The 72,089-nt window shown below is 41.9% G+C and overlaps 1 protein-coding gene across 1 annotated transcript; it reads right to left on the reverse strand.

Moving 5' to 3' along the window:
- Positions 1-13,699: 13,699 nt before the first annotated feature.
- LOC147445972 (DNA polymerase II subunit B4-like) lies at positions 13,700-36,358 on the reverse strand. The gene is made up of 3 exons (XM_086526141.1): positions 36,034-36,358; positions 35,450-35,568; positions 13,700-14,323 (listed from the first exon to the last, which is right to left on the reverse strand). Exons 1-3 carry the CDS (start codon positions 36,201-36,203, stop codon positions 14,109-14,111), a joined length of 504 nt encoding a protein of 167 aa, XP_086382267.1. The 5' UTR covers positions 36,204-36,358; the 3' UTR covers positions 13,700-14,108.
- Between the last annotated feature and the right edge of the window lie 35,731 nt (positions 36,359-72,089).

Below are 72,089 nucleotides of genomic sequence, written 5' to 3' on the forward strand. Positions count from 1 at the left end.
TTCATCTTGTTTGACCCTAGCTCTACTCACAAATTCATATCAACGGAGTTGGCCACCGAATTCAGCATTCAATCTTTCAAGATGGGAGATATTGTAACGATTGACACCGCTTTCAAGGGACAGCAAGCCTCCGTTACTCCCTTAATTGGAAATTTGAGGCTTCATGTCCAAAGCTATGTCGACAAAGAAGACTTTTTCATCTCTCCTCTCCAACATGAGAATGCTATCCTACGGGCACCATGGTTCAACCGCATGGCTACCAACATGAAGTTCCCTGAAAGGAGAATCTACTTCACCTACAGCGGAAAGAGCATGTATATAGATGCTAGTTAGTACTATACCACTTGTAAATCCTCCTGCTTTTGATAAATCATAGAAAAACTCAATTTTTGCTTACAGGATTTTTGTCAAAGAGTCCCTAAAAGGTCCTAAAGTTTCATCAAATATAGATGGTAAGAATCAAGAAGAGTTAGACTTGTCTAATGTTCTAAAAGGATTCCAAGGTGTGTTCATCGATGATATCCCTATGGACTTACCTCCAAAACGAGGGGATGATGAACATCACATTGAGCTCCTACCAGGAAACTTGTCCTCTAACAAGCCTCCTTATCGAGTTTCTCAAGCTCAACAAGAGGAGATCATGAGGCAAGTACAAGAATTGGTTGAAAAAGGGATGGTGAGGCCTAGCTCCTCTCCCTTTTGTTCTCCAGCCCTTTTAGTGCAAAAGAAAGATGGTACATACCATATGTGTGTGGACTATCGAGCACTAAACCGTATCACTATCAAAAATAGATTTCCCGTGCCTCGGGTAGAACATCTATTTGATAAGCTACAAGGCTCTACATACTTCAGTAGGATTGACCTTAAAAGTTGCTATCAACAAATAAGGACAGTTAATGAAGATATCCTAAAGACCGCATTTTGTACAACGTTTGGCCTTTATGAATATCCAGTCATGCCTTTTGGCTTGACCAATGCACCAGCCACGTTCAATTGTTTAATGGAAAAAATCTTTAGATCCTACTATGCAAAGTCACTGGAGTGTTAATGATATCTCCATCTACTCCAAGTCCTTGGAGGAACACAAGAAACATGTATAAGTGATTTTTCAAGCATTGAGGGAGAACAAGCTTTTTCTCAATTAAAAGAAAAGCGAATTTTTCCTTCAAGAGATTCAATAATTAGGTCATATTATCTCTCAAGATTGTATCTGTATGGATCCATCAAAGTTAGAGGTATTAAAAGCATGGTCTAATCCAAGGAATCTACATGAGCTAAGAAGATTTATTGGTATGTGTGCATACTCTAGACCCTTCACAGCAAAATTCTCTCAAACAGCATTGAACCATTACATGACTTAACAAAGAAGAATGTTAAGTACTCATCATGGACTGCTAAGGAGCAAAATGCTTTTGACAAGCTCAAAGAGAAGCTTACCTCCCAACCAGTTCTTATGCTTCCAAATCTCTCAAAGCCACATAGCGGCATTCAACCTACTCTTCAAGGAGTAGAGACGTACTTCTATCGGCCTATCATGAAAGTGGACATACAAGAGGGAAGCAACCTGGATTACTCCAGTCATTGCCAATCTCCAATTCACCATGGGAGAGTATATCCATGGATTTTATCTTTGGATTACCCAAGTCTATCCATGGGAATACGGGAATATGGACAATAGTAGACAGATTTAGCAAGCAAGCACACTTTATTCCTATCACAAAGACTAAAAGACTATTAAGGCACACAAAATGGCAACTCTCTTCATATCTCATATTTTCAAACACCATGGATTTCCAACATCCATCGTGTCAAATAGAGATCCTAGAATGACCAGTAGTTTTTGGAAACATCTCTTTGAAAAACTAGTACAAGATTGAATTTCTCTTCGGCCTATCACCCACAAACGGATGGCCAAAGTGAGATAGCCGATCTTACTATTCTTGATCTACTAAAGACTTATGTTCTAGAAGTAGATCAATGCTCAATGGGAAAAGTACTTACCTCTTGTAGAGTATGCGTACAATAATATTTTCCATACTTCTACGAGAAAAGCACCTCTTGAAATCATAGAGGGAAGACCTAAAAGTCCCTTGCTACTTAAAGTACATGGGAAGATCTTTGCATGCCGATGAGTATAGCCGTGACCTACAAGACTCTATCCAAAAGATTAAGGAGGCTTTATCCATCTCTCAACAAAGCAAAAAGCTACTACTGACAAGAACAGAAGGGCCTTAACGTTTAAAGAAAATGATTGGGTCTTACTTAAGTTTCCCAAGGCTCGATTGAGGCAAACGACGGGCAAAATTTCTATGGGCCATCAAAGGTATTATGCTAAATTAGCAAAAAGATACTATGGTCCTTTTCAAATCTTGAAGACAATCAATGAGATGGCTTATCAACTCAAGTTGCCCAACTTTAAGCCCTACAGAGGAGATCCACCAAGTGAACCAATTATTGAAGACCCTCCCAAAATCAAAGACCACAAAGAGGTGTTGCAACCCAAAGCTATCCTTTGGCATGAATACAAATTACTACGACATGGTAATATTATTCGATGGTATCTTAAGTTCAAAAATTATCCTTTTGAAGATGCTAGATGGATGCAAGGAATACACCTTAAGGATAGTATGAACCTTGTCAATGCTTACAATGCTAGATAATAGTAAGCAAATGTACATGTTTCTTTTAAATGACCAATTTTTTTGTCTTATAAGACTAATTCACTTTTTATTGTGCACAAGTTTAAATAGTATGCATGCTTAAAATCATGTTTGTGATGACGACGTCTCTCAAACACCACGTAAAATTTTTCATTCTACTTGGGAGAATGAAATGGACTAAAGAGCAGACATGCTTGTGGTAACGACGTCTCCCAAGCACAAAATGGATTAGTCATCCATTCTGGAATGATATTGTAGGGTAAAAAGGGATCCTCTACCCGCTAAGAAACATTGACTAATGACTAAGGCTTTATCTATTCTACCTTATAGTCGAGGATGACTATGATTTCAAGAGAGAGGTAATGTCACAAAAACTAATATCTAACCAACCCAAATGATTTTCTCATATTAATCTGATCATTTAATGTGGGAGAATAGACGGGAGCAAGGGTTAAGAATATAGACGTGCTTACGGGTCTATCTCAACACGGGGCCAATGGTAAAGGGGTCCTTATGAGAGATGATCTCTTAAAGAGCGAGGCTAATGGAGCTTAAAGACCTTAGGGTTAGCTTCATTAAAGACCTCCAAAGGTTAGTGTTAAAAGTCCTTTGACCTTAGGTAAGCTAGGGTTGTGCTTGAGGTGGGAACCTGGCCCAAAGTTGAGGGGCTTGAGGTGTCACAAAAGTCAGCAATATCCCTACAAGGAGGGGGGCGAGCCATGCAAGTAGGGGGGATGGTTGGATGACCTCTCTCTCTCCCCCAAAGGGCACCTTTGCTCAAGAGGCAAGAAGGACACATGTCAAGCCCCTAGCTAGGTTGCCCTCAAGGAGTGTCCAAAGCCTATTGGTTGGTCCCTAGAGAGGTCCAATGAGCAATTAGCTAATTAAATTCTTTTATCAAGCCCTCTCTCTCTAAGAGGAAAGGAGGACACTTGTCCAAGGACTACCTCTATTGCTAAGTAATGAACAAGCTTGTGATTGGCTAGGCTTGGAAAGGCCAATGAGCTTTCACCTTGAGCTAGAAGAGGGTGTCGACCCAAGCAAGGAGGGGGATTTTTTTTAGGATATACTCTCTCTCTTTCTCTCTCTCTCTCTCTCTCTCTCTCTCATTGTGTGAAGTGCAAAGTGGAAGAGATCCATTTCCTTCTCCAAGCTAGTAGGGAAGTTGAGAGCCTACACCAACACTCTTGGCTATGGAATGCAAATCCAAGTGATCTGAAAGTCTTGCTAGGAGAATTTGAAGATGTTTTTCCTATTGATTTGCCAAAGGGTTTACCTCCTGAAAGAGGTGAAGTAGATCATGCTATTGATTTAATTCAAGATGCAAAGTCTATCTGTAAACCACCTTAATGATTAGGAAAATCACAACACTTAGAAATAGAAAAACAATTGCATGACTATCAAGCCTTATTGAACCCAACAATTCTCCATGGGCTTTGCCAATCTTAGTGGTGAGCAAAGAAGATGGTTATATGCAACTTTGTTTCAATTAAAGAGCACCAAACAATCTCACAATAAAAAATAGGTTACCTATGCCTAGAATGAAAGGTTGCCAAGTATTTTACAAAGGTCAACTTACAATCTAGTTATCATCATATTAAAATACAAGTTGAAGATGTTGAACAAACAGCCTTTAGAACTAGATATGGGCATTATGAGTTTTTGATAACGCCTTTTGAGCTTACCAATGCACCAACTACTTTTATGAAGCTGATGAATAGTGTTATATGACCCTATCTAGGCAAATTTGTAGTAGTCTTTCTTGATGACATCATCATCTATAGTCATGCTCGAGAGGAGCATTTAGAACATTTTAGAAAAGTGTTCCAATTGCTCAAAGAACATTCTCTTTATACAAAGGAATCCAAATGTGAAATATCTTGGTCAATTCATTTGTAAAGATGGAATCAATATAGATCCAAAAGAGGTCCAAGCCATTTTTCAACGGCTTGAAGCTAAGAATCTAGCACAGTTGCAAATTTTCTCAATAATGTGAGGATTTTATCATAGATTCATTGAATATTATGCCAAGATAGCAATTCCCATGACTAGCCACCTCAAAGGAAAGGGAAAAACCTTTGAGCGGAGGGAAAACCAAATGAAAAGTATGAAGTAATTGAAGGTGGCAATAGCTACGACTCCATTTTTATACACTTAGTGGATCCCAATAAACCTTCTGTGGTTGAGATAAATGCTCGTAAGTTTGTGGTCGGTGCATTTCTAACTCAAGAGGTTCACCAATAGCATTTGAAAGTAAAACGTTAGACCATGCACAACAAAATCACTCAGTATATGAGAGGGAGTTGTATGTTATTGTCCATGCATTGAAGAAATGGAAACACTATTTATATGGTGCTAAGGTTATGATAGCGTTTGATCAGGAAAGCATTAAGTGGCTTTCCAATCAAAAAGTAATGTAAAGGTCGTAAGGCTAGATGGGTTGAAGTCTTGAAAGAGTGTGATTATGAGCTTAGGTATTGTAAAGGGAAATTTAATGTGGTGGAAAATTCCCCTAGCAAGATGCCTATGATCAATGAATTGAGTTTTACTCGATTTAATAGTGATTTGATTGAATCATTAAGAGGGAAATGTCAAGTTGATCCTGCATATTCCAAAATATGGGAAACCATCCACAAAGGGGATCCAGATTAAGAGGTTTCCAATGAGAATGAAGCATTGATGGGTGCTTTACAAGGATTCAAGTGGAAGAATTTTTCCATAGATAATGGTTATCTACTCTAAAATGGTAGGGTATGTGTCCCAAAAGATGAAAAGATTAGGCACTAGATACTCTATGGGTGTCATGGCAGTCCCAAGTGCCGGATACCCAGGTGTAAACAAGACTTACAGTATTGTTAAAAGGCAATTTTATTGGTTTGGAATACATAAGTACGTCCTAGGATATGATGTGGTTAATGCTATATCAATAAGGTTGAAAGGCCTAAGATGGGAGTCTTACTCCATCCATTAGACATTCCTTCATAGAAATGGGAGAGTATCGCCATGGATCTTCTAGTTGGATTACCTAGAACACAAAGGGGGCCACGAATCTGTCTGGGTAATAGTGGATAGATTAACCAAAATAGCTAGGTTTATTCCAACTAAATCTAATGTTAAAACTCTTTAATTGGCTAAATTATTTGTAGAAAATCTCTATCAACTATATGGTTTACCAACAGACATTGTGTCAAATAGAGCTAGGAAATTTAATAGCCATTTTTGAAACTAAGCATGAGTACATATGAGCATCTTCAAATTGATGGTCAAACTCAAAGGGTTAATCAAATTCTAGAAGATATGCTATGAGCATATGTAAGTAAACGGAAAACTAATTGGAAGAGTATTTGCCTATAGTACAGTTTGCATATAATAATGGCAAGCACCCTTCTAGTGGATATAGTCCATTTATTTTAATGTATGGGTTTCAGCCTAGATCTCCTTTTGCAATAGGATTGCAAAAGGAAAAACTTCGAGCAACTAATTAGAAGATATGAATGAAATTCTTGACACTAGTTTGGTACCAAAAAGAACACTTCAGTGTATTTTTTTCTCGAGTTTAAGTAAAATGGTACATTAACTCTAGAAAAGTTCTCAATAAATGCTTTTATAAAGTTATAAAATAATAATCCCCTACTTTTGTACACAAACTCAATAGTAACTACAATTATGAAAAGAACCTACACAAAACAACAGTTGATTTTCACTAAAACACGTATCCTACTCTTTCAAAAAAATGAGCAGGGTGCATGCAATAATCCATGGTAACTAATTATATATGTGCTTAACATTTTTGCAACTCGCATGTGAAAGAAAACTCTTTGTGACGAGAATCAAATATACAAGTTTTGCAAGTCAAATATGAAACATTTGTGAATTCAATTCGAGACCACATAAAAAAATTTATATCTAAATTTTCATTGTCTTATGCGGCATATGTACTAGATCTACCACTCCCTTACTTAATGTGATACTATTCGATAGTTATATAGGCATTTTGGTGATTCATGTCATATTCCAAAAACTACACATGTTGATATTCTTACTTTTTATTTATCAAAGATTAGCCTTAAAATAAATGCCACTTCTAGATTTTTTCATTCATCGCACTTATTTGTATACAAATCCCTCATAGGGACACAATTGGGGAATCTGTATGTACATGTTCATTGGGATTTCATAACAATGGTTGTTTTTTCTTGAATGAGCTTAAATTACAAGATTCTTGTGAGTTTGAAACCTTGAAAAATGCTTAGTTGATAGGTGTTGGCCTATAGATACATTATAGACATTTAGTTTTGCCCCATACCCTCATCATTTTAATGACAGATGCTTTGAAAGCCCAAAATTTTCCTCTTTGTCAGTGTTTTCAGGATTTGGGTTTTTTTAATTATAATAAAAATTTGGTGAAAGAACTAAGTTATGAAGCTTGATTGCTTGTTATAATAAGTTTTTCCTTGTACACAAACCTTGAAATCTATTAAAAAATCTCTTGACAAGTATATTCAATTTATGAAAATTTTGTTAAAATTGCATCAAATTTTTATGATTTTTCCATCTTAAAACTTACCGTCGTAATCTAATATGGTATTTAGTTTGACAAATAAAAAATGTGTCTATGTTCTTCACCTCAAATTGACCTAAGATATGAACATGACCTATAAATCCTATTTGTAGCTTCACTAACTAATTATAACAAGGTGCTTGAAAAGCAAGACACTTTAGTGTCTCAGGACCAATTATAGAACTAGTGTTAAACTTGCCAAAGATGGGATTTAAAAGGCTCAAAATATTCAGACAGCTAAAGACTTTTTAGAATATATGAATGAAATGCTCTAACTTGTTAAAGGCAATATTAAAAAGGCTCAAGATAAAGCAAGGACATACACTGATTTACATAAAAGGATTGTTACCTTTGAGGAAGGGAAGCAAGTCCATTTCAAAGTGCCTGAAAAGTCTAAAACCATGAAAACCGGACCATGTCCAAAATTATCACCAAGGTATTATGGAACTTGCACAACACTAAAGAGAGTTGAAGATATGCCTTACAAACTCCAGTTACCACAGACAAGTGGCATACTTCCAGTATTCCACTTTAGTATACTCAAAAAGAAGTTGGATCAATTTGATAATCTTATTTAAGATGATCACGTAGTATAACTCATCCATAATCTCGTCCATATGAGCCAGAGATAATATTAGACACTAAAGAAAAAAGAATCAAAAATATAACTTATAAAGAGTGTTCAATTAAGTGGAAAGATTGTGCTAAAGAGAGTTTAACATCAGAGCAAGCATGCATTATTCAAAAAAGATTTCCCAATTTTAGGATTACTCATTCCAATGAAATTTTCGCAGACAAGTGTGACTCATACTATATTGGGGCATGCGCATACTACATGGAGCTAGGGGGATGGCTTATCATGGGAACCACCTCTTAACATAAATAAGGGCCAAGAGGACCAAGTGTCACGATAGCCCGGTCGGGGGGGGGGGGGGGGGGGGGGGGGGGGGGGGGGGGGGGGGGGTCGGTAGGTTCCTTTATGCACGAGATGGGTGGCAGTCCATGAAGGGGGTGGTGGTTGCTCTGTGTGTGTGTGTGTGTGTGTGTGTGTGCGTGCGTGTGCGTGCGTGTGCACGCGCGTGCATGGCTCCCTGATCTTGAAGTTGGTTACCATTGTGATATTCTCCTATAATCAAAGTTTATGACATTCACAATGAATTACACTTACCACTCAACGAGGTTCATGATGAGAAAAGTCTTTTGGAATATGAAATAGAGTCTTTTCTTTCTAAAGCAAGGTGCTTCAATCTTAAAAAATCAAGAAGAAAAACAACCTAGGGAATGAAAAAAGTGATAAACCACAAACAGTGCAAGGCCTCCTTAGCAACAAATCCAACGAAGAACATGAATCCCTAGATAAGAGTGGTTATAGACATGTCATTTTACAAGTTTCTTTCATTTAGTTTGTAGTGGGAACATCATATGTGACAAATATCAACCTAGTTGATATTTGTCAAATATCAACCTAGTTGGCACTGGATAAACACTAACACAAGATGTGTGAATATTGGCACGAGTACTAGTGTCCAAAGACACAAGTACTAGTGTCCAAAGACAAGATTAAAAATCCCGACTCCTTGGTGGGGACACTTGTATAACATTGACACCAACACTTTTAGCGTTTGTATCAGGGTATTATATCCAACTATTGATATTCATGCTCATATCAATGTTGATACCGACTTTTTTCTTGCTAAGGGCATCGGAAGGATGGCTCCTTTGAGGAAAAGGGTTCGAGCAAGGACCTAGCAAGGGGCTATGAGTTGGTGGCTTGGGAAAGGGGCCTTATATGGCCAAAGGATGAATAAGGGCATGGTTGGGTGGTGAATCACAATCCTTTTCCCTTGTCCTCTCATTGGTGAGTGGATCTGAGAGAGAAGGGGGATTTGCATGCATGTAGGAGTCTTGAGAGGCCAAGGAGTTTCAAGGGGGAGAAGGAACCATGGGCATGAGCCCTTGCACACACAACAAGAGGGTTGAGTGGCCAAAGAGTTTCAAGGGGGAGAAGGATTTGTGGGCATGATCCCTTGCACACACAATAAGGTCGACCTCGACTTGCATGAATTCAGCAAAATGAGCATCTTGTGGAGATTGCAAGGTAGAGAGGGGACTTTCACATCTCTGTAGTGCAACCAAGGTAAGCCTGAAGAGGATGCAAGAACTTCTTCTCTCTCTCATTCATTGTTATATTGTAGCCACCACTGAAGTGAGATCGATTTCATAAATTGATAAGTGGGCATCCAAGGTGACCAAAGGTCCACCAATGGGGTCGCTCCCATGAGAAGCAAGCCGTCAAAACCTTGGACCTTGAAGGTTTTGAAGCCTGGGTTTCATAGTGCTCCTTATTTTATTACCTTCATATATGATGTAACTTGTAATAGCAAGATATATCCATTATAGCACAAGCATTTTGTACCACTCAAAAATGAAATTTATATGCATAGAATCAATTAGACAAGAAATTTAAGTGCTTAAGGACTGATAATGATGGAGAATATGCCTTACATGAACTTTAGTATTTTTGTGATCTAAATGGCATTAAGAGAGAGCTTAATGCTCCTCATATGCTTGCCCAAAGTGGAGTTGCTAAGATGATAAATATCACGATTCTAGAGAAAGTCTGCAATATGTTATCTCATGTTAACCATATACCAATGATGGCACTAGATGGTGGTATTCTAGAGAAAGCCTACAGTAGATGTAAATGAATATTTGATTGTGAATCCTTTAAGCATTTGCTAAAAGATATATTGAACCAAAGCCACAAAAATGCATTTTCCTTGTTTACGGAGAAGTGTTCGAAATATGGCTGTAGTGCCACACCCTACATGCAATATACAAAGGGGAGCAAGTCCAAAGCTTTGCAAAAATTGTGAAATTCTCACAAGGTAGACCCTTTGTGAAAAGTCAATAGGGTTGTCCTACAGAGGCACATAGGCCAAGATTAACCCTATCCTACATAAATTTTTAAATTTCTTGTGTTTTTTGCAGGTTACAGAATCTTGTGCCCTTGTGTGCTTGTTGATGCTTCGATGCCTTACCACTTAGTGACTTGGGAGGAATAGGGCCACATATATGCAATTGCACTACGTCTAACTTCCCAAGCTTCTTGTCTAACAAACTAGTGTGAGCTGATCTAGCATACATCAAATAAATATAGTTTTTCACACATGAAAAACTAAAGTTTTGAAAAGACATGCACATAACCCAAAGAAGATAGAGCTTTTATTCCAATTAAGTTCAAATGACCTAACCGTGATGCCACAAAGACCTAGGTAGTTAGTTGTCAATTGTGTTTTTATGTACTTGAACTTTAGGAACATGCAATGAATAAAGTGTATCACACTTATCTCCTCTAATTAAGATCAAATATCGCTTTTGAATCTTCCATGAACCATTTCCAAGACATATGGGTAACCACAAGACATATGCCTAACAACAAAAAATATGGTGAGATTAGGTGCATGAGTTAGAATGCTAAGAACAAACGGATAACCATTGGCAAGCTTGAGATGTACTTCTCATACACCAATAATGTCACAAGCAAAAGGAGACTAGGTAAGGACAATCTTTTAGTGGCTTCGAAGTGAAAATCCCAACAAGCATGATTATTTCTTGAAGAAAGAAACATAAGACATTACATATAGTAACATTGCATAGGAGTATTTAGTTGCATTGCAAATATTTTCATCTTAACTATCTATTACAATTAGGGCAACAATGAGACTTGAATTTTTAATGAGATCATCTCCAACATTGACCTTTTTAGGAACATTAGTAAACATTAATTAGTTTTGTGTGATGCTAGTTGTTGGATATAGGCTATTATGTAGACTTTCAAGATCTCTAAACAAGTAATGAGGCTATCATGCATAGGAGCGGGGACAAATAGGTGTTATCATTATGTAACAACCTTCAATATGGAGAGCTTCAATGCCAATCTTGAATAACCCATATAATATCAATAACGAACTTCAATGTGGTCATTGTAGGAAAATTCCAACAAAACACGAGGTGAGGACCTCCTTATCTTTACATATTGACAGAGGTCTCGAAACATATTAATAAAGTAGGGATTGTTAGAGAATATCGAATGGTAAAAAAATTTGCACTATATGTAAGGTATTTAACATAATGTTAGTTAAAAAGGTTTTAAGTAAGGCAATGTGATCAACATCGGTGCCTCATTCCATCCATGTGTGGATGCTACATTGTACATACAAACCTTTCACTTTATTTTAGTAAAAGGGGGATGGTTTAAATTGACTACAAGATTTAGAAGAAAGTGTAGATTGGATTTCAAATAAGGTGAGATTTCAGGATGCCCTTTTCAAAAGGAAAGTTGAAATATGGAAGACAAAATACATATATATTATCACATCAAAAATATATTGCATTTAAGAAAGAGTGAAAGCAAGTAGGAGCAAAAAGAGAGAGAGAAACTTTAAAGGTCAAAGGTGGGCACATAGTAAAGCCTTCTTAGAAGGCTAGAAAGGAATCAAATGATGAAAAAATGGTCCAAGGTTAAAGGGAAAAGATGAGGATGCCCCGCATCAAGATATTCCCCACAGTAGTAAAGGACGCTTCCAAAAATCAAAAGAGGATTTGACAATACAACAAAAGGAGAGGCTAGATAAATGAGTGAGTCCATTTTATAATAAGGATGGCTATTTCTTGGATGAGAGCTTCATCACTCGCCCCATGTCATCAGAGGCTGAGTACTAGTGGCTATGTGTGTCTGCGTGCAAGAGGCATAAAGGCAGCTTGGCCAAATATCTTCTGGTTTAGCTACACCACCCTGAGTTTCCATCATCTTTCATACAAGACATGGAGGCACCCCGGAAGCTTGTTGTGGAGATATGCTCAGCTCACAACCTCATGCCCAAGGATGGCGAAGGATCAGCAAGCGCCTACGTTCAAGTCGATTTTGGTGTTGAAAGGAGGCGGACCAAAACCAAGCCAAAGGACCTTAATCCCGTATGGGAGGAAGCTTTTGAGTTCCTATGGCTTCCTCATTCTGATGCTTCTTGTCATGATGTGTGTGTTGAAGTGACTATCTTCCATGAAATGCGAGGCCGTGCACCCAAATTCATGGGTACAGTGTGTGTTCCAGGTTCTTTGTTTGCTAAGAAAGGGGAAGAGACACTCATTGTCCACAACTTGGAGAGATGGGGTCTTTGTTCCCAAATCAAGGGAGCGATCAGCATGAAGGTGTACTACTATACTGAAGAAGTGCCAAATGCATAAAGCATGTCAGATTTAGGGTTTAGGCAGACCTAAGGCACAAAAACCAAGTTTGAATTGAGATTTGCACAAAGCCATGACTGCCAGAATAGAAGCCATTTTCTAACCAAGAGTTTGCAGGACACTACTGTATCAATTTATATTCGAAAGATGTTTCCATATAACTTGGATGAATTTCCATATTGTACACTAGTACGGGCAGCCTCCTTCGGCAGCCTCTCTCTCTTTCTCTCTCCCTCTTTATAGCGTGTCCAAGAGCTACTCTTATTTTTGGAATTTAGCCTCTTCCATCTCGCAGCTTGTGCCACGTGTAAAGGACAATCCCTTCCGCCATATTATGTTAGTTTAGATTTCAAAATGTTAAGAAAATAAACTTACTCCAATTTGCCGGTCCCATGTGACATGTCCCATGTTAAATTCGTCAAATTTCTTCATAACCTTGATTTTGGCTTCCATTTTAATTTGTTGGCTTCATTCCGCTGCAAACTTTTTTCCAGGTTCAATCCCTTCCTCCCCCTTCCCCTCCCCCTCCCCCTCCAAAACACACACCCCTTACAACAGCATGTAATTCCACCGGCACTTCAACTTCCGAGCACACAACAATCAAGGCAAACCATATATAATGCACCTCTGTCCTCAAAAGCAGCTAATGAAAAATCTTCATACCACAGATGGAAAAAAATCAACTTGAGGCCAAAAATGAGAGGAGAACAACCAACAACTCTAGAAATAAGCTCATGCCATGACTATAAAAGAAAGGAACGCAAAATAGACCGATCTCACTGGAGGTAACTTTCTTGTACCACTACAAAATCATGCCATTAAAAATTATATACCGAGGAGATTATGACTCATATTTATCTGTACGTCATAATATGTTCTGGGAAAGATTCCTTTATTGCAGAAACCGGACAAATGCAATAGTTCACTCCAAAAGTCACAACAATTAAAACCCTTCCAGCTCAATCTCCTTCTGATTAACTCTTTAGCACTATGGCCCACACCCTTCAGCAGAGAGATGATTTTGTCATTGCAACACTATGGTATCAATAGAGCAATCCCCAATTCATGCCTTTAAAGTCGGACCTACAAGATTCTCATACTAAACTACTTACACAGACGAGCGTTGCAACAAATGGCTAAACTTGGTAGATGAAGCAAATGGCTAAACTGGGTACATGTAGCTTCACGACAGTCACAATGATAAATAAAATTTGAACATCACTTCAAAAAGGACTCCAAGAGAAACTTCAACAACACTCTGTTCCTTACAAAGCAACACATGCATAATCTCTGCATTCGAAAGTTTACAAAACACCTCCAATAAGGTTAAGATTTCAGAAGAATAACAGTTATGATATCCTGGCACCTTAATCAGGGGTAAGGAGTTCAATGATTTTACAAAAAAAAATGCCTCTACAGTTTCTATCGGGAATGTTAACCACAGCAAAATTGACACTGGGTAGCAGCATCTTGTCCATGTAGGTACTTGGCATACATTTTTGTTCTATATGCTTAGCCTTATAAGTCCTTCGATGTCGAGCCTCTTCCCAATACGCATTATGCCTGCTCTCACTAGCTGCTTGTAAGTTGACATCTACTTTGCCTGCCACGCTTTGAAAAGCATGAAAAACAAAAAGAACTTAAGAGTCTTTCATCACATGATCGTCTCTGTCTCCATTATCTTTCAAAGGTGAAACATCATCCTCCTTGGATAAGGGCGCGTTTTCTGAGTCCAAAGATTTATCTGCCACTTCCACATTCTCTTGACAAGCATTCACAACCTCTGACTTCCGTTTCTTTTCTTGGCCTTTCTCCTTGGCTTCTGACTTTTTGATAGCATTGTCTTTGCGAAACTCTGTGAATATAGAATATAAGCATGGGTAATCTCTCTCTCTCTCTCTCTCTCTCTCTCTCTCTCTCTCTCTCTCTCTCTCTCTCTCTCTCTCTGTGCGCGCCACTGCTGCTGCCCCCTGTGCGCGCCACTGCTTCACCCCCTGCGCGCGCCACTGCTGCTGCCCCCTGCGCGCACCACTGCTGCTGCTGTTTCACCCCCTGCGTGCTCCACTGCTGCTGCTGCTGAATCCGTTGTGGCTGACCTGTTGCGACTGCACGCTGCCAAGGCTGTAGCACTTGCCGCTGCCTCACTGTTGCAGCATTACCAAGTGCACCAGGCCCGCTGCCCCCAATCTCTCACACACGGATACATACCCACACACACACTACACACATACACGCATACACACAAGTACTCCCTCTCTTCCCCTTCCCCTCTTCTTCACAATATGAAGAGAGGGTAGTTACGAAGACAACCATGTCTTCCCCCATCATCAAGACGCCGGCATCGACAATGAAGACAACCTTCATGCTCACGAACAAGAGGCTTGCACAATTGGAGAAGGACATGAAAGAATGGCGGATGGAGAGAGAGATATGGGAGGAGGAGAAAGCCACCTTCATCAAGCTATGGAACGAAGAGAAGGAGGACATGAGAGCGGAAATCCAAAATCTCAAAGAGGAGAAGGAGAGAAGGGAACGGGAGAACGAGAAGGAGAGGGAGAGATGGAGGAAAGAGCAAGAAGAGATGAAGGAAATCGATCTCCTTCATGCTTCCATCACATCCCTCACCCCCGAGGAAGGAGAGATTAAAGAGGAGGCTAAGGAAGCCCTCAAGGAAGAGATCACCAAAGCCCTCACCGCAAGCATTGAGGACAAATTAGAGGCCACCAAAGAAGGATGGGTCGAAGTGGTCAACAAGAACATCAAGAAGGTAGCAAGAGAGGAAGCCCAAAAAGATGAGGTACTCATCGTACACACAACCATCGAGGAGGAGAAGATGCGACAAGCTCGCCGTCTCAATGTGCGAGTGACCGGCATCAAAGAAGAAGAAGGGTCTACACCCGAGAGCGATGGGAAAGCTTTATGCAAGAAAGTGGGATACAAGGAAGAAGAGATCCCTTTCTCCAAAGTTTGGAGAGCCGGCAAAGATCCAAAGAAGAGAGCTCTCATCCTCCAATTCGCCTCCGAGGAGTCTCGAACTTCTTTCCTCCGAAAGAGGGTCATCTTGAGAGGGCTAGAAGGCCCCCCGATTTATCTTGATGATGACCTCACAAAGATGCAACAAGATCACCGTCGCGCGTGCATGCCTAGAGTCCACCAAGCCCGCAAAGAAGGGAAGAAGGCAGTATATCGAGATGGTAGGGTTATCATTGATGGCAAGACCATCGCATAGGGACTCGCGGCCTGTGGGACACACGAGGAGATTCATGTCACGGTTTGGAATTGCAATGGAGACCTATGGACACACCCAGAGAGACTTGAGGAAGTGATGAGAGGTCGAGACATCATTCTACTTACAGAGACACACGAGAGCCCAGAGAGAGGGTTACCACGGATACATGGATTCCAGTGGGAGTCTATACATCGGGGATGTATGCGCCAGCACACCACTCGCGGCTCAGGAGGAGTGGCCATACTCTTTAGACAGGGGCTTCACAGCAGACTACAAATTGTTGCCCGGGACCCACAGGCCCGCTACATGTGGATTCGCCTCGAGCTCTCACGAGACAGGATCATCTACATTGCCCTTTGCTACTTTGCTCCCACAGGCTCCAGATTCGCCCCTATTGAGTAGGAGTCACCGTACGCATGCCTCACGGAGGAGATTATGGAGTACTCCACACTGGGTGAAGTCTTCCTTATGGGAGACTTCAATGCTCGTACGCGCAGTGAGCAGTGTGAGGCATATGACCACGAGGACCCAGAGGCACTACACACTCTAGATGAGGAGGCTACTATGAGAGATACAGCAGACAGAGCTCCAGTCACAGCCTACGGACGACATCTACTTAGACTTGGCTCCCAGCACCGTCTCGTTATTTATAACGGGATGGTCCAGTGGCCCACCTCAGGGGGCCTGACTTGTATGCCACATGGAGTTGCAGAGGGAGGGGGGAGTACAATCGACTATATTCTGGGACCCAGGGAGGCTACACACCTTATCACATCCTTCACCATTCCACCCATACCCATCGGAGCCGACCACACATACCTCTCTTTCTCCATCACCGGAGATACCATCCCACACAGCTCTACAGCACACACTCCACACACCACCATCCATTTCACACACGAGCTAGCCTCTCTTTACTCGGCCGAGGTCGAGCATGGCCTATGCCTCCTCCACCCATCCACACCACTCTCAGTTCTCACATCACATATCTCTTCCGTTCTCCACACTTCAGCTATTAGCTCTTTTCCACACACCACTCACACAGGACGCACTCCCCCCCCGGGGACTATGCCTCAGAACCGCTGGTATGATGATGAGTGCAGAGAGCTATACCCACGCCTCCGTGCACGGCGAGCCTTAGGAGAGATCACAGAGAGAGAGGCCAGACGGCATATGAAGACGCTGACACGCCAAAAGCGGCGAGCATTCGAAGAGGCACAAGAGCTTGAGCTATACCGCCTATTCATGAGCATGGATAGCGCGACGGCATGGCGCACCCTGCGCGAGCCACGTCCGACTACAGCTATTGAGGATCCACAGATATGGCATGATTATGCAGAGCGACTTTACGAGGTGCCAAGGCAGCCTCCTATCCCACAGCCACACGAGCCACGCCCCACGTGCTCCTCCTTCTTTACAGCAGAGATGGTAGAGAGGGCCATACGCCGCATGCAGCACAGACGATCAGCTGACCATACTGGATTACAGAGTGAGCACATCATCTATGCGGCCTCCACTATAGCCCCGTTGATTGCACATGTCTTCAATCGGGCTATAGGGGAGGGCTTCCCAGAGGAGTGGACACAGCACACCATAGTGCCTATCCACAAATCTGGCGACACCCTGGACCCAGGGAACTACAGGACTATCATGATTGGCCACACGATGGCCAAGCTATATGGAGCAGTACTTGAGGCACAGCTCAGCTACTACGCAGAGATCGAGGGTTTACGAGCTCCAGGCCAGGCAGGTTTCAGACGAGCTTTCTCCACCACTGATCACATCTTCGTTCTGCGCTGCCTCATTGATGGGGCAAAGGCGCGGAAGAAGAGGCTTTACTGCTGCTTTGTGGATTTCCGCAAGGCCTTTGACACAGTCCCACGCGAGAGACTCTTCCAGCGCCTTCACAGCATTGGGGTACCAACAGAGATGATTTGGGTCATATATGCTCTCTACGAGAAGGTGACGGGTCGAGTTCGTTGCCCAGGCGGTTTTTCAGAGACCATTGCTAGCACCATTGGTGTTAAGCAAGGATGCCCACTCTCCCCGACACTCTTTGGGCTCTACATCGACGAGATCTCCGACTACATACTGCGAGCAAGGGGAGAGGGGAGCGACTTGGCAGGTACTCCGGTCCACATCATGTTATATGCTGATGATATTGTGTTGATTTCAGAGTCACCCGAGGGCTTGCAACGCCATCTTGAGGCCTTGGACGAATTCAGCACACACAGGGGGGTTGACTGTGAACCTTGGCAAAACCAAGGTTATGATCTTTCACACATCCAGTGCAGTGAGGAGCGCTGCCACCTTCACAGCAGCAAGAGGACAGGTTGATGTAGTCACCTCCTATGTCTACCTTGGCATCACATTCACCAACCTACCAGGACCCTTCACTATGAGGCAGGCTGCTGCTGACAGGCTCACCCGAGGATATGCAGCTCTGGCCATGCTAGAGCGGAGATGCCACCAGGCACACTTTCAGGAACCCCGCACGAAGGGGTGGCTTTTCGACACCTTAGTCACCCCGGCCTTGATGTACTCGGCGGCAGTATGGGCACCAGGATTGACAGCTGACCAGTGGACACAGCTTGAGAGGCCACAGGTATGTATGATCTCACACTTGCTCCGCAGCAAGAAGACAGTGCCACATGACATTATTAGAGCCGAGCTCGCCACACCACCTATGGTGGTAGAGGCACTATTTCAGACAGTCTGCTTCATCCAGAGGATGAGAGAGCTACCTCCTGACAGACTTACTCGTAGAGCATTTGAGGCAGCTATACAGCTATCAGAGAGTGGGCATGAGAGAGCATGGTACTCACAGGTCAGAGCATGGTTTGAGGGACACGGTCTTGACATGGAGAGCCTACCACCATTCCAGTACGACCCCCACTCACCATATGTTCACCTCTCTCGCAGTGAGAGGAACTTGGTATTGAGACAGGATCTGTGGCAGCTATACACTAGGAGAGTCTGGGAGTCACCTGGCTTGGGGACGAGGATGTCAGATTACAGAGACCAGTTTCTCACCATATTGTCTAGGGGGTTCATACAGAGACCACGCTACATGGACACATATATGCCACATAGCTCACGAGTGGCGATTGGTCAGCTGAGAGTGGCTTCACACAGGTTAGAGATTGAGATCGGGAGACATACTGGTGTTCCCAGGGAGGAGCGAGTCTGCAGAGCCTGCACAGAGGAGGTGGAGAGTGAGGAGCACTTTGTATGTAGATGCAGGGCATACACTGAGATCAGAGGCAGGTATGAGACCCTATTCAGAGGACAGCCCACTCTCCGAGGGATCATGGACTCTCGAGATCAGAGACAGCTCGGACGGTTCTTACTAGAGATACAGAGCCATCGGGACACACTACTACAGCCACACACAGCTACACAGACAGAGGGGAGACAGTCGCAGCTCACAGACTTCTTTTAGAGGATTGCCGCCCCTCCCTCACCAGACACTCAGAGGGGAGTGACACTCCCACAGGCGGAGGTGAGCCGAGCTAGACGACGACCACGAGTCATAGGTTACAGGGGCGCGAGCTCCCACCACCGACAGATCGAGGAGATCCGAGCCCGGGAGCGCCGTGCCACTGAGGAGCGAGTGGCCCAGATGAGGGCCGACCCGACAGCTTTCATCCGGGTAGCCTTGGCACCAGACCCGCCCATGTACCACATCTTACACCCCCCCATTAGTACAAGATGGAGCTAGATAGCTTGATGCATTCTCATGATTGTACTACCTTGAGCATATAGACATGCATATACCCCTAGAGATAGAGCTCCATCCCTCCTCAGATACCCCACTACCTACATTCAGTTCAGTTTTGTATCAGTTCAGTTCAGTTTTGTTTCATTTGTCTTTTCGATAGACGGATGACATACACACCATGTACATTTGATTTGTCTCATAGGCCGATTTCAGCCTGACATAGACGTTAAAAATCTTTCTTTCTTTCTTTCTTTCTTTTCTTTTCTTTTCTCTCTCTCTCATGGAAAGCATCGGAGAAGTGCCAACGGCTTCCCCCACATGTAAGAAGACGCATCCCTCGCTGGCCGCCCACAAAGCCTCTTTCATACAGACAAGGAAGAGGATGTCGGCAATAGAGAAGGAAATGAGAAAATGGAGAAACAAAGTGGAGAAGGAGAGGAGCACTATTCTTCAAAGATGGACCGAAGAAAGAGATAGCATGTGTAGGAGGATCGCTTCACTCGAGGAGAAAGTGGTCATCCAAGATCCCATCATCTGAAATCTACAAGCAAAAGGTGGGCGGCTCGAAGAAGGCAAAATTCATCCATCCATGATGGAAGAATTGAATACCATGAGAGAAGAAATACGAGTTATCAAGAAAGGTGAGGAGAAAAATTCATGGGCCGCGGTCATCTCCGCAACACAAAAGAAAGTAGAGGAGGCCGAAAAATGGATTGAGGTTGCCAAGAAACGGAAAGGTAAGGAAGCTCCTTGTACACCCACTCTTATTAACATGACCCTCGAAGAGGAACAGAGGAGGAGGATGCGGGCTCTACATGTGAGGGTAACCGGCCTCAAAACATAAACAATGTTGAAAAAAAGGTCACAAGCCTCACATCCATGATGGGGGTGGACAAGCCTTCACACACAAAGGCATGGAGAGTGGGCAAGAAGAGTGATGGCCCGGGAGAATCTTCAAAAGGGAGAGCTCTCATACTACGCTTCCCCTCCTTGGAAGAGAAGAAGGAATTCTTGAGAAAGAGGCCTACTCTCAAGAAGACACGTATTTTCCTCGGTGATGATCTCACTTTCTCCACAGCTTGCGCATATGAGAGAGGTAATGCCAGAGATTATGACGGCAAGGGAGAAGGGAAAGATGGCCTTTTACAAAGATGGTCGGGTGGTGATTGTAGAGCGGCGCTCTACATGACGGTGTGAGACCTATGGGACCACATTGAAGATGGCTACTTGGAATCGTAATGGATCTATGAGGTTGGACGTTGGTGCCTTTGAGGACAGTTTCAGAGACAAGGACATTGTTTTCTTCTCAGAGACTGACTTATCAAGCCCCTGGACAGCTCATGCCACATGTGGTGGGATACAGATGGGAGACGGCCCACAAGACAGTTGCGAAATCTAAGCATGGGAGTAGAGGTTCAAGAGGAGTAGCAAGTGCTATTTAGGGAGGATTTACAGCCACTACTACATATTGTACGCAGAGATGATCATGCTAGATACATGTGGGTGAGGTTGAGAGCTGACACAAGCCGATTTCTATACATTGCCATATGTTACTTTGATGTTGCATCAAGTGAACAGTCGTCTTTCTCTATACCAGATGATGATAAATGGAAGTTTTCTAGGGATGGTGATATCATCCTCCTAGGGGACTTCAATGCCCGAACGGGTAACTCTCAAATAGTCTTCTACGACACTTCATATGAGATGCTTAGAGAGTTGAATGTGGGTGAGTTGGGGCTTGACAAATGCTCACATGACAAAGAGCAGACAGAGTATGGGAGATACCTCACAAAGATGACGATTGTACATGGGTTAGCCAAACTTAATGGCTTACAACGATTTCTTAGAGCAGCCAATTTCACATGCTTTCCACACAGACACGAGGCCAGTACAGTGGACTATGTTATGGCACAGCCAAGCTTATTCCTTGTATTCAGGATTCCATAGTGGGAGCCAGACCAGTGGCGTAGCAATGGATCATGCACTTTTGACATTTTCTGTTTCATTTCAGTATAGTACAAACCAGACGTCAGGAGGCAGGTCACATACATGTTATACATTTACACCAGAGACTGACTCGGTTTATACAGAGGAGATCTATAGCCGTCTATGCACAGTTGGTCCTCGCCTCTCAGTGGAGGAGTGCACGACTTTATTGACTGAGACACTGCATGGTGCAGCATCAAAGGCATACCCACACACTCAGCCGTGGGTCGGAGGCGATATTCTGGAAGCATGCCCCAAAATAGTTGGTATGATGAGGAGTGCAAAGAGATGAGAGCCCAGTTTCAGAGGAATCTTCTTTTAGGAGTCATCACTTACAGACAATCTCACATTGCTTCCCGACGCCTTGTGCGACGGAAGAAACGAGCTTACTTGGCCCAGATGGAGAGAGACTTGTATCAACTATTCTTGACTACAGACTCAAGAGAGGCATGGCGATTCTTTCATGAGCACTTCCCTCCCCCAGTGATTACTTGTCTTGATGAGTGGGGCCAGTATGCCTCATCATTATATATGATTCCTTGACAAGACCCCCTTCTAGATCCTACAGAGCCATGCCCACCTATCAGCACCTTCTTTACCTCTGAGATGGTAAAGAGAGCCATTGACAAGATGAGGACCAGCAGGGCATATGATCATGATGGTCTAGTAGCACTTTACACATGCTAGAGATATGTTGGTAGAGGTTCTTGCAGTGTTGTTCGATTGTGCCATGTGTGAGGGGTTACCTAAGACTTCGAGGTTGTCTACTATTGTGCCCATCTTCAAAGCAGGTGATCCTATAGAGCCTGGGAATCACCGCACTATTATGGTTGGGCACACATTGGCACGGTTGTATGCATCCATTCTTGAGCAGCATTTGAGTTATTGGGCAGAGGGTGAGGGTGTACGAGCAAAGGGCCAGGCCGGTTTCAGGAGGGGTTTCTCCACTCTTGATCATATTCTGACACTCAGAGACATCATTGAGGAGGGCAGGTCACATGGGAGACGGACTTATTGTAGCTTTGTGGATTTCCGCAAAGCATTTGACACGGTACCGAGAGCTCGATTGATGCGCAAACTGTAGGAGATGGGGGTGCCCATAGTGTTGATTTGGGCGATTATGGCTCTATACATATCAGTGATGGGACATGTACGCACTCCGGAGGAGATATCTGATTTAGTTCAATCCACCATTGGGGTGAAACACAGTTGCCCATTGTCTCCTACTCTATTTGGTATGTATGTTGATGAGGTGTTTGATTACATTGACAGAGAGGGTGATAGAGGTGCCCAGCTGACAGGGACATGGATCCCGTTGTTATATGCCGATGATATTGTGTTGATCTCTGACTCACCACAGGGTATGCAGCGACAGTTGAATGCATTACACAGTTTTGCAGAGGATAGTGGATTGTCTGTAAACCTTGGTAAAACCAAGGTTATGGTGTTTAACACCACACCACAGTGGATCAGGAGATCAGCACCGACTTTCACATATGATCAGGAGATTGTAGAGTATACAAATGCATACACTTACCTTGGGGTTGTCTTCACTGGGCCGAGGTTTTCTTTGGGGAGAGCGGCAGAGACTAGACTGACTAGAGCTTTTGCGGCCTTGGGAGGCTTGGAGAGGATGTGTTCGTAGGTTCAGTTCCAAGAACCTCAGACAAAGTTATGGCTCTTTGATACTTTAGTAGCCTCAGCTATGTTGTATGGGGGACCTTCTATAGGTGAGGATGGTTGAAGACGTATGGAGAGGCCCATGGTATCTATGATCTCTCGACTGATCAGAGCCAAGGCCTCCGTACCCCACGCTATCATTCGAGCAGAGCTAGTTGCCCCTCCTATGGAGATTGTAACTACGTCAGACTTTGTAAATAATTAATGTATTTACAAAAAAAAGAATTATCTAATTGGTTGTGTGCACATCAGAATAGATCTAGCAGTTCTGGGGCCTCACGTGCGCCCAAGTTTGGGCAAGAGCACCTCAGGGAGACCTAGCAGAAAATACCCTAAAGCCCTAGTGATTGGGAAATCGGGTCTTCAATGAAGGGATAGATAGTAGCCTCAGATTTCACGCTCAAAAAATTACGCGCGCTAGTGCAAGCACAGGAATGAAATGGGGTCCTTAGAACAACAATAACCCTAAGACCTGAATTATTTTTACGACCTTAGGATAAGTCAATTAAATTATTTTAAATTGTCTATGCTGGACCAAATGACCGGACAAGTGCAAACAGGTAATGCCAGAGCAGTGTTGGTACGGTATTACATTGGGGAGCAGCTAACATTTTCATTGGTTGCATCTATGTGTGCAGTTGTGCACTTAATTACACTTTTCATTAATTAGCATAGAACTTTTAAAGTCAAAAGTTGAATGGTTTTTAAATTATTAGGTGTGCCACTTGGCACACTTACCCATGCAATCTCTCAATCTCTCTCTCTCTCTCTCTCTCTCTCTCTCTCTCTCTCTCTCTCTCTCTCTCTCTCTCTTCTCTAGCTGGCTATGTGAGAGCAACCCCTCCCCCTCTTGCCAGGTTGGCAGTGCACTATCCCCCCCCTAAGTTGAACGTCCTCTACGCAGTAAAGCTCTCCATTGAAGCTTGAGAGCAGCACCTTGTGGTGTATGTGGAGCCTCTGAGCACCCATCACCTAGAGCAAGGCCTCTCATGGTTGTAGGCAGCTGTGCGAGAAGTTTCATCGCGTAAAGTAGTAGAAAACTCTCTTTCTCCCTCGTCTAGCTGCTGCAAATTCTCTGTTTTCAGCCCCTAATCACCTATATTACGGTGAATTTCAGCAAAGTCTTAATAGAATCTTACTCCTCTCAATCTACTCAACACATACACAGAGTTTGGAGCGTTTCCATCGCGAAAAGGACCTCCATTTCGGCATAGGAACGCGCTTAGGTAAAAATTTCAGGTTATGTGCAGAAAATTACAGCAAGCGTGTGTGCATGCGTTTTGCATGTTTCTTTCATGGGTTGATTGCAGGAATGATTATGTCCGAAGAGACACAATTAGCGGAAGATAAACTCTCATTTATGAGAGCTTCCGATGAGTTTTGTGGAAGGTAGACTCTTGCCTACGAGAGCTTCCCAAAATCTCACAAAAGAAGAAAGATCCTCTCAGTAGTCAGAGAGTAGTTCTTCTACTCTCTCTCAGTCAAAAGTAGAAAAAGGACAAGAAAGAATAGAGGACTGGCTTTTGCCCCATTCCTATGCTTGTAAAGATTTTGTAAAGATTCTCCCTTAGTAATAAAGATATTCTCTTTATGGGGGGGGGGGAACCAGCCCATCTTCTGGTCCACAATGATGTGTCAAGCATTCTCTCTTTCTCTCCAAAGTCTCTCGAGTATATAAATTGCATTTAACAGCCAATTTTCGCTTCCGTATTTTTGTGACAATGGTATCAGAGCAAGGTCATATCTCTCTTCCTTAAGGGATTGACGACTCTTGGCAGACTGCAAAAATGGGAGGGCACGAGATAGAGTTCTCTCTCCTTCAACAGCAAGTGGTAGAGTTGCCAAAAGCTCTCTCCCATCCAGAAGTCCAAAAGATTCTCCATACTCTTGAGAAAGGGAACGAGAAAGTGCCGTTGGGGACGGCAGAAATCCCACAGAACCCAAAGGCGCCAGAACCAAAAAAAGATCCTTTAATTGGAACCTCCCACATGCACGAGAGGCAGAGGAAACCTCCAGAACGTCATGTGCGGTTTAATCCAAAGGTTCAAGAGCAAGATCCTCCTGATTCTCCCCAGTTTTCTTTCATGAAGGATCTGGATGACATAATCGCTCCAGAAGACATGTTTTTTGACGATCCATCGCAGCAAGAAGTGCATTCAAGGGAAAGGACTCCTGTCCACAAGGAGTCTAAGCATAGAAAGGAGCACCATAAGAGGAAGCACCACAGGCAAAAAACATTCAAGTCAAGAGACAAAGATGTAAAATTCGACACCTACAATGGACGACGTGATAATGACAAAGCTTTGGCTTTCATCAGCCAAGTTGAAGTTGCATTTGCAGAAGGGAACTTTAAAGAAAGATCCAAGCTTCGCCATGTCAGTATGTACCTGAAAGGCACCGCCAGCAATTGGTGGTTAACACTGATCTTAGAAAATCGCAAATCCCGAGATTTGATTGTTTTCAATAAGGAGTTCTACGCACAGTTCCTTCCTCCAGACTATGAGGAAGAGGTAAAGAAAGAATGGGATCGACTCTCACAGTCAGAGAACGAAACTGTTCCACGCTATGTGGATAGGTTTTGGGACATTCTCTTGAAAGTCACTCCATTCAAGAAGATTGAAGATTCGGAGAAGATGCGCAAGTTTGAAGCAGGATTGCATGAAGCCTTGCAAAAGGCTATGAAGATTTACCCTCGAGGTAACTTGCAGATACTTATGGAATCAGCTCGCATAAATGATGGAATACATGACAAGGGTACTCCCAAGAAGATGGAGCAAAGCACCTATCATGCCAAGCAGAAGGCTCTCCTTGAGCAGCCTACCTCTACTTCTTCTCAAAAGAAGAAAAGAACCGCCTCCGATGCAGAAGCAAAGCCAAATCAGCCCAAGAAAGGGAAATATCTCTCTCCTGTTGAATTGAGAACCTACATCAGCGAAGGAAGATGCTTCAAGTGTGGACAAATTGGACATATGAAGGGTGATTGTCCTACCAAAACCCCGCAACCACCCTCTTCTAATGCAGTCCCAGATGCACAGGGGAATACAACCAAGGATGGGAAAGAAAGAGGGGTAGCATCAACAACCAACAGGCTCTTATTTTGTTTGATCCTGGCATTACAGACAACTTCATCTCTACAAAGCTAGCCGATGACCTGAATTTACAGCCCAACCGTTTTGGAATTTCTATTCAAGCACAATCTGCTTTCAAAGGACAGAACTCCAGTTCTACTCCAATCAGGGAAGCTGAATTTAAAGGTCGACAACTACAAAGATCAAGAGTCTTTCTTACTAGCTTCACTTAGAAGAGTGTGATGTTATCTTGGGAATGCCTTGGCACTACAAGATGCATCCCATTCCTGACTATGTTCAAAAAACTTTATCCTTTGATCGTAAAGGAAAGGAATATCTTGTACTTACGATGCAGGTGATTGGCGTATCCCCATTGCCAATCACATTGCAATCAAGAAAGCAATGAAAAAGTGTGTTTCAACGTACTTGATTTTTGCAAGAGAGAGAGATGTGTCTGCTTCACAACTTTCTTCCTATTTAGAGCAAAAAAGACTTAAGTTATTAGAAAGTTTTAAAGATTGTTTTGCAGATGAACTTCCAAATGAACTCCCACCTCCTCGACCTGAGGATCATACAATTGATTTGATCCCATAAAATTATCCTCCAAATCAGCCCCCTTATCGAGTTAGTCTAATGCAGCAAGAGGAAATCCTCAAGCAAGTTAACGAACTTTTGGAGAAGGGCTTAATAAGACCTAGTACTTCTCCATATTGTTCACCTATCTTGCTAGTACAAAAAAAGGATGGCACATTCCGCATCTGCATAGACTATAGATCTTTAAAGAAGATCACAATCAAGAATCGATTTCCAATCCCTCGGATTGATGACACTCTTGATAAGTTACAAGGAGCAAGTGTCTTTAGTCGTATAGACTTGAAGAGCGGGTATCATCAAATCAGCATAGCTCCTCAGGGTGTGCATAAGACTTCATTTAGAACTACTTTTGGGTTGTATGAATTCTTAGTGATGCCTTTGGGACTCACTAATGCACCAGCCACATTCAACAGAATGATGGATAGAATCTTTCACTCATAGAGAAGATTTACAGGCGTTTTCTTCGATGACGTCTTAATCTTCTCAGAAACGGAAGACAAACACTATAAGCATCTCGCACTAGTGTTTGAAGAATTACACAAACACAAATTATTTGTGAATGCTAAGAAGAGTGAGTTCTTTCTAAAAGAAATCCATTATTTGGGCCATATAGTATCTCACAACCAGGTGAGGATGGACCTTGATAAGATTCAAGCAGTTGTAGAATGGCCTACGCCACTACAGTACATGATGTACAAAGTTTTCTTAAGCTCTGTTCCTATTATCGACGTTTCATTCGAGCCTTTGCCGCTATAGCAGGTCCCCTCCATGATCTGACAAAGAAGCGGATTCCATTTCATTGGGAGCCTGGACAAAAACAAGCTTTTGAAAAGCTTAAGTATCTACTCAGTCACGGACCTGTTCTCACCGTCCCTGATCTTCACAAACCTTTCGAGGTATACTACGATGCATCTGGAGATTGTGTAGGAGCAGTCTTGAACCAAGAGGGTCACGCCATAGCCTACGAAAGTCGGCGCCTTAAAGATGCAGAGTTGCATGCTTCCATATATGAGAAAGAGTTAATGGCAGTAATTCATGCTCTTTCCATTTGGAAACATTATCTGTTAGGACCTGATTTTATTATCAAGACAGATCATCAGAGTCTTCGCTACTTTCTCACACAGAGAAAGTTATCAGAAAAGTAGATGAGATGGGCCAACTTTCTTTCAATGTTCCATTTTCAGATTTTACACACTTCTGGAACAAAAAATGCAGTTGCAGATGCTCTCTCCAAGCGACCAAAGATCAATGCACTGACAACGATTTATCATGAGGAACTAGAATCTCTCAATGAGATGTATCCTCAAGATCCAGACTTCGCTACAATTTGGGCAGATCTTCAAGCTGGTCACTCAAGGCCACCTTATTCCATTAGGGATAGGGATAATACGCTCTATCGTCAACAAGCAATATGCGTAGCTCAACCCTTACGACAGAAGGTGATGGATGAAGCACATAATTCTCCTTATGCTGGGCATCGGGGAATTGCTGCTACCACTAGTGCCCTCGAAAGATATTTCTTTTGGCCAACACTTTGTGCGGACATTGAAAAACATGTACGTGAGGTGTTAAGTCTGCCAAAAAGTAAAATATGACAGACATAAAGTTTATGGCAAGCTTCAGCCACTCCCTGTGCCTAACACGCCATGGGAAAGTATTTCCATGGATTTTATTACGGATCTTCCTAGATCCAAGAATGGAAATGATGCAATTTGGACTATAGTAGACAGATTCAATAAGCAAGCACATTTCCTTCCAGTAAAGAAGACGATCAAAGATGATCACATGGCTAGAATATTTCTAGCTCAGATTTTTAAACACCATGGATTGCCAAAGACTATTGTCAGCGATAGAGATCCTTGCATGACTAATCTATTCTCTCTCTCTCTCTCTCTCTCTCTCTCTCTCTCTCTCTCTCTCTCTCTCTCTCTCTCTCTCTCTCTCTCTCTCTCTCAGTTTTCACTTATTAATTTAAGTGACTTTCCAACAAAAGTAGGTAGGGCAATTTGGGTAAGAAAATATATAAACAAACCAAGGTTAGCCCTAAACAGCAGATGAGCAAGGAGAACAGTAGGCCATTGGCGACAGGTTCCCCCCTCTCTCGGCAGACTCTCCAAGATTCCCTTGGCGACCCCATCAGCCCTAGCGTTTTGCCCATCGCCAGCCCCCATCTTGCCTTGGCGTTTTCAGCAATTCTGGACAACAGTAGCCCCTTTGCATCTAGCGTTTCCTATCGCCAGCAAAGCCACCAGATCAGCGTTTTCAGCAGCAGATGATCTTGCATTTTCAGCCCTAAAACACTGCAAACAGCAGCGTTTTTGTCAAGCAGTTTCAGCCCCCAAAAACGCAGCCAAATCTGCGTTTTTTCAGCAATCCAAACAGCCCGGAAATTCAGCGGTCTTTCACATCAGATTTTTAGCCATAGTTACAGGGGACTCGGGGGACGGACCCTAGGGACGGGGGACGCCCATTTCCGGGACGGGGACGGGTGGGGACGGACGGAAAAAGAGCTGCCAAGTGGGAACGCAGGCAAAACGTCCCGAGGACGGCAGGGGACGGCAAGGAACGGCAGGGGAGGGGAGGGGACGCCAGGGGATGGGAGGGGACTTTTTTAAAAATTTAAAAACCTGATCATTTCTAGAGGCTAGTTTCTCTCCAATAGCCATATGTTTGAACTTCGAAGCACCCCAATGGCTATAAAAGCCACCCTTTGGTCTATTTAGTGTAAATCTGTGGTCAAAGTGATGCTCTATGTGTGTGGCATGTGTATAGGTCAAAAAATGCCAAAAAAACTCTTCTTTTTTTTTTGCCGTCCCGACCCCCGTCCCCGTTTCCTGACTTTTGCCGTCCAGTCCCCGTTCTCGTTCCCGACCCGCCGTCCCATGTAACTATGTTTATAGCAGATAGCGTTTTTGAACAACAGTTAGATCCATCCCATTTCAGCCCTATTGTCGTCATCGCCGTCCTAGTTGTCGTCGTCGACATAGCCTAGTTTTGCTTCCAGCACATGCATCAACTTTGTACCACTTTGTCCAATCAATCGTAGACCACTCTCGCCAACGAGACTGGGGCCTTCCAAGGAGGGTTTTACAATGTCTCTGGTGTCGTATCTCTCTTCTCTCTATCTCTCAGTCTCATACACTTGCACGCACAGTATCCACTCACTTTGTTCGTAATCACAGCACTCTCCATCAAGAACGGAAGGCTCTCCCTTCCATAAGAACTAAAAGGAACCTTGAGCAAATATGGATCACTCATCTTGAGAAAGAACAACATTCATTCCGCTGCACCTTACATTGGTATCAGAGCTTTGGCAGTGTTATGTATCACTCAAGGAAAGAACCACAAGAATCACAAGATTTTTTTTTTGCTTGTTGCGATCGCACGAACCCAAGTTCGCTTGGGCATGTCGATTCCTAATCGTGTTTTTAAAGAGTGACAGGAATCCAAAGAAAGAAGGGCTTGTCCAGCCTCCCCTTGTGTCTCTTTTCACTCATTGAGAGCGGACCGTGCACTTAGCGGTCGGCCAATCGACGTGAGGTGGGAAAAAGCAACCTTGGTGTGAGCACAAGGCCGCCAAGGGGTACGCCCGCAGAAAGGAGTAGAACTCAAGTGAAGAGAAGATCCTTCTCAAGCACGGTTTGCAAGCAAAAGAAAACCTCAAGAACCCCAAGAACCCAAGTTCCTCGTGAACTTAAGAACCAAAGATCCTAGTGCATGGTCGTCACCCGAAGCGGAATGGATACTTCGCATACAGGTGATGAGCTTGAGAGAGGCGACGAAGAGTTCTCCCCACCAAGAATTTTTCCGACCCTCCCCCTTCGCCATCTACGCCACGATTTGGACCAACTTCTATGGAGGCGATGGTCAAGTCAATGTTGGGCATGATGGCACAACAACAAGAAACGAATCGAGTTGCATTGACACAATTAGCAAGCAAAGCAAAACAACAGGAAGCTAAGGACCGCGAGCAAGAAGCAAATCGCATTGCTTTAGAACGCGAGCGCGACGCACAAAAGAAACGAAAAGAACTAAGAAAGGAGGAAGCGGTAGCACGAAACGCGGCCTTGGAGATCGAGCGAGAGGCTCAAAGAGAACTCCGCAGTCAAGAGTTGATTCGACAAGTGCTTGCCTCGAAGTCCGAACCAACCAAAGATCGTGGGAGTTTCTCAAGTGACACAAGCGACGATGCGGATTCCAACAACCCAGTCACAAAGAAGTTGACTTTCAGTAAGTATGGTGGTAAGATGGATGCTACGGTTATTCATTCTTGGTTGCATCAATTTAATGCTTATTTTGCGACAACTAAGAAGACAGAAAATAGCAAGGTTTTGACGACGGCTATGTACCTTGCCGGTGATGCCATCAATTGGTACCACGCATGGCATGGCAAGAGGCACAATTAGCCGCGCACCTAGAGGAAGCCGACGAACTCACGCCCCTTTCCTTCAATTGGGTTGATTTTCAAAACAAGCTCAAGGCGCGGTTTATGCCACCTCAGTACCTTGCACGATTGAAGGACGATTGGCGCGCTCTCAAGCAAAATGGTATGCCGGTTATGTCTTTTTCTATCATGTTTTGCAGCTAGGTACCCAATTACGCAAGTCGGATGATGAACGCAAAGAGGCATTCCTTTATAGACTGGACGAGTATATCAAGCATGATGTTGAAATGCTCGATCCAATCGATCTCAACAAGGCGGTAGCGATTGCTCTCGCACAGGAGATGAAGCACAACAAGGGAAAGCCAAAGGAGAACAAGACTTCCACAAGTACCTCGCAGACTTCTCAGAACCCTCAAAACGGTAAGAACGGTAACTCTTCTAACCAATCTTCCAACAGTCTCTCAGAAAAGAATTCTTCCAATGAATCTAAGGGTAAGGCTAACACAATTGCTAAACCTAAGCTTACTCCGGATGAAAAGGTAGCACAAGGAATTGTAGGAGGATACATCGCGTCGGAAGAGCAAAGCACTTATTCTAAGGAAGGTCGTTGTTTCCATTATCACATTAAGAGTCACATAAAAAGGACATGTCCTAAGCTTGAATCGAATGAATCTAAAGAATCCACAGATTCCACTTCCTCTGTCAATGACTCAATGCAATTAATGATAACACTAGTGTGCCCCAAGTTGACCCTCCCATTGATGATTCTCTCATTAAATATGACGGGGCAACGTTTTGTCATATTGTTTGACCCAGGTAGTATGCATGATGTGATCAGTCCCTCTCTTGTTGAGAGAGCCCGCCTAGAAGTTAGTCAGAGATCTCCTATCGAGGTCTCTCGCTTTGTTCCCGGTATGGACGCTCTTATCATGGAGGAGTGCCTTGATGTGTTGTTTGCAATTCAAAAAGCTACCTTCACTAGAAGATTTGTTGTCTCTCCTCTCTCAGGATGTGATATGATTTTGGGCATTCGATGGTTTCGTGATGCTAACCCTCTCATTGATTGGGAGGCTAACACTTTCAATCTCAATGCAAAAAGTGATTCTCCCATTGTCATTCATGGAGAGGACATTGTTCATTCTCCATCTCTCATTGCTAATATGCAGGACAAGATAGAACGGATTCATGAGAAGGAGACTCTCTCAGTCCCTTCTTCTCCAAAGCATGACACACTGGATTTGCATGATTGTGAGCAACATGATGATTTGATTGACAATGATCAGCATGATGATTTGGATGATAGAGACAAGCATGATGATTTGCATGATCAAGATGTGATTTCTCACGAGCATGATGATTTGCATGATCAAGATGCACAAGCATGATGAGTTGCATGAAGAAGATGTAATTGTTCACAAGGATGATGTGTTAGTTGATGCTTTTTCTAGGGAAGCTAACCTTGTTGCAGATTCGATCAATCACGAAGGATCGATCTTGGCTCTCGAGACTAGGTCCAAAGAACCCTCACAGGAAGTATTATGAGTTCGCATGATTAGTACGCACGCATTGTTCGAGTGTTTCATTCGTGATCGTTTCCTGTATTTTAGTCAACGTCTTTATGTGATCCCTTTTCCTAGGCATGACATATTGTACGTTGAGCACGTTTCTCTCATGGATGAGCACGAACGTATGCGGATTTCTCATGAAAAGCTGAAAAGTATGTATGTAAGGAAGTCACATTCCATGTCTCTTCCTTGCATGACACATTCATAGAACGAGCACATGAAAGTGTGAGCACCAAGCGTGGGCATTTCCGTTGTGATTTGCCACAATTGATTGATTTATATCATAAAGACAAGATTCGATCTCATTCTTTGCGTGTGTGTGGTGAACGGTTTGGCACTCCGTCTATTTGTTCATCTACATTGCATGCACAGTCTTTAAGAAAGACCAGATTTTTTCCACTTACTTTACATGGAATAGGTATGTTCATGTTTTTGTGTTGGAAATGGTTTCAAGAATTTTCAGCCATGGAGATTATTGAAGAAGGAAGAAGCACGACTCTAGTCGAAGTTGAAGCATTGAAGATGACTTTGTGTCGCTTTCGGCGCGGCCCAAAGAAGCAAGCGTTGCAAACCTTTATGAAGTTCAAGTACCGCATGACCCACACATCAGAGTGGGCCGGCGAAGAGTCCCTTCCAGGATTCCCGATGCTATTGGCGATCTCCCTCGACGCCATACAGTTCGGTACCAGTACCTCACTTTAAAAAGGAGCGGATGTCACGTGACACATCCAACCCTATGTGTCCGTGGACAAGCTACACCATAACAGGGTTTCCGTCAGTCCAGTCAGTCTAGATTAGAAGTGATCTGGCACTTTTGTGAGTCTATTCGTAGACCGTAAATGCCCAGTCACTTAGCATAGATGCATATCCTCTGGATACACACCGCATGATCATTAGCATTCCCATCAGAATCCATTAGAATCAGTTAGGGGATTTTTCCAGTGCATTTAGCCTATTTTTCCTATTTTTGACATTTTTCACTTATTAATTTAAGTGACTTTCCAACAAAAGTAGGTAGGGCAATTTGGGTAAGAAAATATATAAGCAAACCAAGGTTAGCCCTAAACAGCAGATGAGCAAGGAGAATAGCAGGCCATTGGCGATAGGTTCCCCCCTCTCTCAGCAGACTCTCCAAGATTCCCTTGGCAACCCCATCAGCCCTAGCGTTTTGCTCATCGCCAGCCCCCATCTTGCCTTGGCGTTTTCAGCAATTCTGGACAGCAGTAGCCCCTTTGCATCTAGCGTTTCCTATCGCCCAGCAGAGCCACCAGATCAGCGTTTTCAGCAGAAGGTGAACCAGCGTTTTCAACAGCAGGTAATCTTGCGTTTTCAGCCCTAAAACACTGCAGACAGAAGCGTTTTTGTCAAGCAGTTTCAGCCCCCAAAAACGCAGCCAAATCTGCGTTTTTTCAGCAGTCCAAACAGCCTGGAAATTCAGCGATCTTTCACATCAGATTTTTAGCAGATAGTGTTTTTGAACAGTAGTTAGATCCATCCCATTTCAGCCCTATTGTCATCATCGCCGTCCCGGTTGTTGTCGTCGACATAGCCTAGTTTTGCTTCAGTCACATGAATCAACTTTGTACCACTTTGTGCAATCAATCGTAGACCACTCTCGCCAACGAGATTGGGGCCTTCGGAGGAGGGTTTTACATCTCTGGTGTCGTATCTCTCTTCTCTCTATCTCTCAATCTCATACACTTGCACGCACAGTATTTACTCACTTTGTTCGTAATCACAGCACTCTCCATTAAGAACGGAAGGCTCTCCCTTCCATAAGAACTAAAAGGAACCTTGAGCAAATATGGATCACTCATCTTGAGAAAGAACAACATTCATTCCGCTGCACCTTACACCTCTGGAGATGCTCAATGGCCTATCACCCAGAGGAAGTTCAAAAGCGGGAGAACAATGTGTACGCTATGTAAACATCAAGGTAGTATGTACGATGAGTGTAAAACAAACCACTATGGGAATGCATAGTGCCATGAGATGTGGGCACGATCCCAACTGAACGACCTTGCCCATGTGCACAGCAAGACGCATCGACACTACTTCGAGAGCCGGCTGAAAGAATCCCACTGACTGCGAAGAGTATGCAGCAGCTCAGTCCAAATGGCTATCAAAATGGTAAATGTAGGGGAGGATTGTGAGCCCAGACTGTGGGCACATGGAGCCTTCCACATGGTCCAAAGCGTGATGCTGCAAATCGTGGTGAAAATTGTGTCCCACGAATGGTTGTGTGATTACTCTGTTTTCAGCAGAAAATCAGTCTTCCATTCTCTCTGATATTCACTCTCCTTATAGTATAAAAGCAACACATTATTGTGTGCACAAAAATAAACCAAAAAATTCGGCTTGTATTACCTTCATTAATAGAGAAGTGGAAAGGTGTGTGAAAGAGACAACATAAAGAAATTGCAATGTTTCATATCATACCATGGTGGACATCATTTTTGAAGAGGTTCAATGGGCAAAACTTAAGGGTGTCAAAGGCGAATTACCCATTCATGAATCCCTATCTTCTTCGGCTTCATGCAATCTTAAATTTGGCAAAGCTTAGCTAATTGTGTGGTCGAATTTTGAACCATGCAAGAGTAACTGCACAATATCTATCCCAAGTTGACTTAATAAATGACCATCAACATCATCTCACAATGCTCAATCTTCAAACACAAGCAAGATCCATTCTTATTTGTTAGTAACTTCTTACAAATTAGAGCAAACTGATCACAAAATAGAGTTTACTCTAACCTTCCAGGGCAGCTCTTAAGGGCTCAAGAAACTCTATAAAATCAGTATCTTCAATAGCCTTCAAGACATCTTCGGCATTTATTGTTTGCCTCTTGGACTCTCTACATAAGTCATTTGCGCTGGGGAAAAACCAAAAAATAAAAAATCTTATACATGTGCAAATGTAAATCGGCACCCAAGTTAGAATTCATGTGTTGTTAATCACATTAAACTGTGGCTTGCACATGATCAGCAAGCTGATCCTTCGAGGAGCATGCTAAACACCAGGCTATCATGCATAATCACATCAAACATGGTCCGGGGATGCAATTTTGAGAAAATATAGCAAATCCTGTGGCACATACCATACATGAGGAGATGATTGAGACAATCAGAAGCCAAAGCTAACGCATGCACATTCTACCTGGGCAGCTCCATTTCCCTCAAGTACACACGCATAGTCACAAAATGCCAAAAGAATCAACAATGACTTAATTGAGTGTCAGAGAGAATTTGTACACATTAGCAGGTTTTCTACCCAAGGAAAACTGCTTGAATTTGAAGCAGAGGAACAGAAAATACAGAAGTAAGTATCTTGACCTTACGTGGCAGAAAGATAGTGAATGAAGACCTTCGCAGCCTCGGAGAAGGCGATAACAGCTTCCTTGTGAACCGAAATTTCTTTTTTGTCGACCATGTCCTTGGTAAGCTCTGCTAGCTTTCCCTTTACCACTCTCCTTACAATGGTGCGGGGTAGCTCCTCTGCGTCCGCCATCTTTGGTCGTCTGCCTCACAAAGGCGGGAAATAACTCGACAATTGCACGAAACCTCGAAGGTCCGGGACTCCGGTTTGAAGTCAAGGATAGGCGATGTAACTCGGTTTGAACTCAAGGGTCATAAACCGGGGCCTGGAGCAAGCACCCTTCAAAAACCTTGATCAGAGGAACAGGAGGGCGTTCAATCATGCCACGTTGCACCGAGCGCATGTAGGCACTAGCAAGCACCCTCCAAAAACTTTGATAAGAGGAATCGGAGGGCATTCAGTTGTGCCATGTTGCACACGACGCTCGAAATTTGTCTCGATGGGAACTCAAGACGTGCTACGCAAGAGAGCGAGAGAGAAGGGGGGGGACCTATACTTCAACGTTTTTTTTTGGAAAAGAAAAGAATTGCATTAGATGAATTGACAAAACTTGGTGATAATAAATACAATCTTCATACAACAAATTCTAACATAGTGATCAGCCCCGACTTTCACGTTCGCTACCATCCCTTTCGTATTGGTCCACAATTTTTTCAATATGCTCATGGATAATATCATGAGAAAGGAGCAACATACTAGAAAGCTTCATCACAACGTCTCCTTTCTTCTTGCTTTACATAGTGTTTGAGGTGCCGAAGACACATAAGAGCTTGATTCTTGGAGTTCTTGTATGCAACGATGCTAGTAAGATGAGGAAGCCCATAAATTGTCTCCACAAAAATATGCTAATGAAGTGCATTTCATTAGAATAGATTCCTAATGAGAATTACAAGAGTGCTTGGGTGGAGAGAGCGACAGAAAGCATAACACCTAGTTAGATAGCATCAACAATACTTTTAAAAGAGAGAGAAATTAAACTATTGACAACAGTTGAGGACCGGATTTGCATGGAGCCGGTCCCCCCTCCAAAAGGCTTTGTATTATGGTTTCTCCCATCAAGAGAGACATTGTACAATACAATTCTTTGTGTTCCTTCAAGACTAGCTAGTGCAATGAAGATGAAAGCTTCATGCACTAAGCAAAACACTTAGTAAACAGAACTTTAATTATCCCCGTTCTTAGACCCAAGACCTCACACACCTTCGAAGATGGTGAGAGCTAGCAGGGTATGAGAGTAGATTGAGAGAAAGAAGGAGTATCTTACGAGAAAGATGTACATCTCCTCACATAATCACTCATATTAGCATAGCTTAGCTTAGTAATTAGCTTGGTAGAGGAGATGAGCATGCATTGAAGCTTGGCTCTTGGTTGGATTTGCATCCACATGCCAAGAGTGTGTCGATGTAGGCTTCTATCTCACAAGCTTGGAGTAGGTGTGAGGAGCTCTCCATTAAAGCTTGGGAAGAGATAGTCTTCTCTTTCTTCACACATAGACTGTGTGAGTGTGTGAGTGTGATAATGCCTTGCAAAAATCAGCCCCCTCTCTCTCTTGGGCGAGCCCTCTTGCTATTTGCTCTTGCAGGCTCCCCATTGGACCTCCCCAAGGCTAGCCTATCACAATTAAGCAGCATAAGTGATAGCCTTCTGACATGTGTCCCCCTTTTCCCTTTTGTGAGAGCTTTAGGTAATTTAATAATTAAACTAAACTCTCATTGGACCCCTTTGCCTCCTGGCCAATAGGAATCAGGCAAGCCATTGGGCTGCTGAATGCTCATTGGACCCCTTGGGAGACTGTCCAATAGTCATCTAGGAGACTTAATTCTCATTGGTTCTTTTACTAAGTGTTTTTAAATTAATTAAACTAGATTTACTCTAGCCTAATTCTCATTGGTCCACCTCCAAGGCCACCCAATAGGAATTGGGCACACCTTGTGGGCATCTAGGCTAGGGAGCTGACATGTGTCCCTAATCCCCTTTGTGTAAAGGGAGCGTGTGTGTGTTACCATATACATGTGGTAGTAATGTGTGTGAACACACTAGGACCGCCGGGGCATTTTTTCCCTCTTTAGGAGGTTTTTTCCCCCGTGCATTGTATATACGCCCATCACTCTAGGGCTATCTATCTTTCCATTGCACACTAAGGAATACACTCTCTATTGTGTGCCTTGAGCTTCCTTCGTCTTCTCCAAGCTGTGTGTGTTTCTCTGCAACCCTAATTCCAACAATTGGTATCAGAGCAGGTCACGTCCTCCCGGGCTTAGTCGCCAGCTGCTCCAGCACACGCCTGCTCACTTTCTCCGATTTCAGTGAGCTTTGGCAAGCGTTCGCAGGTCGACAAATATTTTGGGAGAGCTCAAAGAGCTTGGTCTGCTCAGAATTTTGATTTGGGCTCATTTCGGCCTCCGTTTCCACTACGGGCAGTACTGCACAGGTTATTTCGTCATTTTGTGCAGATTTTCTGTCAGTGCCGTTTTCTGCATAACAGGTGCCTTATAGTCTTCTACGGTTTGTGCTATATAGCACAAGTTGTTCCCGCTCCATTTCTCCTATTTTCGGGCAGTTTTCACATCAGGTGCAGCATTTACCATGGCTGACAACAACAACACAGATGTGTTCAAGATGTTTGCTGCTGAGGACAGGTTGGATGGGGACAACTACCCTATGCGGGCTTATATGATGCAACACGTTCTTGTGTCAAAAGGTGTCTGGAACATTGTGCAGGGCATTGATGTACGTCCTGGTTCTGAAGATGTAGGCGATATTGAGGATGTTGCAGGTCTTGCTGCAAGGATTGCAGCTGTTAGAGTTGTTTTGCCTACAGCAGAACAAGCTCGTTGGGATGTTAAGGATGCGCAGGCTCATGCATTGATTGCGTTGTCTGTGAAGCGCACCATTATTCCTCACATCCGTTCAGCAAAATCTGCAAAACAGGCTTGGGATATTCTAGCAGGTCTTTATGCAAGCCGCAATGAGGCTAAAATTGCTTTGCTGCGTAAAGAGCTAGAGTCGAAGATTATGCATGAGGAAGATGATATGGACACTTTCCTTGCTAGTGTCAAGGATATCAATGAGCAACTCATTTCTGCAGGTGAAGTCATTTCTGACAGTTCCCTTGTGCAGACTGTTCTTGATGCCTTACCAGATTCCTACCAGACTTTTGCTAGTACTTGGAGACTGATGACCCAAGGAAATCCTGAAGTTGTCAAGTTTGATGCATTATGCACATTGCTGTTGCAAGAGTCACTTTCTAGAAAAAACAAGACTAGGCAGCGTGCAGTTGAACAGGCTTTTATTGCTTCTCAAAGAAAGGGTGGTAACAGTAATGCAGCCACTTCTTATGGTTCTGCTGCGAGTGGCAAAAATTCTGTTCCTAATGCTTCTGCTGGCAGCACTTCGTCTGGCAATTCTGGTGATAAGGGCAAAAAGAAGATGCGTTGCCATTATTGTAAAGCCAATGATCACTTGATCAAGTCGTGTCCTAAGTTGAAGGCCAAAGAGGCTAAGAAGAAAGAGGGTGGTTCCACTGCAAATGCTGGTTCCACTACAAATGCAGCCATTGTTGAGTCTTCTGTGAAAGGAGATTGTGATGCTGATGTTGATGCAGAATGGGCTTTTAGCGCAGAGTGCACTTACAATCCTGCTGTCCATGATGCATGCTTGTCAGTTGCTGCAGATTCACATGTGTGGTATTTCGATAGTGGTGCTACAAAGCACATTACCTCACATCGTGAATTGTTTACCTCTCTCGAGTCTGTCCCTCATGGGAATTCAGTCACTTGTGCCAACAACGCCTCTTATCCAGTTCAGGGAGTTGGAAAGATTGTGCTCACTGCTGCTAATGGCAGTTCCTTCACACTTGTTGATGCACTTTATGTACCTGGGATCAAGAAGAATCTATTGTCTGTATCCGCACTTGCTAGACTTGGACTTGTAGTCAAATTTGTGGATGACAGATGTACAGTTCATGATCTCAGTTTTGGTGATGAAATTGTTGCATCTGGGCTTTTGTGCCGTGGGCTGTATAAGCTCACTTTGTATGACAAGTGTGGACAAAATTTTGCAAATGCTGTTGCAGATTCAAGGGCTATTTCAGATGCAAAACTTTGGCATGCACGTTTTGGTCATCTGAATTTTGCCAGTTTGCTGCGTTTGCAGAAATCTGATATGGTTGCTTCTTTGCCGCCTCTTGAAGCACCTATCAAACATGTTTGTGAAGGCTGTATTCTGGGTAAAATGCAGCGTTCTAAGTTTCCAAAGGATGGTTCAGTTAGGGCCACATGCAGGTTGCAGCTTGTGCATAGTGATGTTTGTGGGCCCATGCAAACTCCGTCCTTGGGCAATTACCTGTACTTCGTGACTTTCATTGATGATTACTCCAGGCATGCATGGGTATTTCCGCTTAAAGCAAAGTCCGAAGTTTTTATGTGCTTCAAACAATTTTTGGCTATGGCTGAAAATGTCTCAAAATGTACTATGGGCACCCTCCGTTCCGATCGAGGGGGGGAGTATATGTCTCATGAATTTAATGCATTTCTGGTTAGTCGTGGGATAAAACACCAATGTACAGTGCCTTATACACCTCAGCAAAATGGTGTTGCTGAGAGGAAAAACAGGTCACTAACGGAAATGGCACGATGTATGGTCAAAAGTCAAGCTTTGCCGCATTCTTTTTGGCTTGAGGCCATCATGTGTGCCACTTATGTACTTAACAGGTGTCCTACGAAAGCTTTGCAGTCTATTACTCCATATGAAGCATGGCATGATAGAAAACCTTCTATTGAGCACATGCGTGTTTTTGGATGTTTGGCATATGCTTTGATGCCACAAGTGCAGCGCAGAAAATTGGATGATAAGGCTGTCAAATGTATTTTTGTTGGTTATAGTGCTGAAAGCAAAGGTTACAGGTTGTATCATCCGCAAACAAAACGTATTTTGGTTTCACGGGATGTAGTGTTTGTGGAAGATTCTGTTCAACCCTTGCTGTCATGTACTAGAGACAGTAATGTAAGCTCACAGGACATTTATGACACTTTGTTGCCTCTTTTCAGTGGTGGAAATACGAATGTAAGTTCCAATGAGGCAAATGTACAGCCTATGGGGGTTTCTGAAAATGTTTTAGAACAGCCTATTACTGATGCAGATGTACATGATGTACTTGATGAGGAAAGGGCTGAAAATGAGCAGGTTAGAGGTATGCCAAAATGGCTGGTGCACACTTTGCGTGACAGTAAATTGGATGCACCTTTATCTAGTCGTACTCGTTCAGGCTCTCGCCATGCATCTTATGCATCAGATTGTTATGCTTTGGCTGTGTCTAGTTTACATGATGTTGAGGAGCCTCTGTCTTTTGATGAAGCACAGAATTCAGAAAATTGGATTGCTGCCATGAAATCAGAATATGATGCACTTATAGAGAATGACACATGGACTTTATGTGATTTGCCTCCTGGCAAAAAGGCCATTGGTACGAAGTGGGTTTACAAGTTGAAACGCAAGCCGGATGGTGAGATCGATCGCCATAAGGCTCGACTTGTTGCAAAGGGTTATGCACAACAAAAAGGCATAGATTATGAAGAGACTTTTGCTCCCACTTGTCGTATGACTACTGTGCGTTTTCTATGTGCATTGGCAGCTCATTTTGGTTGGGATGTACATCAATCAGACATTGTTACTGCTTTCTTGAATGGTGACATATTTGAGGAAGTTTATGTAACGCAGCCTCGCGGTTTTGTCATAAAAGGACAAGAGGACAAAGTGTGCAAATGTAAGAAGGCTTTGTATGGGTTGAAGCAATCTCCTCGTGCTTGGTATGAGAAAGCTGACACTCATTTGGTTAAACGAGGCTTTCGTAACAGTCCAACAGAAAGCACATTGTATGTAAAGCGTGAGGATGATGTATTTCTCATTGTGGTTCTTTATGTTGATGATTTGCTGATCACTGGACCAAATGAGAGACATATTGCTGAATTTAAGGCTGATTTGAATGCTACTTTCAAGATGAAAGATTTGGGGCTGTTGCATCATTACTTGGGTATACAGTTTAAGCAGTGTGATGGTGGTATTGCCTTGTGTCAGAAAAGTTACATAGAGACATTGCTATGTAAGTTTGGACTTGAGGATTGCAAACCTATTGCCACTCCCATGGAAACAGGTTTGAAGTTGAGTCTACATGATGCTGGCGATCCTGCTGATGTCACTCTTTACCAAACTGCTGTTGGCTGCCTCATTTATGTATGCAACACGAGGCCAGATATTCAGTTTGCAGTCTCGCACGTCAGCAGATTTATGCATAGCCCAGGGTCTAAGCATTGGCAGGCTGTCAAGAGGATTTTCCGCTACCTTAGTGGCACTTTACATCTTGGCTTGTTTTATCCCAAGGGGGGATCATTGCCGCCAGACTTACATGCTTTTTCGGACTCAGATTGGGCTGGTTGTTTTGACACGCGAGTGTCCACAAGTGGTTTTTGTTTCATGCTTGGCAGTTCATGTATATCATGGTTGAGCAAGAAGCAACCTACTGTGGCCACTTCGAGTTGTGAGGCTGAGTACAGGGCAGTCTTCACAACTACGGTTGAGTGTGTATGGCTCAGACGCCTTATGGCTGACTTGGGTGTTGGACAGGACACTGCCAACACTATCTACACTGACAGTCAGAGCGCATTGGCAGTTGCGAGGAACCCAGTTTTTCATGCTCGCACAAAGCACATTGAGGTGCATTACCACTATGTCAGGGAGAGGCTCTCAGCAGGAGAGATCAGCTTGGCTTATGTGCCAACACAGGACAACCTTGCAGATCTTTTCACAAAGGCATTGTCTCGTGAGAAGCTTGAAGCTTTCCGCAAAGCTTTGGGCTTACTCCCCTTTGTGGACTGATCCTGTCCTCAGGGCATGGCACTTCCCTTTACTCATGTGCCAGCTCTCGTTCACCGCATCACTCCAGGGGGGATTTGTTACCATATACATGTGGTAGTGATGTGTGTGAACACACTAGGACCGCCGGGGCATTTTTTCCCTCTTTAGGAGGTTTTTTCCCCCGTGCATTGTATATACGCCCATCACTCTAGGGCTATCTATCTTTCCATTGCACACTAAGGAATACACTCTCTATTGTGTGCCTTGAGCTTCCTTCGTCTTCTCCAAGCTGTGTGTGTTTCTCTGCAACCCTAATTCCAACAGCGTGTGTGTGTGTGTGAATTTCTCTCTCATCCCCTACACCCAAGGCTCGCCCCCTCCCATGTAGGGATATGCAAAGACTTTTTTGGTCACACACAAAGCATCCAATTTCCCTAGGGTTGACCTTTGGACACAACCTTTGAATTTTGGAACCTTAGCATTTTGGAAGTCTTAATGGGCTGAACTTAGGGTCTTTTTAGCCCATTCTTGCACATGGCTCTTTTGCAAATGGACCCCCCTTTTGGATCCCTATTTTCCCTCCTTTGGATCCCTATTGTGGCCGGTCTGCTAGCTTAACCAATATTCTAGCTTTTTCTCCCCTGGCACTTCCCCACATTAAATGATCAGTTTAATATGAGAAAATCATTTAGGAGAATTAGATATTGATTATTATGACATTACCTCGCTCTTGAAATCATAGTCGTCCTCGACTATGGTGTAGAGAAGATAAAACATATTCATGAGTCCTTTTCTTAGCGGGTAGAGGATCCCTATGTTACCCTACGACATCATTCCACAATGGATGACTAGTCCATTTGGCGCTTGAGAGCCTTAGGCTGTCGCAAGCATGTCTGCACATTAGTCCTATCAATCTTCCATAGTAGAGTGACAAGCTCTACTTGGTGTTTGGGAGACGTCGTCTCCGCAAACTTAATCTAAGCGTGCATACTACTTCATTTTTGTGCACAATAAAGAAAAAGAGAGTCTTATAAGACAAAAACTTTATTCATTTTTAACATTTTGTACATTTGCTTACTGTTGGGAAGCATTGTAAGCATTGACAAGGTTTAGGTTATCCTTTAATTGTATGCCTTGCATCCATCTAGCATCTTCAAAAGGATAATTCTTAAACTTAATAAGATATCATTGGATAGTCTTACCGCCTCTTAGTACCTTGTCTTCATGTCGGAGAATGGACTCGGGCTGCAACACTTCCTCTTGGTCCTCAATCTCCGGTGGGTCTTCAATAGTTGGTTCTTGAGGTGGCTCTCCTTTGTAAGGCTTTAATAGGCTCACGTGGAAAGCATTGTGTATGAGCCCATGATTGGGCAACTTGAGTTGATAGGCCATCTCATTGATTGGCCTAAGAATCTGGAAGGGACCATAGTACCTTTTTGCTAGCTTAGCATAGTACTTTTGGTGGCTCGTAGGATTCTTGTCCGTCGTGTGCCTTAATCGACCCTTGGGAAACTTTAACAAGACCCAATCGTTTTCTTTAAAGGCTTGGGCTCTTCTGTGCTTGTCAGCAGCAGCCTTTTGCCTTTGCTATGAGATAGAGATAGCATCCTTAATCTTTTGAAAATATTCTTGTAGGTCTCGGCTATACTCATCTGCAGCGAAGATCTTCCCTCAATTACCTCGAAAGGTGCTTTTCCCGTGGAAGTATGTACAGTGTTATTGTAAGCATACTCCACTAAGGATAAGTACTTCTCCCATTGGGATCTTTGATCTACTTCCGTTACATAGGCTTTTAGTAGATCGAGAATGGTTAGGTTAGCTATTTCACTTTGGCTATCCGTTTGTGGATGATACGCTGTCGAGAAATTTGCGGTCTTGCCAGGAAAGCATCGGGCTTATGGCTGTGAGAGTTTGTGAGAGAACTCAACAAAATCTATATGAAGGAGTTAAACCATAGATGCCATGAAGACTAGGGTTTGGAAAGAAGTGCAATCAAAGAAGACTCACTCTTTCTCTCTTGCACTCACACACACAAAGAAAGAACACAAAAGAGAATGTCAAAACAATACGAAAATGAAAACATCAAGGCTATGGTCATATCGTATCATGGGTAATATGAAAGGGTTAATAGATGAGTTAATGGCATTCAATCTTGGCTGACCAAATAGGCTACGAATTGTTCTTTGGAATTGTAGTTTTGTGCTTACCATAATGTATATATTTTGTTTAGTGATTGGGATTAATTGTGTGTACAAATCCTCTTGGTTCATAGCAAGATAACTACGCTTACGTCAAAAGAAAAGTTATAGTCTATGAGAGGTAGTATGATGGGATCCGGTGATAGCAGTATATCATTAAGCCTTTCTGGGCCAAAGAGAAACACTATACGTTTTTAAAAGTGTATTTTACGGCTAATCCATACGTTAATTCTAATAGATCGTACAGAGTGAAAGCGATAGAAATGATCAACATGTGGATTATTCATTTAGGATAGTATGTGAGAAATGTAGATATGAGAGAAGTGAAGAGATGAGAAGTTTCCCTCCCAAGCCCTATTCTTGCCCGTAGGCAATAAGGATACTGCGGGGAGAGATGTACCTGTAGAAAAGAGAACCTAGAATTTGCACAGAGGATGAATTACTAAGAATGAGAGAGATAGGTTTGCTTAAGGAGATGAGATTAGATACATACATATATATATATATATATATATATATATATATATATATATATATATATATATATATATATATATATATGTGTGTGTGTGTGTGTGTGTTGGATTAGAGATGAAAAAGAAAACAACAAGAAATCAAGAAAACATCAATGTAGAACACATCTCACTTGACAAACCCTTCGGCACCATTATTGATGGAGAGAGAAGAAGAGTGGATAATTCCACTTTGATTGATACACCAAGTGTAAGACCTTCTTTGATTAGAGTTGATCTTCCAAGGTTAGCTTGTTGCAAGAATGGCTAGTCTCCCTCTAGGAGAAAGTGTAGGCTTGGGCTTATGTTAATGGCTAAGTACAATTAGGCATTACTACTCACTCCCTCAAGAATTCCTCTCATCTATGGCTTGAATGCTTGAGTTTTTCCCATAGTATTTTCTGATAGTAAAGTAAGGATAGGATACCCTTGATAAAAATAATAGGATGAGATAGAAGGCTTATTATTATACTTAAATATGCATATGTACATTATAGGAAAGATAATTATGTATCTAAAAAGTTACAAGATAGATCTTGTAGCATGCGTTCCCACTATGTACGTGTCACAGCACGACATCACCCCCTCTAAACCTGCACATCCTCCGGTATGTGCCACATTATTTTTTTGTAAGATCAGCCCTCTTGTACATCTTCCTTGCTTTCTTCTTCATTGGATGATTCCAAAGCTTCATCTTCACTTTGATCTTTACCTGTGGTTTGCTCTTCTTCCTCATCAACATCTTCTGGATCATTGTCTCCTCTTCTCTTAAACATTTTGATGTTTACTTCTGTACCATCTAGTTCAGCATTGCACATGCATTACAACGTACGGTCCAAACCATCTTTTTGAAAACTTACGCATGATTGTGTGCTGGTTATCAAGGCTACTATCATACACCAAAACCCAGTCACCTTTGTCAATTGCTTTGCTCGTGAGTCGATGTCGCTTATCAAAGTAGTCCTTGTTTTTCAACCTTTCATTTTTTAGTCGTTCTTTTGCAGCTTCAATGTCTCCAGGTCTTCTCTCTAGCTGCCTTATACGCAATGCAAGGAGATCTTCCCTGCTAAGCCCCTCTTGCCAAGGTAGTACATTCCATGTGGGAATTGTATCTTCAATCGGCATCACTGGCTTTTGACCATACATTAGCTCCGCAGGTATGTAGCCAATTACTGAGCTATGTGTTGTACGATCAGCCCATAAAGCATATGGTAACTCTTTCACTCTTTCCATTGCCTTCAGGGTTGTAAGCTGTAGTAAGAGAAATCTTGATTCCTAATCTAGAAAAGAACTCCCTTTCTTCTTCGGCATCCAGTTCACCTCTATCTGTAGTGATTTTTCCCACACAACCATAACGGTAAATCACCTCATCAAGAAGAAATTTGCACACAACTTCTGTGGTTTTAGCTCTTAATGCTCTTCCTTCAACCTGATTAGTTAGGTCTTCCAAGTATCTCATCTGCCAGAGTCCTAAAGGCATTGTGACTAGATCCACAACCCATTTATAGTGCATGGCTAGTGGATATGTAGGGTGCAATCCATCACGATGTCGGACATTTGAATACATTTGACAAGTTACACATGACTCTACAAATTGAGATACATCTTTATACATACCTTTCCACCAATATTTTTCTTTCAACTTGGAGAAGGTTGCCCACACACCCTTATGTCCAGCCCATAGACTCTCATGAAACTCTTGCATGAGCTTTACTTGAGTCTCTTTTTTACATATAACCCGTTGTGGTGTAGCAGCCTTTTGTTTAGGATGCTTCCACAAGTAACCATCCCTCAAAAAGTACCCATATGCTTTCCTGCGTATCCTCTTGAATTCTTGTTCAGACCAATCATCCTGTTTTGTTAGAGTACTCAAGTAGCTTCCAATAAGAAGCCAATCACCTTCATAAAGCTCTTTCAAGAATGATTCAAATAGATTAGTCATGCAGACATTGTTACCTTTGACATGAGAGATAGAATAGAACTTTGTGCCTACATCATCTCCCTCGTCAATCATTTGTGACTCATCTTCATACCTTGCCCTTGATAGCATATCTGCCACTGTATTGTCTTTACCTGCAATGTCCTTAAACTCAGGATTTAAGGACTTAATGTAGGCAATCCATTGCAACATAGCAATGTCTGGAGTTGAGCAGCTTGTAATCATCCCAAGAAGTGGTAGACAATCTGTTTCTACAACCACACATGCACCAATTAAGTACTCTTTCCCACTTTTCAAGGCTGTAACCATACCCCATAACTCTCTCTTTATCTGTGGATAGTTTCTTTGGCGAGCACTTAGCACCTTTGCTCCAAATCTTACCACATACCTGTGTCCTTCTTTGTCATCTTGCCCTATTGCCCATCCAATCCCTGTAGAACTGGTATCTACTGTCACAATTACTGGCCTTTGACACTCATAGTCTACCTTTCTCAAAGTTGTTGCTGACTGGAGCAACTCCTTTAGCTTTTTCATGGATTTTACATGTGCTTCTGTCCATTTAAACTTCTGATTCTTTCTAAGCAGCTGGTAAAGAGGATCAACTACATGTGCATAATGTGGAATCCAAATAACATAGAAGACACATGCTCCCAGAAACCTTCTAACCTCAGTGATGCTAATGCACGTTTCTTTCATTCTTTGGATGGCATCTACCTTTGTTGGACAAGGTTTCCTACCATATGGCCCACACATGTGCCCCACAATAAGCACTTCATTGACACCAAATATAGACTTTTTCCCTGACAATGTAAGATTCACTTCTTCCAACCTAGACAAAATTTTATCAAAATAATTTATGTGATTTACCACAAACCTGCGACATCCCTTGAGATCCAAAGCTTCATCTTTGTCACTTTCTTCACATCCTTTGATAGGCAAATTATCAATGAAAGGCATTGTGATTTGAGGAATAAAGTCACGTAAGACCTTATTCATCCCATTCATCATATGTGCAACCGAGTTGGTTGCTCCCTGTGGCAAGGTACACATCCTTACCAAACTCAAAGGTGTCCTCATGGTTGTCAAGTCTTTGCTTTCGATTGCAAGCTGAAATTGATCATACCCTGAGTAGAGATCCCCCATTGAGTAGATTGCCCTCCCTGCAAATGCCTCTGCAAACTCATCCACAATTGGACCTGTACCTACATTTCTAATTGTCACCTTGTTCACTGGTTGCATATCTTGGATGAAGCGTAGAGAACCATTCTTCTTCGGAACTGTGAACCACCTGTTTGAGTATGGAGCACAAGAAGGCTCCAAGATTCCCATTTTGATTTTCTCATTTAGTAGCTCTACTAACTTTGGCAAATGAGCCTTTGGAACCGGAATAGGCCGCAAATTCCAAGGCACATGAGGTATTGTGAAAATTACCATAGGAGCTACAATAGAAGGATCAACACATCCTATCTCATGTGGCTCAAATGCAAAAGCCTTACCATGCTTTGAAAGCATTTCTTTGAAGCACTTTGTCTCCTCCCGTGTTAGAAACTCCTCACGACCAATCTGCAAGTCTTGGAAAGACTCCTTTGTGAAGGTATGCCCAATCTTTTTAGGATTCCTCAAACTTGGTTGTAAAGAATCCTGCTCAATCTTTTCCCTGTTGTTGGGTGGTAAGGGTGAAGCTACTGGTTTCACCTTCTTTGCTACACTCTTGTATTTAGTTTCAACATGGACTTCTGGGCCAACTGTTTGGCTTTCTTTAAAGGCTTCTATTACTTGATACATTTCCATAGAGCAAACTTCCACAACTTCATTTTCAAGATGCAAACTAGACCCCATTATAGCATCAAGCTCACCCATAGTATCTACAAAAGAAACTTGTTCACACAAACCCAAAACATTTTCAGTAGACTCTAGCAACCCACTCTTTTTCATGCCTATTTGTACATTATGCACATATTGCCTCTCACATCTCTTCAAATCTTCAAGTTTTGTAAAACATACTGATCCATTCTTTGTTACCAAGGAGCTCATTGAAAAAGCTTCACCTATTTTTGGATCAGGCGAGACCCTTTTTCTTTCTGTACCACTGCAATCCCGCTTTACAATGGTACTTGGCCAAAACCCATCATTTCCCTATGATCATGAAACTCTTTGCTCACCTTTGGTAGAGGATGTTCTCTGAGGTTGTCACGATTTCTTTCATGGTTTACACAAACTGTGAGAAATTGGACAGCTCGTTTACCATCTTTGCTACGTATCCTAGCATATGCTGAACCATCATCCATTACCTTTGTTTCCATTCGAACTCCCACAATGTAGGGTTGTCCAAGGATGAGATGATATGAAGATGTATCCTATACAAAGAAGTTTTGGTCAATCTTTACATCACCTATTGTTACCTTCACACCTGGACATGCTGCATACAATTCACTGGATGAATTGTTTGCCACTTTTACCATCCAGCCATGATCTATGTCCATCGGCCATTTGCACTTGTTGTAGAGACTCTTTGACATTATGTTTATTTCTGAACCATGGTCAATCAAGGCAACAAATGGCTCTTCAAGATCACCTACCTTGACCAAAGTTTCTGTAGTAGCCCTTTCCCAATGACTTCGTGAATAGTAACTCCTCGGAATATCTTCAACTTCTTCATCATCATTTGAGAAATGCACTTGCTTCACTCTCCCACTAGATTGGTAGCATCCTACCACAGCTCCATCATTCTCCTTATTTTGCAGTTGCATCCCTTGTGTCTTTGAGGTTTCCCCTTCAACCTGTGGACGAGAAACTTCAACAAGGGTTTGCCTCTTCCTCTTGATGATGTCAATGATCTCCTCATGGAATTCACGCTTTGCAATGCCAAGAACTTCTCCCAGAGTAAACTCAATCTTGCTATTCAAGATCCTTTCCTCCAAGACTTTCTTTAAATCTGTAGCAACTTCAATATCAGATTGTAGTTTATAAGTTGGGCCTTTTGTCTTACCTTTCGTTGGCTCTTTCTTCTTTCCTGTTGTAGACTCCTCCATGAGTACTTCAGGTGGAGATGCTCCTTGTGTTGAGGGTGTTTGAGAAGGCATTGAGTCGCTTCTTCTCCCACTTCTAGAAGCTCTTTTTGATGGTCCTTCATCAACATTCTCACGTCTGCGCTTCTCTTCTACAATTGCCTCATTTTGTTGGCATTTTGTAATGTAGGCATGCATTGACAATGAGTCCACTGGATCATTCCATCCTGTTTCTAGACGTATGCAATCACCTGCTTCATGTAGAATCTCTTTTGTAAGCTTTCCCTTTTTAACTAATTGCATGACATTTGGCCAAATTTGACCATGATGGTCATTCACCTCTTCATCACAAAAATGTTCAATTTTTACTCCATAAGTAGCTGCCTCAACTGAAGAGGTGGCATGCTTAGTTGCCATATCTTCAACTAAGGTTTGCATTCCCCCCTTCCCAAAGTTAGTTCTCAAGGGTAGACCTGTCTCTCTTAAGTGGATTTTACCATCCTTAAAAAAGACAACATATTTTGACAAATCATCACTAAAATCATCACAATCTCTTCTTACATGGTCTGTACTATCACACCAAATACATCTATTAACAAACCCTTCTTTGGGTTGTTGTCTTTGCCTAGGAAGTGGCCCTGATGGTTGGCCTTTTTCTTCAAGCTTTGCAAACTTCACCTTCAAGTCACGCATTCCCTTCACAAGATCATCTAGCATGGACTCATCAAACTTATGAGCGATAAAAGTAGGCTTTACCATTTTGCCAGAAGTTGAGGTGGAAGGACTTGTAGTGTTTACTACCATCTTGTCCCTTCTTCTTTGTCGCTTGGCAAGCAGTGAGACTGCACCTTCAACCTCATTCCAGTCGGTCTTTAGTCCTTGCTCAGCATCTTTATCTTCAAGAAGAAGCTCCAAATTTTCTTGAAACTCTTTACCTGCAGCTTGTAAGAAAAGATCTGTCTTCTCTGCATCTAGTGTGGCCCTTTCTGTCCTAGTGAGTTGTGCATAGCGCCGCTCAAATTCCCTAAGTAGCTCTGTTATTGATAGTCCTTGCTTTGGCTTGACTACCCATTCTAAGAATGTCCTTTTGGTCACTCTCTCCGAGTCCTCCATGAAATATTCCTCCTTTAAAGCTACTTTGAGTTCTTCCCAATTTCTCCCATGCCCATCTTTAATTGCCCTAACATGCTCCCTAATTTCTGGAGCAACAACTAGCTCAAAGCTTTGAATCATCTCACCTTCTAACATGCGATGCAGCTCCATCTCCTTCACATACTCGCGTAAGTACTTGGTTACATCTTTGCCATTGAACTGATCCATTCTGTTGACGACCGCTTGTATGGCCTTCGTTGCTGAAATCTCCCTTCTTTCAGTAGCATGTTGTTGTTGCATGATTGAAACATTTGCATTGTTGTTGGGTCAAAATGCATACCCTGTTGCTCAACATGATCACCCATGGTTACCCACAAACTCTCACCCTAGCAGATTCACGTCGGGTTCACCAAAAATATGTCGAGAAATTTGCGGTCTTTCCAAGAAAGCATCGGGCTTATGGCTGTGAGAGTTTGTGAGAGAACTCAACAAAATCTATTTGAAGGAGTTAAACCATAGATGCCATGAAGAGTAGGGTTTGGAAAGAAGTGCAATCAAAGAAGACTCACTCTTTCTCTCTTGCACTCACACACACAAAGAAAGAACACAAAAGAGAATGTCAAAACAATACGAAAATGAAAACATCAAGGCTATGGTCATATCGTATCATGGGTAATATGAAAGGGTTAATAGATGAGTTAATGACATTCAATCTTGGTTGACCAAATAGGCTACGAATTGTTCTTTGGAATTGTAGTTTTGTGCTTACCATAATGTATATATTTTGTCTAGTGATTGGGATTAATTGTGTGTACAAATCCTCTTGGTTCATAGCAAGATAACTACGCTTACGTCAAAAGAAAAGTTATAGTCTATGAGAGGTAGTATGATGGGATCCGGTGATAGCAGTATTTCATTAAGCCTTTCTGGGCCAAAGAGAAACACTATACATTTTTGAAAGTGTATTTTACGGCTAATCCATACGTTAATTCTAATAGATCGTACAGAGTGAAAGCGATAGAAATGATCAACATGTGGGTTATTCATTTAGGATAGTATGTGAGGAATGTAGATATGAGAGAAGTGAAGAGATGAGAAGTTTCCCTCCCAAGCCCTATTCTTGCCCGTAGGCAATAAGGATACTGCGGGGAGAGATGTACCTGTAGAAAAGAGAACCTAGAATTTGCACAGAGGATGAATTACTAAGAATGAGAGAGATAGGTTTGCTTAAGGAGATGAGATTAGATACATATATATATATATATATATATATATGTTGGATTAGAGATGAAAAAGAAAACAACAAGAAATCAAGAAAACATCAATGTAGAACACATCTCACTTGACAAACCTTCGGCACCATTATTGATGGAGAGAGAAGAAGAGTGGATAATTCCACTTTGATTGATACACCAAGTGTAAGACCTTCTTTGATTAGAGTTGATCTTCCAAGGTTAGCTTGTTGCAAGAATGGCTAGTCTCCCTCTAGGAGAAAGTGTAGGCTTGGGCTTATGTTAATGGCTAAGTACAATTAGGCATTACTACTCACTCCCTCAAGAATTCCTCTCATCTATGGCTTGAATGCTTGAGTTTTCCCATAGTATTTTCTGATAGTAAAGTAAGGATAGGATACCCTTGATAAAAATAATAGGATGAGATAGAAGGCTTATTATTATACTTAAATATGCATATGTACATTATAGGAAAGATAATTATGTATCTAAAAAGTTACAAGATAGATCTTGTAGCATGCGTTTCCACTATGTACGTGTCACAGCACGACAACGCCGAAGAGAAGTTTAGCCTTGTGCCTAAATTCTCAAAGAGACCCTTCCAGAAATTACTGGTCATTCTAGGATCTCTATCCGACACTATGGACATTGGCAAGCCATGGTACTTGAAAATTTGTGAAATGAAGAGGGTTGCCATTTGATGGGCTTTGATAGTCTTTTTGACACGTATAAAATGAGCTTGTTTACTGAACCTGTCTACTATCGTCCATATTCCCGTATTCCCATGGATAGACGTAGGCAATCCAAAGATAAAATCCATGGATATGCTCTCCCATGGTGAATTAGGGATTGGCAAGGGTTGAAGCAATCCAAGTTGCTTCCCTCTATCAAATTTTGTCTTTTGGCATACCACACATTTAGAAACATACTCTTGTATGTTCATTTTCATGGTAGGCCAATAGAAATATGTTTCAATTCCCTTTGAGGTAGACTGAATCCCTCTATGCCCCGCATAAGGTGGAGCATGAGAGTCATACATTACTTTCTCACGTAGTGAGGTAGTAACACATAGTCTATTGCCGTAGAGAAGATAACCATCTTGTAAAGTAAATGGTTCTTCTTTCTTCCCTAATGCAAGGGCTGAAATCACATCTCTAAAATCGGGATCAATAGCGTACTCATCTATCATTGAAGATAGATCATTGTGAGTTGCTATGGAAACCGCATTCACTCTCGGCCGTCTTGAGAGTGCATCAGCTACTTGATTATGTTTACCAGCAATGTGAGCAATATGAAAATGAAATTGCGAAAGGAAATTTGCCCACCTCATTTGTTTGTCGGAGAGCTTGGTCTGCGTCATGAAGTACTTAAGACTTTGGTGATCCGTTCGCAGAATGAAAGGAGTCCCCAATAAATAGTGCTTCCATGAGTCTAAGGCATGTAGAACTGCAAGGAGTTCCTTTTCAGCTTGCTCAACAGGGTCAAGCCTTCGACTCTCATAGCCTATGGCGTGCCCTTCTTGGAGCAAAACAGCTCCAACGCAATCACCACAAGTATCACATTGGACCTCAAATGGTTTTGAGAGATCCGGTAGTCTAAGCACATGTTGAGAGATAAGCTTTTCTTTAAGCTTTTCGAAAGCATTGTTCTCCTTAGCAAACCGTGTATACCTAACGCTTTTCTTTGTTAGGTCATGTAATGGTCCCGCAATTTGTGAGAACTTTTCTATGAAGCGTCTATAGTATGCACACATACCTATAAAGCTTCTTAGTTCATGAAGATTCTTTGGTTTAGGCCATCCTTTTATTACCTCTAACTTTGATGGATCCATTTGGATGCCATCTTGAGAGATAATGTGACCTAAATACTGAATCTCTTGCAAGAAAAATTCACTTTTCTCTCGATTAACATAAAGTTTATTCTCTCTTAAAACTTGAAATATTACCTGGAGGTGTTGCTTGTGTTCATCTAATGAATTAGAGTAGATGATAATATCATCAAAGAACACTCCAGTGAAGGTTCAATGAGGCCTGAATAGCTTCTCCATCAAGCGGTTGAATGTGGTTGGTGCATTGGTCAAGCCAAAAGGCATGACAATGTATTCGTAAAGACCAAATGTGGTGCGAAATGCGATCTTTACAATGTCTTGATCAACTATCCTTATTTGATGATAGCCACTTTTTAGGTCAATCCTACTGAAGTAGATCGATCCTTGTAGCTTATCAAATAGGTCTTCTACCCGTGGAACGGGAAATAGTGATCCTATTTAGTGCTCTATAGTCGACACACATACGATATGTGCCGTCTTTCTTTTGCACTAATAGTATAGGTGAGCAAAATGGAGATGAGCTAGGCCTAACCATGCCCTTCTCAACTAACTCATGCACTTGCCACATAATCTCCTCTTGTTGAGCTTGAGAAATTCTATAAGGAGGTTTGTTAGGCGGTGAACTTCCTGGAAGAAGTTCAATTGCATGGTCATCATTACATCGTTTAGGAGGTAGCTTACAAGGGATGTCGTCAATAAAAACATATTGAAACCCCTTGAGAAAATTGGATAACTCTAATTCCTTTTGGTTGCTTTTATTTTCTTTTGCTAAAGCATTAGGTTCATTTTGAGAGTCTTTAACAAAAATCATGTACACGGAAATAGAGCTCTTTATTGACTTGTTGAAAGCTGGTGTATGTACAATGGGAATAGTGTTACCCATTTCCTTAGCATCTATATACATGTCTTTTTCCCTGAACTTAAAGGAGATTCTCCTTTCAGGAAATTTAACATCGGCAGCCAAGCGGTCAAACCATGGTGCCCCTAGGATTACATCCTCATGCTTGAGAGGAGAGATAAAGAAGTCCTCTTTGTCCACATAGCCTTGGACATGAAGCCTCAATTTCCCTATTAAGGGAGTGACTGAAGCTTCTTGCCCCTTGAAGGCACTGTCTGTGGGTAGGACATCTCCCATCTCGTAGGATTGTATGCCTAGCTTGGTGGCCAACTCTGTAGATATAAAATTGTGAGTAGAACCAGGGTCAAAGAGAATAAAAGCATCATGTTCTCTTACCTTTCCCCAAGCATGGCATAGAGGAGATCCTTTGTGGTGAGTTTGGTGAGTCTCCTCCTCTTGGATTTCAACCAAGGAAGCTCTAGGAGGATCTTGGCGGTTGTTCTTTTGGGGACAAGCGCGGTACGCATGCCCTTGTTCGCCGCACTTGAAACACCAATTATCCTTACGATAACGCTCAAGCTCTTCAGGAGAGAGTTTGTTCTTACCTTTGTAAACTCCCTTCTCTTTAGCTTTGTTGGAGTTGCCCTTAGGATACTTTTGGACATTGTCCTTCCCCTTAAGCTCGTTGGAACCCTTGTTTTCCGTGGGCTTATTATTTCTTTTAGCCCCCGTTTGGAAATTGATTCGAGAGGCCACCATAGTATGGTGTATTTTCGCCGATATGGTACGTGGCCTTTGGGAGTTGACATACTCCGCCATTTCTTCGGTTAAGCCCGCACAAAATTGTTGCTTTTGCTCTCCAAAATCCAACTTTTTGAAGACAGTGGCTTTGAGTTGTAGGTCCCAAAACTTGTCTACATATTTGTGGATGGATTCATAGGGAGAGAGCTTTAAGCTTCGCCATTCGGTGAGTACTTTGTCTTTGGCATCAGTGGCCAAAAACTGCTTCATAATGGAAGCTCTTAAAGCTTTCCATGTTCGTGGAGCTTCACCATTGGCTCGTAGGCTAGACCACCATTGCCTGGTGGACTTTTGAAAGTGCATAGCTACATGGCGTAGCTTAGAGGACTCCGTGAAGCCCTCATCTCCAAACGCCGCATCAAATTGTTGGATAAAGGCCAAGACTTTGTCCGTAGCACCAAAGGTACCATCATAGGTAAGGAAAGAGATGCTCTTCCCTCCCTCTTTGAATTTCTTCAGCTTGGATGACCTCTTCCATGCGGCATAGGATTTCCTATGGCCTCTTCTTTTTGACGGTTCAAAGGTTGCACCATCACTTTCTTCAGAAGGTGAAGAATTTGAAGGAGGTGGAGAAGAGGGTGACCTCTTTCTCGCCTTTTTCTTGTCTTGATCTTCGTTGTCTTCACCATCACTTTCATAAGAGGAAGAGGATGAAGAAGATCGAGAAGAGGGTGTCCTCTTTCTCGCCTTTTTCTTCTCTTGCTTTTTATCATCCCTCTTTGAATTATGGCGTGGAGAAGAGTGTGATGGTCTTCTCCGCTTTGGTGGTGATGGAGAGCATTTAGCCCGCCGTCTTCGTGGAGCCATCTCCGCCGAGGTGGCGGGAGACTCGCTTCTTTCTCGTTCCTTCGGTGGAGGCTCTTGAGTTCTCCTTTGGGAAGGAGATGCATCATCAAGAAGTAAATTCTTGAGCCCTTCATACGGATTCTCTTCTTCTTCCCGAATCGGAGAGAGACCTCTTTTGGGAGTCTCACAAGGAGTCTTCCTAGGTGTTCTCTCGTCATGGTGATGAGCTTGGAGAATCCCATGAGCACGGAGTTGCCGTTGCACTTCACTTTGGAGAGATGGATTGCCCATGGCTTGTTGAAGCCTAGAAACAAGATAGTTAACAAGCATTGAAGCATCATTATTAGTTTGCTCATGAGCAAAATCAAAGTTATCAACATTAATTTCACTCTCTTTACTATTGTCAACCATTCTAACAACTTTTAGGTGTAAACTTTTTAGGTGTACTTTGGCACTTCAAGCCCTAGTTGCTACTCCTCTTTACCCCTTTAGAAAAAGCACTCAAGCTATTGTACCCGCGGCTCGAATACCATTAATTGCAAGGAATAGAAGAGAGGGTCTTTCGACACCAAAACAACACCGGCTCCTGTCAAGCTTCTAATAGATCAATAGTGGTTAAGCCGTAGGCAAGCCTCGTAGGACTCCACTATTAAGACCATAGCTCTCGACGGTGATGCCCCGTTAACTGCACAAAGGTAAGCGCACTACAAGGCTGAAAAATCCCTATTTTACTTACTCACAGGCAATTAATAATACCAACCATTTATAGCTAGCTTGAGGACCTCCCTTCTTGAGCAAGAAAAGCGAAACCTTGTGCTCTGATACCAATGTAACATTTAATGGCCTAGAAACTTATGTGTAGCGGAAATTAGCATGAACAAGTGGGCATTTCATTAGAATAGATTCCTAATGAGAATTACAAGACTGCTTGGGTGGAGAGAGCAACAAAAAGCATAACACCTAGTTAGATAGCATCAACAATACTTTTAAAAGAGAGAGAAATTAAACTATTGACAACAGTTGAGGACCGGATTTGTATGGAGCCGCTCCCCTCTCCAAAAGGCTTTGTATTATGGTTTCTCCCATCAAGAGAGACATTGTACGATACAATTCTTTGTGTTCCTTCAAGACTAGCTAGTGCAATGAAGATGAAAGCTTCATGCACTAAGCAAAACACTTAGTAAACACAACTTTAATTATCCCCGTTCTCAAACCCAAGACCTCACACACCTTCGAAGATGGTGAGAGCTAATAGGGTATGAGAGTAGATTGAGAGGAAGAAGGAGTATCTTACGAGAAAGATGTACATCTTCTCACATAATCACTCATATTAGCATAGCTTAGCTTGGTAGAGGAGATGAGCATGCATTGAAGCTTGGCTCTTGGTTGGATTTGCATCCACATGCCAAGAGTGTGTCGATGTAGGCTTCTATCTCACAAGCTTGGAGTAGGTGATGAGCTCTCCATTAAAGCTTGGGAAGAGATAGTCTTCTCTTTCTTCACACATAGACTGTGTGAGTGTGTGTGTGTGATAATGCCTTGCAAAAATCAGCCCCATCTCTCTCTTGGGCGAGCCCTCTTGCTATTTGCTCTTGCAAGCTCCCCATTGGACCTCCCAAGGGCTAGCCTATCACAATTAAGTAGCATAAGTGATAGCCTTCTGACATGTGTCCCCCTTTCCCCTTTTGTGAGAGCTTTAGGTAATTTAATAACTAAACTAAACTCTCATTGGACCCCTTTGCCTCCTGGCCAATAGGAATCAGGCAAGCCATTGGGCTGCTGAATGCTCATTGGACCCCTTGGGAGACTATCCAATAGTCATCTAGGAGACTTAATTCTCATTGGTTCTTTTATTAAGTGTTTTTAAATTAATTAAACTAGATTTACTCTAGCCTAATTCTCATTGGTCCACCTCCAAGGCCATCCAATAGGAATTGGGCACACCTTGTGGGCATCTGGGCTAGGGAGCTGACATGTGTCCCTGATTCCCTTTGTGTAAAGGGAGCCTATGTGTGTGTGACATTCTCTCTCATCCCCTACACCCAAGGCTCGCCCCCTCCCATGTAGGGAGATGCAAAGACTTTTTTGGTCACACACAAAGCATCCAATTTCCCTAGGGTTGACCTTTGGACACAACCTTTGAATTTTGGAACCTTAGCATTTTGGAAGTCTTAATGGGCTGAACCTTAGGGTCTTTTTAGCCCATTGTTGCACATGGCTCTTTTGCAGATGGCCCCCCCCCTTTTGGATCCCTATTTTCCCTCCTTTGGATCTCTACTGTGGCCGGTCTGCTAGCTTAACCAATATTCTAGCTTTTTCTCCCCTGGCACTCCCCACATTAAATGATCAGTTTAATATGAGAAAATCATGTAGGAGAATTAGATATTGATTATTATGACACCATGCTTAAGTCTGTGACACTCTCCTCCCTCATCTTTCCCCAAGGTGGCAACATGTGCAAACATTCTCTATGCATCGATAAGGTAGTTCCAAATATAGTCTTGAATGCTTCATTATTAACTAAGATCATCCTCCAAAGCTACGATAAGGCAACTATAATAACTAATTATCAATGGTGACATCTCATATAGAAAAATGGAGGAGATGACATGTAAACCCTTTGAGAAGACAATCCAATAAAAATCCACCCACATCAATGTGTTTATCCTTATAACCTTTTTGAAACATAAAGTAATTGTTGGCTATTTTAAGTTGCTATATTGTTCCATTGACCTGGTTATTCCTTCATGTTCATTGGTTGGCAAATGACTTCGAGGTGATACATTTTTTTGCTCGTGGCATGGCTTGATTGTTCTAGGATCTATAGATCGGATGTATAACCCTGGTGTACATGGTGTATAATCTATGAGGATTTGCAGACTTGCATATCACATAATATTCCAATCATAATTTCTAAGAGTTTGTTGTTCAAATAGCCAAGAAAATCGATGCATGAGTTCATCTCTCTCTCTCTCTCTCTCTCTCTCTCTCTCTCTCTCTCTCTCTCTCTCAAAGTAAAAGGGAAAAGGGCTCTATTTATAGGTGAGGAGAGCCCTTATTAGGATTATCTCTTAATCAGCATTTACATAGAAACCCATGTTTATGAAAATTTTTATATGTTCTTATGAGAGTGGGTCTCTCTTGTCTCTTGAGTCACATGGATGTGGGCTCAGGAGGAGAGAATTATTGAGGTGAAATAGAGAAGATTCTAGAGAGGTGAGTGATTTTTGTGTGAGGTTGTCTACTGCAAGGTAGAGTAGAGTGGGTGTAATTTACAAGAAAGGGTTAGCAGTTAGTGTTAGCAATCACTAAAAAAAGTTAGTAATATAATTACAATGGGTAGAATGACTTGAAGGATGAAAAATGAGGGGTGAATGAGCTGGGAGTACCCTTGAGATGGTGAATCCTTGATGAATCTTGGACTCACCTATACGTAGATTATTGAAAGTGACCACCGTTCTTCTTCTTCTTCTTCTTCTTTTCACGTGCCGCCAGAGTTTAGATCACCACAAAGAGAATGAGGATTTTGTTGATAAAGACCTCCATTTTGCAGAGATTAAGTATGGTTAGGTTTCTTATTTTTCATGCAACCTTGAAAGGGTAGAATAAAATTGCAATATGGATGGTGGATGTAGGTAGAGCTTCAAGAGAGAGCTATGGGTGTGAGAGGGGAGGGTAATGGTGAGGAGGGTGAGAGAAACCATGGAAGTTGCAGGTTTGAGTGAGGGATTGAGAGGAATGAGTGTGAGTGTGTGTGTGTGTGTGTAGAAGTTTTAAAAGAAGTGAGAGAAGACTAGGGGTGACTTGTGAGAAAAAGTGGACAGACTGGGGTCCACCATAAAATTCATATCTCATTGAATTTAGCTTCAAAAATTATGCAAAAAATTGAGGTGATTGTTCACCTTGTGGGCTAGGTTTTGCCTGATGGGCACTTCTTCAAATTTTGAGCGGAGATAGATGCCCAAAATCTCACTAGAAAGCTTGTTTTTAATGCCTCCAAAAGTCTTTTAGTGGCCCCTCCTTTGTTGAATTTGCATAATGCATCCAAGAGTGAGCCCTCATTTGATCCAAAGTATCCAAGTTATCTTTACATATGCATGGAGGAGGATTATTGGTAAATAAAGAAATATATACATGGTGGGACTAGTGTATAGACTATTCATGGATTTTAGCTCAATGAGCACATGGTGTTAGCATAATGAGTACATAATGAAATAATATGGAAGAATTATGGATATGTAAAAAGATATTGGAATCATATGGTATGGTTATCTTTTATATTATTTTCGGTGAAAGAGGAAAAGTATGCAAGTAAATGAGAATTATATAATAAAAGTGACGAAGGGAGTAAAAGCCGGTTTTTTGTTTTCACAAGGGTGATGATAAAAATGTGGGGGTGATTTATATAAAAGATTTTTTTTAATAATGAGATTAGGGAATGTACACATTGGCAGAAAAGAAAAATGCTTATGGTGCAAGAGGATAAAAGAAGGCATACATAGGTCTAATAAAACACACACCTAGGTATAAATATTTAAATAAAATACCCAAATAATTATCATAAAAATCCCTATATTTAGGCCCTATATGCAATGAATTATTTACACACAAAAAGACCATAATATACTTTTCTTTTTTTATTATTATTTTTTTGATTCAACTAGCCCAATGACTAGCTAATTGAGGGTTTTTTAAGGAGATACGGGGGAAATCCCCTAACTCACACACGCCTATGTATAGTGAAAGGGTGAGGATAACCACAGTGTTTGAGTGATTTGATAGGGTGAGGTAGCTCACTATGAAAATTTTGAATAGCTGAAAAACAGCTATCATTAGCCCTCTCCCAGATGATGGTATATTTATGTACCATCATAAAGCATCTTTCCCAAAGAGAGTGCTTCTGAGTCCTTGAAAAGATCTCATTGTTTGGTCCCTTGGCATTTTGGCTCGAGTTGAACTCATGCTTCATGCAACAAAACTTACATGAGATAGTTGCCTTTTGACAGATCTTTGGTAGATCCTTTGGTAGAAGGCGACTCGAATAAAGCTTTAGCTAATACCTATTTAACTTCTTAGGATTCTTCTTGCCATCTAAATCCATGAGCTGATAGTAACTTGAATTAAATGATTTTTTGACCACATACAGACCTTGCCATCTGGTGTTGGATTTGACATTAAACCTACTGTCAAGTCGATTGTTATACCTTAACACCAGCCCACCTTCATTGATGCCCTTGTTCTTGACCTTCTTATCAAGCTTCTCCTTTTCTTGCATACTTTCCTCTTGTAGCACTCGCAAGATTCTTCTCTTCAACTAAGGTAAAAACTCGATCTGCCCATGTTTCTTAGTCATCGTGTGCCCTTTTGTCGTGAAGCTGCATGGTTGGAATGTTAAGCTCCATAGGTTGCAAGGCCTCTTGACCATAGACCAAGTGAAATGGTGTGAAGTTTGTGGCTTCCCTATATGTGGTTCGATACACCCACAAAGGCACCATCCAAGAAGTTGTCCCACAACTTTTTCTTGTTGTGCACAATCTTTCTAATGATGCCTGCAAAAACACCATTAGCCTTTTCCATCAAACCATTTGACTATGGGTAGTAGGGTGTGCTATGACAATGTATAATGTGAAGCTCATCATAAACTTTAGTGAGTAAACCCTTCCTGAACCCTAGACCATTATCAAAAATAATCTCCAAAGGTGTGCCAAATTTGCAACAAATATTAGTGTAGACAAATATGCTCACTATTTTTCCATTTAACCTTGCCACACTTTGAGCCTCTACCCACCTAGTCATGTAATCAACAACCACTAGAATGTAGAGTTTATCATTTTTTGTTCTAAGCAGAGGACCCATAGTATCAATGCCCCCCTTTTCAAAGGGTCCATTTGCAAGCACGATCTACCTTGGAATTTTATTTCCATTTACCTGACAGTTATGACAGCTTTTACACCAATGCTAGACATCCACATGCAAGTTTGACCAACATACCCCGCAAGAAAAATCTTCTTCACAGTTAACTCTTGGGCAAAATTACCACCACATGCTTCCTCATGCAAACCTTTTAGAATGGATGGACTTTCCTTGATAGTTGGTACTTTTTTGTTCACTTGATCCTTCCCTCTTTGATAGAGGGAGCCTTCTAGAAAGAGATAGACACTTGCCTTCTTCATGAGTCTCCTCTTCTGAGATTTTGTGAAATCTTGTGGAAACTCGCTCTCCAAAATGTAGACAATAATGGGAGCCAATGACTCCAATCCCTGGTATCTTGGTTGCTTGAGAGTTGATGCCACCATGATGACCCGTACTTCTTTCTCAACACATGTAATTGCTTGTTGTGCAAGTAAATTTGCATCTTCATTTTGTTTCCTAGGAATATGATATATTTGCACTTCTTCAAACTGATTAAACAACCTATGAATGGCATTAACTTTTGTCCTTAGGCTTTCATTCTTGCATACTTAAATGTCTAAAATCTGCTTCACAATAAAAAGTGCATCCCCCTTTACCATGAGATGCTGTATACCTTGGCCGATGCACATCTTTAAACCATGAAGTAGTGTGTCATATTCTTCTTCATTGTTGCTAGTTGGGTTGAGCAACACTAGCCCTCCCCCTGCTTTTCCTATGGCTCGTCAAAAAGCTCCATCAAAGAGCAAGGTAAAAGCATTAGGAATACTTTTTGGTGGTGGCAATGGTAGGATCTTTACTTCAGGCACCTTAATCTCCTTCTCATGTACCCTATAAGTGAGAATCCCTGTCAATTGTACACGCACACTATCTTCTACTTTCAAAGAGTATTGGAATTCTTGCAATTCCAAAATCCACTTTGAGATCCTAGTACTAAGATTCATTTGAGATGACACCCAAGGGAACAAATTTTTTGCAGCGAGGAAATTTACAAAAGGTTTTGGTAGCAAGTAGGATCTAAACTTTCTCACCGCAAACATCATGAGTTCTTCTTCCGTGTAGCCTCTCTCCAAAGCATTCATGGCCCTACTAGCAAACTAGATGAGTCGCATCCGGGTACTATGGGGATCTTGTTGTAATAAAACTGCACCAATTGTTTCCTTCCCAACACTAGAGCTAACAAAGAATGTGTACCCCCAACAAGGAGGCATGAGTGTTGGTAGCTCTGACAAAATGACTTTAATGTTACAAAAGTACTCTTCAAGCTCATCAGACCATGCAAATTCTACTTGTTGTGTCAACTTTTGCAAAAGGTGAAGTAACTCTGAGGCTAAGTGAATGAAGCGTGACATATACTTCACTTTTTGAATGAATGAGATGACCTCTTTGAGATTCTTGGGTGATGGGAGCTCAATAAGAGCCTTTGCCTTTGAAGGATCCACCTCAATACCTTTATAGGAAACCTTGTGACCGAGCAAGATCATTTCATCCTCACCTATGTGACATTTGTCGGGATTGAGCTGACCTCCCATGTCGTAAAGTTTTTTCAAACCTTCTTCTATCTTTTGTAGGTGCAATGATTTTGAGCTATAAATGCAAAAATCATCAATAAAAGCCCTAATGAACTTTCTAAAGAATGCTTGAAACACCATGTCCATGGCCAAATGGCATGACTTTGAAAGCATAACAACCCCAAGGAGTGATGAAGGTTGTTTTCAATTGATCTTCCAATGCAATCCGTATTTAAAAGTAACCCGAGTAGCCATCACACACAAAGTACTTCTCATGACCAGCTACCTCATTTAGTATCTCATCTTGAAATGGGAGGGGAAAGTGATCTCTTTTTGTTGCCTCATTCAGTGGACAGTAATCCACACACACCCTCCACTTGCCGTTCTTCTTGGGAGTGACAACAATGAGAGAGACCCACTCTGAATTTTCCACTAGATAAATGAAACCTGTTGTTAGAAGCTTTCTTACCTCCTTGAGTAAAGCCTGCTCTTTGATGACTCCTAGCCTTTGTAGCTTTTGAGCCTTAGGTGTAGCCTCTGGCTTTAGCTCGATCTTGTGTTGAACATCATCTACTCCATGCACGTCGGTGTAGTCCTTAGCAAAAAGCTTGGAAAACTTCCTTAGCACACATTTGAACTCCCCTCTTTCTTCCTTTGTAAGTGTGGTTGATAGCATACCTTCGAGCATCCCTCATCTTCCACACCTTGGTTCTCTTGAGGACATACGTCCTCCAAGCCTCGGCAAGAGGTCTTTTGGTTGCTTGGCTTAACCTTACCCCCATGACTTCGATGGAAGACTCCTCTTCAGTAATGCTACCGCTACTTTCTTCCTTTGACGTTCTTTCAGTCCAATCTTCCTCTGTCTCACTTTGCGATGATTCTTCATGGAGCTCCTCTTGACGTTGCTCCTTCATGTCAAAGACAACCTTCTTATGATTGTCATTCCTACAAATCAACTTCCCACTTTCCCAATCCTGCAAAGCTCGCATTTTCATTAGCCACGGTCTTCTTAGGAAAAATGGATAGCCACTTCCCTTTGTCGACATAACATAAAAATCCACTGCCTTCTTAATGCCAAAGGCCTCCAAAAAAACATTTTTACAAATGCCTACACACCTAGCCTTGCTATTGTTTGCCATTTTTTATCTGATTTCAAGTGTCTCATGGATGTGCATGCCTAGTCTCTGCTTGAGTCCCTCTGTCATGATGCAAATTTGTGCACCCCCATCCACTAGACCTTTCCTAACCAACCTTCCTTTGATGTAGAAATCTAGCACAGGTGTAATATCCTCATTCATTTCAGCTTGTGCAATTTTTACAACAACCACACTCTCTTTTACTTTTCTCCTGGTGCTAACTGCCTTTGTTAGAACCCGCCTAACTTGTGGACATAATGCAGGAAATTGAGGCCATGAGATATCAGGATCCTTACCTCTCATGTCTTCCAACAACTTGTATGGAGTCATACCATGTCCAAGAGGGCAGTCCTGGAGGTTGATACGCCGTCGAATCCTCGTGGCTTCTTTGGTCTCTTTTGACGTCTTTTCTGGTCCATGATCACTTGTGACGTGACTCCTTATTTCTCTTTACCTTTTCCATGCCCACACTTACTGCCATTTGCTTCCATGCCAACCTCATTTGAATTTGTCACCTCTACCATATGCACATTTGGATCTGGCAAAGGTGGAACTCCTTCTACCCCTCATGGAGGTGGTCTTGCTCCATTTGGCCTTTGTAGAACCCTTGGTTATTGACCAGTTCCTTCACCTGCATTCATCACTGAATAATTCAAGTTAGGTCTCCCTGGCTCCCCACGGGGCTCATGACAATCATACACCCCATGTCCAGACTCTCTCACTTCCAACATTGCAAAAGTCGCCTAGGTCTTGGCTCTCGCTCCTCAGCTTTCTTTGTTTGTCCCTTGGGACCTACAGCTTGTGCAAGGTGAATTGATAAGTTGCTCAAGGACTCATTTAGCTTTTCAATCACCTCGGCTGTTACCTCAGGAATCTCTCTAGATGTTGATGCTTGAAATTTTCCCTTGGGTCTAGGACCCTCTATTGGAACCTCTCCTCTTAAGCACTTGAGTTTTCTATACTTCTCAAAAACCCTAGTTTCAGCTTCATCAAAGGTAACAGGCGGCCCCACCTCAACTTTTATCTTGAGTGTGGGAAAGAGATTGGCTATGAATCTCTCCTTCTTTATGAACTCTGCGTCATCACCAGGGTTGACAACATTTCTCACCCATACAACCCAAAGATGTAGAAACTCTTGTTTGTACATGTAGTAGTCATCTAAGTCTTTTTGCTTGTGAGAAACGATGTCTTGCCATAGCTTTTGAGTGTTTTGGGGGTCAAAGAAGTATCACTTGAAATGATCAATCACTTCCTTATAGTTTCCTTTAACTTCCTGAGATAGAGAGTCAAACCAAGTGCTAGCATCTTTCCTAAGGACCACTTCAAACATTCCTAAGTATTCATCATCTTCTATTATTCTCTTTATGCAGCAAGCCATTTTGAAATTTGCTAGAAATGGCTTGACATCTTCGCCAAATCTCCAAAGAAGAGAGGATATCCTGACATTTGGTGTTGGACCTCCATCGAATCAATTGCAAAGTGACAACACTTTTTCTTTCTTATGATCTACGATAGTCAACAAGAGCCGGAATGACATGTTTTGGTGACAAGAGAATTTCTCCTACTCTTTGAGCACCAAACATGAACACCAAACGCTGCTGAAAATGGATCTTTCTACTAATTGCAACATTTATTCTAATATATGGAGTGAAACGAAAGGGAAAAACCTCTATTCTTGGGCCATTATCCATGGTTTATGCATGACCTAATACTTAAAACAAAACAAAAATATAGAGGTCCAAAATAAAGTAATACCTAATGAGAAGCAAAATAAAAGGATTTACCGAAGCGTTTATCTCATCCAACTTAAGAGAACCTAACATTCTATGAATTACATGTTGAAATTGCAACTTAGTACTAACAATCATGTGTACCTTTTGCCTTGCAATGGGAATGAAAGGATCATACAAATTCTCCTGATTCATGCAAACTACTTAACTATGCTAAAGGTTGAACCTACACAAAAACATACACAAGCCGTCCTCCGTGGGGGCACCAAATTTGAGGCGGTCTGGGACGGGCAATAAGAGAGGCGACCTCTAAATACCCCTCAAGGCTCCCGTGCTGCTCAATTGGCCTGGGGCTACCACAAACAAGTGAAACAACAACAAACCCAAGCCAACAAGTGAAGGGTCAACACCTAGTTATCGAGCGAACTAGGACGCAACAAAGAAGAATACCCAAGCAATACAAGCGAGAAGGAAGGGTACACTATCACTACTATCAATGCTGTTGCAAATACACACACAAAACACAGAGAGATAGATAGATAGATAGATAGAGAGAGAGCGAGAGTTTTATGCAAGAATTTAGCTTCAATGTTAATGATTGATGCGGGTGTATAAACAGATTCGCGGAGAGTCAAGAGGCACAATTACGTTTGATGATGTTGCGATCTACACATTATCTTAGGGTTATGGGAACCCTCTCACCATACAACCCTCTTATAATTTTTTCCCAAACAACAAAACAAACACAAGAGCTCTTGAGTCACATACAAGCAAATACTACAAAAGAATCTCAAAATGAGAATGCATCACCTTAAACCAAACGAGATGAGGTTGCCAAGCATGAATTGGAGTGACTCAAATAAGTTTTGAACCGCAGTTGCACCCAAATTATTGATTCAATTGATGTGCAAAAGTAGGTACAACTTTGATTGGAAGTTATGAATCGCTCACTCCCTTGCAATGCTACAACTAGCTCAAGAAGCTTTCATATACACCACAAGTATTGGTGTATAGCGAGCTCACTCTCTCTCCCTACAACTAAGATGGAGAATAGCATGCTCAAAGTAGTGAGAATTAGTGTAGAGATCATACCATTTACAAAGGAAAAAGGGCTCTATTTATAGGTGAGAAGAGCCCTTATTAAGATTATCTCATGATCAATATTTACATAGAAACCCATGTTTCTGAAAAAATTTATATGTTCTTATGAGAGTGGGTCTCTCTTGTCTGTTGAGTCACATGGATGTGGGCTCAAGAGGAGAGAATTATTGAGGTGAAATAGAGAAGATTCTAGAGAGGTGAGTGATTTTTGTGTGAGGTTGCCTATTGCAAGGTAGAGTAGAGTGGGTGCAATTTACAAGAAAGGGTTAGCAGTTAGTGTTACAATCACTAAAAAAAGTTAGTAATATAATTACAATGAGCAGAATGAATTGAAAGATGAGAAACGAGGGGTGAATGGGATGGGTGTACCCTTGAAATGGTGAATCCTTGATGAATCTTGGACTCACCCATACGTAGATTATCAAAAGTGACCTTTGTTCTTCTTCTTCTTCTTCTTTTCTCATGCCGCCATAGTTTAGATAACCACAAAGACAATGAGGGTTTTGTTGATAAAAACATCCATTTTGCAGAGATTAAGTGTGGTTAGGTTTCTTTTTTTTGCATTCTTGAAAGGGTAGAATAAAATTGTAGTATGGGAGTAATACAGAGAGATATGGAGATGGTGGATGTAGGTAGAGCTTTAAAAGAGAGCTATGGGTGTGAGAGGGGAGCGTAATGGTGAGGAGGGTGAGGAAACCATGGAAGTTTCAGGCTTGAGTGAGGGATTGAGAGGAATGAGTGTGTGTGTTTGTGTAGAACTTTTAAAAGAAGTGAGAGAAGACTAGGGGTGACTTGTGAGAAAAAATAGGCAGATTGGGGCCCACCATAAAATTCATATCTCACCGAAAGTAGCTCCTAAAATTATGCAAAAAATTGAGGTGATTGTTCAACTTGTGGGCTAGGTTATGTCTGATGGGCACTTCTTCAAATTTTGAACGGAGATAGGCGCCAAAAATCTCACCAAAAAGCTTGTTTTTTATGCCTGCAAAAGTCTTTTAGTGGCCCCCTCCTTTGTTAAATTTGCACAATGCATCCAAGAGTGAGTCCCTACTTTGTCATATCATGATACAAAACATTCAAGTTATCTTTATACATGCATGTAGGAGGATTATTGGTAAATAAAGAAATATATACATGGTGGGACTAGTGTATAGACTATTCATGGATTATAGCTCAATGAGCACATGGTGTTAGAATAATGAGTACATAATGAAAAAATATGAAAGAATTATGGATATAAAAAAAGATATTGGAATCATATGATATGGTTCCTCTTTTGTATTATTTTTTGTGAAAGAGAAAAAGTATGCAAGTAAATGAGAATTATATAATAAAAGTGACTAAGGGAGTAAAAGGTGGTTTTTTGTTTTCACAAGGGTGATGATAAAAATGTGGGGGTGATTTGTATAAAAGAAAAAAATATTTATGAGATTAGGGAATATACACATTGGCAAAAAAGAAAAATGCTTATGGTGCAAGAGGATAAAAGAAGGCATACATAAGTTTAATAAAACACACACCTAGGTATAAATATTTAAATAAAATACCAAAATAATTATAATAAACATTCCTATATTTAGGCCCTACATACAATGAATTATTTACACACAAAAAGACCATAATATAGTTTTCTTTTTTTTCTTTTTTTTTAAAATTCAACTAGCCTAGTGACTAGCTAATTGAGGGTTTTTTAAGGAGATACGAGAAAAGTCCCATAACTCACACACGCTTATGTATAGTGAAAGGGTGAGGATAACCACAGTGTTTGAGTGATTTGATAGGGTAAGGTAGCTCACTATGAAAATTTTGAATAGCCGAAAAACGGCTATCAACGCCTAGTGACATTCTTAGTGAACATACGTGCATCTAATGATGAGGAAGATTTATATGATTACACGGATGGTACGTTTGGTCTCACTGATGATGACTTTATTTTTCTTGACAATGATGAGGATAGGGTTTTAGACTTAGGACTACCCATCCATCTATACGATATCATGTTCCCTTGACCCTCTAAGGGGTGTGCAAATACTTAGGTTAGGGTTCTTTATGTTGTTTTGATTGTGTTCAATAAAGGTTGGTGCCTCTTCCCACTAATGTGCCTCCTAGAGGTATTCCTTGTGTTTCCTAGTGTGTACAAGAACGCATTGCACTAGTTGGGATTTTGAACTTCATGCAATCTTTGTTTAGTTCACTGTTCGAATCGAGCGCGATCATCAACACGAACATGTGTTTCTTGTTCATTATCATTGCCTCTTGTCTTTTTTAGCATCCATATTTGTTTGCTTTAATTGTGATTGGTAGCACAATATTCAACATATTTGCTTAGTATTGAACCTTAGATTCAATATAATTTTATGTCGTAGTCCCTTGTCTAGGTTTATGAATCAAGAAGTCTCACTAAGCTAGTTTGACCATGATAGACATTAGAGATCTTCTCTTAATACCATAGGAAATGCCTTCCTAATTGTTGTCAATGGTTACTTTAGGTTTTAATCCAATATTATGAAGCATTGTATGCAATGTACTAGTGCTTTCTAGTGAGCTTAATCCCTCTTGACCTTTAGCTTAAGTATTGTAAAGGGAGTTTACTATTGTGATGAGCTTGGGGAGGGTAACAGTGTCAATATGACTCCCCAAAGTTACAAAATTGAAATGCAGTGAAAAAAAAACAAACAAAAAAAACAAAAATGTAAAATCTTACGCTAGAAGAGAAATCCCAGCTTGATCTAGTACTTCACTCACATGTATGCCTATGATACTAAAGCCCTAGAGGTTCCCAGTGTGGGCGCTTTTCCTTGAGAAGCAAAAAGCCCAAGGCATACAAAATACGTACACCCGTAAAAAATTGAATCAACGTGGAAAACACTTTGGGGGTCAAACAAAGGAAAAAAATCTAGGCGATGATTTCATATGCAATTTCTTTTATCGTAGCTTTATTGGAAGGTCTTTTAGGTATAGCCTCTAGTCAGCCCTTGGACATGAAATACTTTGCTCTTGCCATTAAACAACTTAATTAACAAGAGAGAATTGAGAAGCTTGCCCATGGCATTAATAGTTGACCTCTACTGCCTCTCGATCGTTAAATTAGCGACCCTAGACTTGTTTTTTGACTTTTATAGCTTATGCGTTTGATTATATTACAGTTTAATGTTTACGGTTGAAAAAGTGTTTAATATTTTGTTACTAATCAATCTGTGTGCTTATTCACTGCAAATTCTTTTTAATTATATATGTGCTATGAGAATGAAATCTCTCGCGTCGCACTTGCGCTCGTACTCCTTCATCTTTATAGTTTATCTCCTTATTTTTGCAAGTTCTATTAAGCTAGGCTCTCTTCCTTGACCACACCATGTTCTTAGCCGCAAAAGAAGCCACATATTCTTCCCTTGCCGCTTTAAGCTTTTCTGACATCTGTGCCCTCTTGATAGGATCGACTATAGTATACATCCGAGTACTCATCTTATACCTTGGTATAACCTGATAACAATAGACAAATCATTTTTGGAAATATTAGCAACAAAATTGTCATATACACCCTCAT

This window comes from Adiantum capillus-veneris, chromosome 12 (assembly GCF_014529385.1).
Source record: "Adiantum capillus-veneris isolate H3 chromosome 12, ASM1452938v2, whole genome shotgun sequence".
NCBI lineage: Eukaryota > Viridiplantae > Streptophyta > Polypodiopsida > Polypodiales > Pteridaceae > Adiantum > Adiantum capillus-veneris.

Bases quoted from the DNA above. Each gene is read 5' to 3' on its own strand.
- LOC147445972 (XM_086526141.1), bottom strand. From the start codon at position 36,203: ATGGCGGACGCAGAGGAGCTACCCCGCACCATTGTAAGGAGAGTGGTA. The intron at 35,569-36,033 runs GTAAGGTCAAGA...GTTTTTCCCCAG, and splicing joins ATTCACTATCTTTCTGCCAC to CGCAAATGACTTATGTAGAG. The intron at 14,324-35,449 runs GTTAGAGTAAAC...CTATATTCACAG, and splicing joins CTTAAGAGCTGCCCTGGAAG to AGTTTCGCAAAGACAATGCT.